This window comes from Gossypium hirsutum, chromosome D05, assembly GCF_007990345.1.
Source record: "Gossypium hirsutum isolate 1008001.06 chromosome D05, Gossypium_hirsutum_v2.1, whole genome shotgun sequence".
In the NCBI taxonomy this organism is placed as follows: domain Eukaryota; kingdom Viridiplantae; phylum Streptophyta; class Magnoliopsida; order Malvales; family Malvaceae; genus Gossypium; species Gossypium hirsutum.
In genome coordinates this window covers 11,532,383-11,603,038 of record NC_053441.1, presented here as the reverse complement: position 1 = coordinate 11,603,038, position 70,656 = coordinate 11,532,383, and the positions used below count along the sequence as shown (strand labels likewise).

The window sequence follows — 70,656 nt, the reverse complement described above, 5'->3', positions numbered from 1 at the left end:
AAAATGACTAGAATACCCTTAGCATAAATTTGTTTTGGTAAATGATTATTGTTATTGTTATTTAAATTTTAATAAGATTATTATTATCAATAATAAATAATTTAATCATATTTAAACATAATTATTATTAAATATATTATAATTAAAATATATAATTTAATAAAATTCTTAATAAATAATATTCTTATATGAATTTACTGAAATCATAATATATGATACTATAAAATATAAATTAACATAATTATTATTAAATATATTATAATTAAAATATATAATTTAAATAATATTCTTATATGAATTTACTGAAATCATAATATATGATACTATAAATATAAATTAACATAATTATTATTAAATATATTATAATTAAAATATATAATTTAATAAAATTCTTAATAATTAATATTCTTATATGAATTTACTCAAATAATAATATATGATACTATAAAATATAAATTAACATAATTATTATTAAATATATTATAATTAAAATATATTATTTTTCATATTATTTTTGATATTATTTTTATATCATGTATTAATTTATTGCATGTTTGTATTATTGTATTTAGAAGTTGAGTGATTCTGAACATTATATCGAAAAACCTTCCAAGTTAATTTTCTTGAGTCAAATTACTATATATTTATATATCTTATTCAAAATATGACCAATTTAGAATTAAATCATTATATTCCAATATAAATATCTTAGTCAAAATATGACTAATTTTCCGAAGCATGGGAAGAGAATTTATCTAGTAATTTTAAAATTTATCTCAAAAATGCTTAAATTAATAAATTGCAAAAAGAAAAAAGAAAAAATCGAGAGGTATTTGGGTCAAACTCAAGTTATTTCCAAAATGTGTTCGGATGCTTAAATTAATGAATGAAAAATCACATAAGTGATAAAGTGGCAAAACATTTGCATATTATACAACTTTAAAGAAACTCAGAATACACAACAAATGATGTTTGCATTCTAAAATATGGTAAAAAATATATTTCTTTAACGAAAATACAACAAAACAGATCCCAATACCATGCCCCATGGATCTAAATTTACCCACTCTTACTTCGACTAAGTGACCGTATCGATTTCAGCTTATGCACTCCTATATAATTCCAGTCTCTTCGCAAGAGCGGATCAGCGTTCCATGATTGCTGGATCCTTATTCAGTAATGCCGATAATCGTTTTTGCTACAAAAGAAATTTCTCAGAAATCATTCACTGATCATCTGTTTCACCAAAATAAGTAACAGACGGTAAGTTGGTTAAGAGAGGACATTTCTCACCTCCAGTTTACCCAATTCCGTGTAGAAAAAGTCAAGCAGGCTTCTTTTAGCTTCACGGACTTGACAATAAACAATAAACTTTCGAATCGAGTGGCGCAAAGTAGTGCAGACCATATTTACGTAAGACAAAACTGTACTTCCTGCTCACACATTGTTAGAAACCCATTATCAGAAATAAAATACATTGAATAATAGTATCCTTCGATTAAGTTTCAAACAATTGAGATCCATCCTCAACTTTTTGTGTATATGAACCTACCAATTCTCCTCAGGTAGGAGTCATTGTATCGGTCAAATATTGATTGCGTAGCACTGCCACCCTTATCCACATCTTGAGGAAGCTTTCGGAAGAACTCAACTGTAAGGTAACAACATTCCATATCAACCAGTTGAAGTGTTGCTTTTTTGCTCTGAACCCTCATTCTTTCAAGAGACTCGATCGCAGCATTTCCCACCTCTACTCTGAGTGCAGGATATTACTTTAACTCCTGAAAACCAAACCATGTTGACTCTTATAAACCTTGAAGAATACTAAACTCAATGTCAAAAGATAGAAAAATAGCAGGCAAAATTTCTTTGGTACATGAACAATATAAGCAAAGATGGGAACATACCGGAGTTTCACTCATAGCCTTGTGAACCAGATCCTTCAGAATGGAATGAGTCTGAAAAATGTAACAAATGAAATCAATCCAATTTGAAGCATCAGTCTATGACCAACATGATCCCTAGTAAACCGAGACCTTAATAGCAGTTAAAAATTATCAACATTTTTATGTAAGACAACTAAATAGTAGAGGATAGCAAGAATCTTGATACTTGAAAGAAATTTTTTTTTTAAGAATCACAACTGAACTGATGCTGAAAGAAAAAGAAAACCAAATGATCTTGGCATGCCAAATTGAATATGACAGATATAGCATTTTTGCTAAAATTTACTTTCATACCGCATCAACAGCAGCCTCAGCTGGACTTCTGATAGTAATTAAAGTAGATTCAATCAAACGACGGTATCCTTGTTCAGGAGCTATTAAATGTGGTTGATAGCCATCAGCTTCCATCAGCTTCAGTAATGAGCTTCCTAATATTCTTCATTGATAGTTGCCTGTCAAATTGCAACATTTTCAAAGCAGCAGGAAGTTGGTTGTCGAAAATATTGTAAACCTTATCACCACCAGTACGCCTGTGAACAACATTGAAAGTCAAGAAAAAATCTCTAACAAAATTAGCAAAATTGAATGATGTTAAAGACAGGTGTATTAAGGAAGGTAAAACAAGACGTGATACATACACCCCATCCAAATGTTCTCTGAAATTTTGATAAAAAAGACGGCAAATCTCCATAATTGTGTACAACTTCCCCTGTATAAGCATCTCAATCATCAGTAATTCCTAAAGAGCTTATAACTAATAATCAACTGCAAGTGGAATAGCCAAAGAATTCCAAAATCCACACACAAGAGCACACTTACACCCGCATCAGCTGCAATAGGATTTCCAAGGCGACTCGATTCGGTTTCAAGTTCAGCAATTGTTTTATTAATAAGGGACTGAATGCCAGGGATTCTAGACTTGATAACAGTTTCCAAATGCTGAGACATTAACCAGTATGACAAAGTTAATACAACTTAAGAAAAGATAGCACTAAAACCAGTATCATCTTGTCCTTTACAAGAAAGTATAGGATAAAAAGTACAAAAAAAGGAAAAAAGAAATAAACGCCCTATAGATTACCTTTGAAAGCATCTTAGCAAGATGCTCAGAACCCATTCTATGAGCAAGATGCCTATATTCAGGCGTAGTAGAAAAATGCTCACGCTCTCTACGTCGAGCAGCAATCATATCAACATTCTTGTTAATATCTGCTTGTGAGCGATTCACGACACCAACCCAAGGGAATTTCAGCCGATAAGATTTACCTTCCAATATCTAAGTCAAAGGAAACATGAATCAGAACATGATAGCGCCTAAGATGAATTGGAGCACTGGAGATTTGCTTGGTTCGGCCAGTTTCTCTATCCATCTCATCTTGAATCTCCTTCCTGACGGCAAAGGGGAACAGAAGAGGCAGAGGGTAAAACAGGGAGGGTAAAGTGAAGCAGCACCTAAACTGAGCAGAAGGGGCGGATTAGAAATCGGTGGATTTCACCGATTAGGGCAGTAATGGATTACACCCGTAATAGCATTACCATGAACCAAACAACGGAATAAAGGGAGCTTAAGTGGGGCCCACCGATTAGGGGTGTATTGGCATAGCCAATACACCCAACCAAACATGGTGTAAAAGCTAGCCGTTGCTTTCTGGCAGCACCGCCTGCCCCGCTCAACTTTAATTGCTACGTTTTTCAGCCATCACAGATATTTTGCGATATAGCGTTGTATTGCGTTGCCTTGCCCCAACGCTTTCTTTCAAGTACAGACAAAAGTTTGAAAATAAAATGATCCAATCATTGATTGTCATGCCGAGTGCCAACAACCTATTTGTTAAATAAAGAAAATCTTACCAGTAAAGATACTTCTTTTTTTGTCAAATAAAGGAACTAATATTCATTAAACTGAAATTTAAAATATTATTTGATACAAGATACAATCCTGCATATCGTTAGCTAATAGAAAAATTAAACAATTAAGAGTTCTAAATAACCAAAACAAGTTTCGAACAGAAATGTCATCAACCATACATTCATCAAGTTGAAAGTTGCTTCCAAATCGAGCTAAGGTATCTACACATTTGCTTCTTTTCCGAAAAACATGTTTGGTGACCTAGAAATCGTACTACATATGAGCATCATGCACTCATCAATTAATGGGAATAAATAAATATTATAGACTTTATCGGTGGATATTGTTGACATGAAACTATCAATAATTGCATTGAACAAAATATGAGTATGAAAAGTAGAACGAAAAACAAGGGGCATCAAATTGATCATGTAATTCGGTTTACCTAAATTTGCGGAGTCTAGCTCAGTGGAAATGAATTCACTATTTTTGGAAACAAATAAAACTAGTAAACCTAGATCTAATACATCCAATGAAGAATATTCACTCTTGTATCTCAAAGACTAGACCTCTCACCACTAAATTCTCCCCTTAAGAACTTAGTTTGTAAAACCAATAACAAAAGGTTTTACTGTCTCAAAAGCACTCACAAAACTATGTTCCTTTATGAACTCATAAGTATTCTTTCTACATAGTTTTAACGTATACAAGCCTCTGATATACAAGAGTTCACGGCTTGCTAAAATAAAGATAAATTACAATCAATATCCCACTAAAATAGCATCATAAAAAGTTTTTACACATAGCCTATAGATTCCATAATAAATCAAAGATCTTCAAGATAAGTTTTTAAATTAGTCCTGATTCAATCCCCATATTTTATGGGGTTCAATTGCTTGATCCTATTTGATAAAATCTTCAATGATTTGTTGCTCTACAAGATGGATCTTCAAATATATGCCAACACAAGTCCACAAAATCATCTAAGTCATTGTCCAATTGATTTGGTTGAAAAGATTTCAAACTCCAAACAAGATAAGTCATACTACATGTCAATGCGCTAGCAAAAGTGGCCACTTCTTTTGGCACTTAAATAGCCACTTAAAAAAAATACTTGCCTCAACAATAATGTGACACCCCACTATCGACCCGATTGTTGGATTCGAGTGTGTGATATCACATTACGTTGCCGAAGCAACTCAAACTAATTCAGTATGATTTCAATAGGTTTAATCACATTTATCAATAACATAACCAATAAATTATTTAATCAAATCCTTCACATGCATTCACAAGATCTAAGACCATATTTCATCTAATTACGAGGTTATGTTAAATCAAAACCAGAGTTAAAACATTTATCATTTGTAAAAATTCAAAGTTATGTCTAGACAATTTATATTTTAATTTTGGAGATGTTAACATTATTAATACGTTAACACCTAAAACTCATTAGATCACATTTTTTTCAACATTTTTCTTGCTTTCACATAACTATGCACCACTAGTGTATTGGCATCTAATTTACCATATCCAAATCATGTTTTATATTAGCATCAGTGTCTCATTTTGGTTTCATATATGATCAGCATGCCATGTTTACATTTTAATCCCTATTAACCAAATCGGATACAAGAACAAATACTCGAATCAGCCCACCATTACATTAAATAGGCACCGAAGTGCTAATCGGGCATAAATGCATTGATCCCACCAATCACACCAGAATATGCTCGTACCCCCAGTGTATTTGAGCTAGTGATACATTCTCGACCCCTAAGGTATTAGAAAACTATCATGATATATACACACATAGCACTGAATCAACCACTTATCAATATGGACCCTATGACATACCAACTATACTAGCAACTTTATCTAACAACATAAATAAGGCAAATTACATTATTAATCATCACATAATATTAAGCAAGCATATACATATACATCTACAAATTACATACCAATGATCTTAATCACGTAATCAAGTATATGCGTACCTTTCAAATATAATCATATCAACAGTTTACTATTTTCGATCATTTGACAATTCAAGCATAACACATTTAATTATTTAACGAACTCGAATTATGAGAACACAAACTGGAATTGTTCACTTGTCAACAGCTTTAGTCTTCCCTTTGTCCCAAGAAGATCCCACGTCGTCATTAGCTATGTAAATTAAATCAGAATATGAAAAACGCATTAATCAAACAATTCAAATATATGTTACGACGTTTTAAACATGAATGCGTCCATTACAATTTGGTCCCTCAATTTCCTAATATTTAAAACACTCATACCTCACATTTCGCCTGATTGAACTTAAATCTGGCTTAATAAATATAGTACAGAGACCTCTTATAATAATTTTTTATTACCAAACCTCAAAGTTTTCATCCTTTACAATTTGGTCCTTAATAATATATAATTAATCAAAGGATTTAAACTTAATTTGGCACTTCTTTTTACAATTTCAACATGTTTTCCCATTACCTAACTTAATTATACATGCACGAGTTAAAAATTCTAACCTCGAAATTTCCTAAGGTTTTTACCAATGGATGTTTACACTAAATTTCACTAATTTATCAAAGAAAAAACTGAATGTCGATAATGATAATATAGAACGATCGCAAAAGCTAAAGAAAGAAAAATAAGAACACAGATTTTATGTGGAAACCCTGTTGAGATAAACCATGGGTAGAAGAGAAGAAAATTCACTAATATTGAAATTCGAATGATACTAGAGGAGTTTCAACTTCTTTTATTTATAGGTTGAACAACCTTAATCTAATCAATGCCAAATAGATGGAGAGAAGTTCTATATGGATTCTACTTGTACAATCAATATCAAATAGAAGAAGTGTACTTCTATACGGATTTCACTTGTGCAACCTATACCGTATAGATCCCCCTATTTTGCCACTGTATTTTATTTATTTAACATGAATTTTGGTTACACAACTCTAACAATCAATTTGAACTAATGTGTCCTCAACATCTAACATCTATAACCAAAATTCTATTGAAAATTTAGAAAAAAGAATTTACAATTGCCTTGGTGAAGATTCGACAATGGTGAGAACTTGAGAGAAAATTTATTTTCTCTTATTTTGTTAATCTTCATCGAATGTGGGAGAAGAGAAATGGCTTTCTCTTTCTTTCCACTACTTAAACACACATATATATACACAGATTAATAAAGGTTTTAAACTTAATTAATCTATATTAATCAATTAACATAAAATCATTAATTAATGTTAATTATATTAATGATGATAAATGAATTTAGTCATTACATTTCACTAGCCGATTAAGTCTTAGCTCGATTAGCATGGGCATTATTGTCAATGCAAGAGGACGTGGGTTAGAGTGCATTGAAGCGTATTATCCTCCTATTTATTGGTTGGGGAAGGGCTATGCCTAGTTCTAGGCATTGTGTCAAAAAGAGCAAATATAACCTATAATGAGTTTGTTAAAAAAATCATTACATTCCACTAACATATGATTGATTTGGTCTATTTGTTCTTTAGTCCTTAGTTTAATGTCTAACTAACTCCTTCTCCAGTTCCTAAATTTAAAATTTATTCCTTGTGCTATTTTTAATAACCAAATTAATTCATTAACACTTACTAGTTCGACCTTTCTAATCCATACATGACTCACAATTATTCTATTTTACTTATTTATTAACTCAATTTAATTAATTCAGTTCGAAACTGAATTTTACGGCAAGACTGAAAATCGGGTCATTACAAATAAAATATCCATCAATGTTGAAGCCTTCCATATTTAAGGCATGAATCAATGTTCACAAGGTAACATTTGATCTGCCTAAATCTCATCAAATCAATTATCCTTAATATAAGGATACAAAATATCATAAAATCAACTTATATCTTCATGGATTGCATATCTAAATATATAAGGTAAGTAGACCACATAAAAATCCTTGAAAAATAATCTTGCTTAATTCAGTCTTTTCTCTAATGATAAATACAAGATTGGCTACACAATATCCTCAAAAAGATGCAAGCAAATTATCAAAATATTCTGATCAAATATGGCAACAAATAAGGCAAGCTATGTGTTTGATGTAGTGATAGAGAAAGTAGACACTTGACATTGACAACCACTTCAAAAACTCTGATTAATAGATATAAATTGTATATTGGTAGTAAAATCCACTTTTATCTCAAGTTGAGTAATGTTCAAGTCCTTAGCTATAGATAGCCCATCTCTTAAGGCTCATAATTCTATCTCAACAATGATGGCTCTTGGGATATGTCGATAAGCTCCAATTATCCAGTCACTATAATGGTTCCTAATGAGAACTCCAACCCTCACTCTTCCAAAATTTTCTATTGAAGATCCATCAATATTAAGTTTAAACCAGACCACTAGAGATGGTTTCCAAGACACCAAAACAAAACAGGGTAAATCTTTTTTTTATTTGTCGCTAGAGAAAGGGCAAAGAACCCTACACTTCAATATTAACTTTATCAATGAGATGATCTTTAGGGCGATCATCTCCAAAGACCAAAGTGTTGTGAGTAAGTCAAACCTCCCACAAATGTAAAAGTGAATAAGACATTAAAAGGGATTTTTAGCTTAATTGCCCAAACCTTGGAAGAGAGATATCCTCCACTCGACACCAAGAATGGGGGAAACTTTGGCAAAAGCAAAAATGGAACACCATAAATTCCAAGGAATTTGGCAATCCTTAAGTACATGTTGGATATCTTCTTGAGAATTAGAGCACAATGGGCATAAATCCTCTACCATGAATTTTCTATGTCGGAGGAAAGATTTTGTTGGGACAACTATAAGTCCACATTTCTAAAAGAATATTTTTAGTTTTGGAGGTAGTTTAGATCTCCAAATGTATGTCTAGAAATGAGAGTTCGAGCTCGACCTTGACAAACATTTCTTAAACATTAAAAAATATGCACTTACAAGCATGAAAGATAATTTTTTAATGGTTCCCAACAAACAATATCACTCTCCCTAGTCGAATCTAGTAATTCTCACACTAACGTTAATCCTAACCTATTATCATAAAGATAATAGGTTAACAATTTGTCCCTATAAATTGTATTATAAAGTTGATGGTTCATTTTATTTTGTTGTGTTATATTTATGTATAGGTTTATTGGTAAAATAAGCCTTCAAACTTTAATAAAAAAAACATTAATTAAGTTCCTCCAATTTTTTTAAACCCAATTGATCCCATGAACTGACAATTTTGAAAAATGAGACCTTTAACCAACGTTGATCATCAGAAAATAATAACAATGTTGACGTGGCCATTAATAGATTCCACATTAGTATCGATTGCTGACGTGGTAAAATAAAAAAAATAAGTACACCACTGAGTCTAGATAAATCTTTGTCCATAAATCACTAAAATTATTAATATTTATAAAGATGATTAGGAATCTATTAAAAACCAAAAAATTTTATAAATTTAAATAAAATAATTTATAAAAATCATTAGAAATTAATTAAAATCATAGAATTATATAAAAGGTGCCTAGATGCAAATGAACTTGTACAATAATTTGTCTAGATTTATTGTGCACTTATTTTAAATATATATATTTTTATTCTTGCTGACATTGTGTATGTTGACAGCGACATTAGTATTGTCGTTAATTTTTAACCGTCAATTAAAGCAGTGACTCAATCGGATGTAAAAAGTTTGAAAAGATTTAATTGATATTTTTTTTTGAAAACTACAAAGAGGTGTTATGCTTGAAATATTTATTGATATGTTAATTATTTGTATGGTATAAATGTTAGGAAATCTATGTTACGTGCTTGTGTTGGTATCATAGTATTGTATATGATCACATTTCATGTGTGCTTTTGTTTTCTTCATTTGATGCCATACAATTGTATTGCGCTTAATATTGACAACTTCAGTGTATTTATCATTCTCCCACTTGAAGACAAATTAAATTCATTTCCCCACTGGAAGGCAATGGAAAAAAAAGCCTCCCTTTTTCTTTCACCATAAACTTATCAATATATAAGTTATCACTATCTGATATATTTTATATCATTTATCAATACTCAAATTATTTTAACATAAAGCAAATATATATATTTATATTTTTAGCAATCATTCCAAAGAAAATTCACAACAAAAGAGTTTTTGATAATTATTGTTATTTTATAGCCAGAGAAAGTAATGATCTCAAAATTCAATATCAATCAAAATTTTATTTTGAATTAATTAGGAATTAAAAAGATTTATCTCGTGTATAAAATAAGAAGTTTATTGAATGGATTAAAATTCATTTTAATAAGTAAAATTTTTCGGACAAAATAGATTCCCAAAAAAGAGCAGGTAACAATGAAGTAGCGGCAACGCGGAAGATTCGTGGCCTTTTAGCCAATAGAAAAAAGGAGTGTGCAGACGTGTCGAACTGAGAGTAGGGTGTAATGCAAGGCAAAGGGTATGCCAAGTTCTCCCCCATCGTGTGGTTTAGGTATATTGTAAGGCAAAGGGTTGAATGTTAGGCAGCTACCTACCCCCTCTGTTATTTGTGGTGATGGATAGGCTATCACTAATACTACTACTACTACTGTCAAGAGGAGCAACATTTTTAAGTCGACTCTAAATTAAATTATAACTTATTATATTTTATAATTTTTTAAAAATTAGATTTATATTTTTAAGAGAGTTAAAATATTAATTTAAAATTTTAAAAAATTTAAATTTTTTATTTTTTTTTTATTTTAAGCTATTCTGCGAACCCCTAGTTTTTCCCCTGACTGTCAACTGTGGTACGAAATAATACGACTTAAAAATTAAAAAGAAAGACAAATAGTACAAGTCTTGATAGAGTGCCACGCCGGGTGGATCCAACCGCGTAGGTCCCCTCTTAACCAAATTACTGCTATCAAATTGGTGTTGTCCAACGCAAAGCTGACTCGACCATGACGGCAATCATTTTCATCATAATAAAATCGTGCACATTTAAAACCACAATTTTGTGATTTCGAATTTCGAAACCAGCCAAATAATTTTTCATTTTCTATATATTTAGCAATATGCATCGTCTGGTCTTTAGAAAATTATGATAATTTTATTTCTTTAACATAAAAATAAAAAATAATTTAAATTCTAATTAAAGTTCAAAACTAAAATTTGTCAAAAGAAAAATTATTAATAGATTTTTTAATTAATATAATGAGAATTTAGCGAAAAGAGAAATTTCAATTTTGATTTATAAATTTGTGATTGATGTAAAGATAAATTTAATATGATTTAATAAATTAATTCTTAGCAATCACTATTTCCTTACCTTCAAAATTAATTGAAATTATTTCACTTAAAATGGATGCTAGTTAAAATTATTTTTCCTTATTAACAAATAATTCTATAATAAAGGGCCGAAGATTCATTTTTTCTAACATCATTACCATTAAAATTTTGACAATCTTAATAATTCTAACCAATAAAGGCATACAAATGGGATCATTTAGACCATATCATATATTTACATATTTAGCTTATATCTAATCACGTGATTCATTATAACTATTATAATAATAAAATAATTATAAATTTAAAGATTTGGATTGACAAAGCTAATATTTTAAGCTATCAAATATAATACCTTTTTTAAATAAGTATGAATATTTGTAATTAAAACATGATATATATTTCATAAACTTGAATAATTAAAATTTTGAAATTCTTTTCGCTACAAACAAAATCTAGAACTCATGTTTAGAGAAAAACAATAAAAATAAAATAATATTGTGGGTTTAATTTTGATGTAATAATATATATTTATACGCTAAAATTCACATAATGGTAGAAAAGACAATATCACCTTTAATCAATTAAAGCAGATTTTTCCCCGGTTTTGACAATTTTCTATCATAAACTTCAAGGTCTTTATTATTATAATGATTTTAGGCTTTTGTGGGATGAAATCTTTCACACCTCTTTTAAAAGTATATTATGGGCTTGAAGTGAAGTTTTGTAGGTGGAGTTATAATCAAAACATTGAAGTGTGATAAGTTAGAAATCTTTAAATGGACCCAAATCACAAAAAAGTTGTTAAAAATAGTTTTCACTTTTCTTTTCTCCGATATTTCCATAAAAATTAAAATATAAATCAAAATAAACAAAAATTAAACGCTTAAATCTTAAAACATAAAAAAAAATCAGAAATTAAATAGAGTTATGCACTGCGTCAAAACTTTTGTTTAAAACATAACACTGAAAGATGATATAAACATTTGTCCTAGAGTTTTTTTTATATATAAAAATCGATATTTTTAGCATGATCGGTCAACTATTTTCATTTTTATAATATTTAAATAATTATTATGTTCATTGTACGCTTGAAATTCATTTATCAATAATTTTTTTCACACTAATATACAATATAAGAGTAAATAAAATTTTTTAAAAAAAGTGAATTTTTCATTAGTTAAATATATTTTTAAACATTACTTTATATCAATAAAGAAATCGGAGAGATGGCAAGGACCTAAAATAGAAAAATTTTCATTTAGACCTATTTATAATTTACAAAAATTTAAATTAGTAATGGTAAAATTACGCTTTACCCCTAAAATATTAACAAATTTAATTTACTCTTTTAAAAATTATAATTCCGGTCCCCAAAAATTTTTCTAGCCCCTATTTTATATATTTACTAACTTTAAATGGTTGACTAAATTAAAGTAGACTCAATAAAAACATTAATTTATTTGGAAAATAATTAAAAATCATTTTACTTAAAATATAACAAATATTATAATAAGAATAATTTATTTTTTTATATATTTTATATAAAATTTATAAAAAAAATAATTCAAACTCAAAACATATCCCAAAATATTAAAACTTAAACCAAGAACATAATGATTTCCAGAGCCTCATTTTCACCGGAGTCATTTGTTTATTACATTTTTTTTATAAATATATTTGAATATAATTTTTTTCACGCTTTTGTATTATAAAAATAGAGTTCTAAAGTTGACATATATGTATAATAAAAAAATTAAAAAATGATAATATTTAAAAAAAAGAAATATTTAAATCTTACTTGTAAAATTAAAATATTTTATTAGCAATCTACCAAATACTAATATTTATTTTAAATTATACTTTTCAAAAAAGTTATTTTTTAAAGATATTATAAAAAAATTTAAAAATAAAAATGTATTTATAATATGGGTTAATCTTTTAAAGAAAAAAAAAACATTTTTATTAGTTTGCCAAATAAGTTAGTGTGATTGTGTTAAATGTTTTAACGGGTCACCTCCTGATTCCCTAGAAAAATCATGTCCATGTTTGAACTTGAATCAGTTTTATTTGATGTTCTGGTATTACTATTTATATATGATAAAATAGTTAAAAAAATTGTATTATTATTAAAATATGTTATAATTTAAATTAAAAATAATGTTTTTACATTTATCCAAATTGATATTATTATAATAATTTAAAATTTGTGGATTAAACATTTAATATTTTTAAATTCTAGTGATTTAAAAAATTACAAAGATATTGTTGAGGGATACGAGGTTCCGATTTTGATATTAGCTGAATAATAATAGCTTTAAAAAAATTACAAAAATGTGTAAGATTATCTTCATAATTAATTTATTAAAGGAAGTGCTATTATTTAACCGCTTCACCAAACTAATTTAATCCCTCCCATAAATTATTAAATAGAAATAACACAACCCAACAACTGATGCCCTCTTTATTTCTCTATCTCATCTTCTGCCTCTCATATGCCAACTTGTATGGGATAGGACTCTGCCAGTTACAGTATTCTCCTAAAATATTAATGACGATACTTATTAATTTCCCTAAGAAATAAAATTTGCAAATTTCATTTTTGGGACAAAAAATGTTGTAAATTATAGTAAGGGACGTAAGTTTATATTTTTCAGGAAAGGGCTTCTTCTGACTGGTTATATATACCAACCCTTTTTCTTGGCCTACTCTGCAACAAAACCTTGAATTCAATTCCCATAAATTCTCTCAGCTTCCATTGTTTTCTTTCCTCTTAGTTCAGTGGAGGCATTGAGCTTCTCTCTTGATCACAATGACTATCCTCATTGATCAACCCGAGCTTGGTATTTCTTTATGGTTTCCATTGCTTTTTGTTTTTTCTTTCCCAAGAAAACATTTCTTCAATGTTGTTTTGATAGTTTTATATGTTCAAAATAATTTCTGGGGTGCTAGAGTTTTTCTATTTCTTGTTCATAATATTTGTTTAAAGTAAATGCTGTGATTTTGCTGGTAAGCTGATCATCGGTCTATATAAAGAAATAATAAATTGAGGTTCAAGAATGATTGATGACCCTTTAACAGTATAGAAGATTCTTTTAGTAATTCTGTTTTTTTTTTCCTTCCTCCCTTTATCTCAGGTGTTGAAGCAGGGGTTAACAAGCTCGATAATGCAGACAATGAACTGGTGTTGGATGGGGGATTTGTGGTGCCACAGACAAACTCTTTTGGCCAAACTTTTAGGTAGCTCTTTATACCTACTTACATCATGCCTATCTTTCTCTTTTCAAACCAAGGGCAACTAACTAATATTAATATATGAACAAATAAGTGTAACAATAGTATCTAAATATGGACAAAATAACAAAACTAATACAAGGTATAGAATAGTGTACATGCTACAAATTCAAATCTATCAAGTCTACTTTATTTCCTCATCAAGGAAATAATGACAAAGGAAATCTTTCCCTTTACCCTGCCATTGTCTACAGAGATTGCAGCTAAATTGTCTGTTTGAACCTAAATCCGATTACTTTTTGGTCCGAGCCGGAAAACATGGATCTGCTTTTGTCAATACCGATAGATGAGAGAGACATAAGACTAGATGATTATAAATATCTGTTTATGGCATGGATTTGTAATGTTACATAGATTTTCATGCTGAAATTGTTGATTATTTGGAGAGTTTTTTGATGTCAGGGCATATCAGTTTTATCTATGGTTATAAAACAAATGTAACAGGCCTGCATTATTTTGCTGACCAAAGGTCTTATCATTGATTGGTTGATTGATTAATCTACTTTATTTACGAAAACAGAGATTATCATGTTGAAAGTGAGAGGCAACAGGGTGTGGAGAACTTCTACCGGACCAATCATATTAATCAGACTTCTGACTTTGTAAGCAACCTGTGCTGTTTCTGTGTCCAATTAGTTGGTGCAAACTATGCTAAATATTTATACATTGTACATTAATGGACCCATGAACTTACTCAATTGTAGGTCAAGAGAATGAGAACAGAGTATGGTAAACTGAACAAGATGGAGATGGGCATATGGGAATGCTGTGAACTTCTTAACGACGTAATCGATGAGAGTGACCCCGACTTGGATGAACCTCAGATTGAACACTTGCTGCAAACAGCTGAGGCTATCAGAAAAGACTATCCTAATGAGGACTGGATGCACCTGACTGGCCTTATCCATGGTACGATTTCATGAGATTCTACGAGACTCGTTTTTACAATTTGTAAAATTTTATTGATCATATGCTTTGTTTCCTATTTGGGGGTTGTAGACCTTGGGAAGGTGCTTCTTCATCCTGGTTTTGGGGAGCTTCCTCAGTGGGCTGTTGTAGGTGAGTATTCTTATTGTAGAATAATGTGACACCCCAGTTGGCTAATCTTATGTCTAGATTCTAATCATGATCCTTGGTGTTATAGGTGACACATTTCCTGTTGGTTGTGCTTTTGACAAATCAATTGTTCACCACAAGGTAATTCCTTTCAGTTTCTGAGCATATACGTAGAGTTTAATGAAAAGATCATTGCTTTTGAATAAAGTCTTTGTTGTTCCAATAGGGTTGGAAGCGTGTAAATTATTGTACTAAAAAATCACACAAAATTCAATTCCCAGGAAAGAGAGGTGGATCATATGGATCTCTTAAATACCAAGTCTTTCCTTAGACAGAATATCCCTTCTATAGTAATTTAATAGCACAATTAAATACTACTATTATACCCTCAAATATTGAAAGAAAAATAGGACAAGAAAGAACACAAGAGTTTTAACGAGGTTCGGTAAATTATACCTACGTCCTCGGGCACTAACACCAGATGATAACTTTACTATCTCCAAAATATAACAAACAAATAGAATTCCTTAAGAATTCTCAAATGGGAGAAGAGAGAAAACTAAGAGAGAAAGATTGGTTGGGATGGTTGAAATGAGAAATGGTTAGACCTATTTATAGTTGAGGTTCAGGGACTAACTTGCAAATGGCCTAAAAAATTAGGGACCAAAATTGCAATTATCCCATTCAACTTTAAACAACTTGCCTATCACTTTTTTTCTTTCGGTGCCACTTGCACCTCCCATTTTTGACTTTTCAACAATATCCACCTTGAAGATTTGATTAGGATAATCACATCTTCACACACTTCCTTCAACTCCTCAAATTCGATAAAGCTATCTTTTGTAGTGCCTCCAAATGCGCTCTCGAGCGCCATACACCTAAAGGTGCTCAAATTCTCAGGATGTTAATCAAGTTCAAACAATGATTAAACTTGATTGTTGTTACCACATTGGTCATCATATCTGCGGGATTATCTGCTGTCAGAATCTTCTGAAGTAGAATTATTCCCTTTTCAAAGACTTCCCGCACAAAGTGATATCTTACGTCGATATGCTTGGTTCTTGAATGATAGACTTGATTTTTCGCTAAATGAATAGCACTTTGACTGTCACAATATAGACTAATGTGACTTTGAACAACTCCCAAGTCTTTCAACAATCCATTAAGCCAAATAGCCTCCTTAACAGCTTCTGTAACTGCCATATATTCTGCCTCTGTAGTAGACACAGCTACTGTAGACTGTAAGGTAGACTTCCAACTCACTGGGGCTTTCGCAAGAGTAAACAGATACCCCGTAGTTGAACGACGTTTATCTAAATCACCAGCAAAGTCGGAATCAACATATCCAACTACAAACTGACCAAGTGCTTCATCCTGTTCAAAAATTAAACCAACATCTACGGTTTTTCGAAGATACCGTAGAATCCATTTCACAGCTTGCCAATGTCCTTTTCCAGGATCATGCATATACCTGCTCACAACTCCAACAGCTTGTGAAATGTCAGGCCTCGTACACACCATCGCATACATCAAACTCCCAACTGCATTAGCATATGGGACTTTCGCCATATATTCTCTTTCATCTTCAGTCTTCGGAGATAATTGAGCACTAAGTTTCAAATGAGAAGCAAGTGGGGTACTTACATGTTTTGTGTTTTCATTTACACCAAAACATTGTAATACCTTTTTCAGATATTGCTTCTGATTTAAACAGAGCTTGCCTCTCGGTCTATCTCTACTTATCTCAATGCCGAGAATCTTCTTGGCCTCACCTAGATCTTTCATCTCGAACTCTTGATTCAACTGAGCCTTCAGCTTATCTATCTCATTTTGGCTCTTCGAAGCGATTAACATATCATCAACATACAAGAGTAGATAAATGAAAGATCCGTCATGCAGCTTCTGCAAATACACACAATTGTCATATTTGCTTCTTGTGTACTTCTGCCTTCTCATAAAGCTATCAAATCGCTTGTACCACTGCCTCGGGGATTGCTTCAATCCATATAGCGATTTGTTAAGCTTACAAACCCAATTTCTACCACCAGCATCTGTGTATCCTTCTGGCTGAGTCATATAGATCTCCTCTTCTAACTCACCATGCAAGAAAGCCGTCTTAACATCAAGTTGAGCTAGCTCCAAATTCAACTGTGCTACCAAGGCCAACAAAATTCTAATGGAGGAATGCTTCACAACAGGGGAAAATACATCATTGTAGTCAATTCCCTCCTTCTGAGCGTAGCCTTTAGCTACCAATCTTGCCTTGTAGCGAATATCCTTCTTGCTAGGAGATCCATCTTTCTTTGCGAATACCCACTTGCATCCGATTGCCCTTTTACCTTTCGGTAATTGCGCCAACTCCCAAGTATTGTTCTTCCGGAGAGACTGCATTTCTTCATCCATGGCGCTTTTCCATTTATCACTTTCTAAGCTTTGCATTGCTTCTTGATAAGTGATAGGAATATCATCAACAACGGGAAGGGCATAGGCCACCATATTAGTAAATCGAGCAGGTTTACGAATTTCTCTCCGTGGCCTTGCAACTGCAACTGGTTCTGGTGTACTTAGTGGTTCTTGGGTCAGAACCTCTTCAACCTCTAATTCCTCCATTGTGGCTGGAGAATTAGACTTATTAACTGGGCAAATCCCCATCTGCTCAAACTCCACCTGTTTTGGAGTACACTCCACCTGCTGTGGAGTATTGCTCGTCTGAATATCTTTATCTGCTACCTTTTTCAATGTGGCAGATTCATCAAAGGTAACATCTCTGCTACAGATCATTTTCTTTGTGCTTAAGCACCAAAGACGAAATCCCTTCACTCCAGAAGTGATTCCCATAAAGAGAGCTTTCTTTGCCCTCGGATCTAACTTTGACTCCTTCACATGGTAATATGCAGTGGTTCCAAACACATGTAAGGAATCATAATCTGTAGCCGGTTTTCCAGACCATACCTCCATAGGAGTTTTTCTTTCTAATGCAGATGATGGCAAACGATTAACAAGATGGCCAGCGTATGTCACAGCCTCAGCCCAAAATTGCTTGCCCAACCCAGCATTGGACAACATACATCGAACTTTCTCAAGCAATGTTCGATTCATACGCTCTGCCAATCCATTCTGCTGTGGTGTATCCCTAACTGTGAAGTGTCGAACAATACCATACTCTTGGCACACATCGAAGAACGGATCACTTTTATATTCCCCTCCATTGTCCGTCCTAAGCCGCTTGATTTTCTTGCCAGTCTGGTTTTCAATCATAGTTTTCCATTTAAGAAAAACTCTAAGCACTTCATCCTTAGTTCTCATGGTATACACCCAAACTCTTCTGGAAAAGTCATCAACAAAAGTAACAAAGTAGTGTTTTCCTCCCAATGAAGGTGTCTTGGAAGGCCCCCACACATCTGAGTGAACATATTCCAAAATACCTTTTGTATTATGGATAGCAGTACCGAATTTCACTCTCTTTTGCTTTCCCAGAACACAATGCTTACAAAATTTTAATTTGTAAGCCTTTGCACCTTTCAACAATTCTTGCTTTGCCAGAATTTGCAAGGATTTTTCGCTGGCATGTCCCAACTTCATATGCCACAACTGCATTGAGTCCAATTCTTTGTTACCGGAAGCTGTAGCGACTGCTCCAATAACTGTACTACCTTGGTAGTAATACAAGTTATTTTTCCTGATGCCCTTCAATATCACAAGTGCGCCAGATGTCACTTTCAAAATCCCATCTCTCATAGTAACAACTGAACCATTGGATTCCAAGGCTCCCAATGAGATGAGATTTTTCTTCAAACTGGGCACGTACCGAACATCAGTCAGAACTCTGGTTGATCCATCTTGATTCTTTAATTGGATTGAACCTATCCCAACAGTTTTACAGGCATTGTCATTGCCCATATAAACAACTCCTCCATTTAGTTCTACTAAATCAGAGAACCACTCCCGGTTAGGGGACATATGATAGGTACAACCCGAATCCAATATCCACTCATCTGAATGGAACGACGATGATGATGCAACTAGTGATAGTTCAGAGTCACTAGTATCATGCTTAGCAACACAAGCATCTACAGCAGCTTTTCCCTTATTCTTCAGCTTTGGACAATTTTTCTTCCAGTGGCCTTTCTCATGACAAAAAGCACATTCATCTTTCCCGAGTCTGGACTTTGACTTTGATCTCCCCTTTTGAGTTTTCTTCCGAGTGTATGAACGACCTCGGACTACTAAAGCTTCTGTATCTCTGATTGAGTTTTTCTGTTTGTCCTTCTTTCTCTGTTCATAACTGTATAAGGCCGCACAGACTTCGCTCAGAGATATATCACTCCTGCCATGAAGTAGAGTAGTTTCTAGGAACTCAAACTCCTCAGGAAGTGACCCCAACAGCATCAAAGCCAAATCTTCATCTTTGAATGTCTCATCCATATTCAGCAAATCAGTGACTAACTGATTAAATTTGGTGATGTGATCATTCATTGTGGTACTTGGGACGTATGTGAAGCGAAACAGTCTTTTCTTCAAGTGGAGCTTATTTTGACTGTTTTTCTTCAAAAAATTTTCTTCAAAAAATTTTCTTCAAGTGCCACCCACAACTTATTTGCAGAAGTCTCCTTTGAAAAAGCATACCTCTGCTCTCGAGAAAGACATGATCGAATTGTGCCACATGCCAACCGATTGATCGCCTTCCAATCTTTCTCCTGTACATCATCCGGTTTCTCTTCATCAATGGCAATGTCTAGACCCTGCTGAAAAAGGGCATCTAGAACCTCACTTTGCCACATACCAAAATGGCCCGTGCCATCAAAGATCTCCACGGCCAATCTTGCATTTGCAATTGTCGGTCTTGTCCACATGGACGATGTTGAAGCTCCTACACCGACCGTTTTCTCCATAATCTTTCAATATACCTAAGGAAATCTTTTCTGATGTGGAAGATCAGTTTAAACTGCAACCACAGAGTATACTACGATTAACCTTCGGCTCTGATACCACTTGTTGTTCCAATAGGGTCGGAAGCGTGTAAATTATTGTACTAAAAAATCACACAAAGTTCAATTCTCAGGAAAGAGAGGTGGATCACATGGATCTCTTAAATACCAAGTCTTTCCTTAGACAGAATATCCCTTCTTTAGTAATTTAATAGCACAATTAAATACTACTATTATACCCTCAAATATTGAAAGAAAAATAGGATAAGAAAGAACACAAGAGTTTTAACGAGGTTCGGTAAATTATACCTACGTCTTCGGGCACTAACACCAGATGATAACTTTACTATCTCCAAAATATTACAAACAAATAGAATTCCTTAAGAATTCTCAAATGGGAGAAGAGAGAAAACTAAGAGAGAAAGATTGGTTGGGATGGTTGAAACGAGAAATGGTTAGGCCTATTTATAGTTGAGGTTCAGGGACTAACTTGCAAATGGCCTAAAAAATTAGGGACCAAAATTGTAATTATCCCATTCAACTTTAAACAACTTGCCTATCACTTTTTTTCTTTCGGTGCCACTTGCACCTCCCATTTTTGACTTTTCAACAGTCTTTGCACCTAATGATTTCTAAAGCAATGCTCTTTGTTGCTCCAGTATTTCGAGGAAAATCCTGACTATCATAACTCCGATTACAACACTAAATATGGGGTGTACTTAGAGGGATGTGGACTTAACAATGTGATGATGTCGTGGGGGCATGATGACTACATGTATCTGGTATATCCCCCACTTTGTGTCTGAATCTCCGACCTTAACAAATAACCTTTTAGACATCTGTAAACTGCAACGATAAAAAACTAAATTTGTTATCTCTATTCAGGTGGCCAAGGGGAACAATACGACTCTGCCACCAGCAGCTCTTTTCATCATTCGATACCACTCGTTTTATGGTGAGGCTTCATTTACTATTCCAACTCCGATCGATATCGATTCCAACTTATATATTGAACCGATGCACACTAAATATTGTTGCAGCATTGCATAAGTCAGGAGCATACAGGCACCTAATGAACGAGGAGGATACTGAGAATCTGAAGTGGCTCCAAATATTCAAGTACGAGTTTTACTTGCTCTAAGTTATATTTGTCCTGATTCTTATTCAATACTAAGCAAGTTTTTCCACTTGCAATTCTGCCTGCAGTAAATATGATCTTTACAGCAAGAGCAAAGTCCGGATCGATATCGAAAAGGTCAAGCCATATTATCTCTCTCTCATTGAAAAGGTGGGCACAACAAGTTTGAGCTTTGTTTAGATCCTAATCCTTTATCATATCCAGCACTGTTTTTGACGTTAAACTTTCTGCAAATTCTTGTTTGTGTGCAGTACTTCCCGGCGAAGTTAAGATGGTGAATCCGGGGTTCTCTCCGTCTCGTCAGTTTAATGCCTCAGCTTCAGGGTTTTCTTAGAGATGTTGTTGTCGCATTTTTAAGATGTTAGAATAATGTTTGGTATTTGGGTTTCAGAATTTTATCTATACTACGAAATTAATGTTTGCTTGCTATTTCAGTTTCTGAAGTTATCTATATAATATTGCCTTGTAATAAAAGCACGCCTTTAAACTTTGATTTGTTAAATAGTGGAGTATGTTTGGAAATAATTTTCTCTCTCACTTCCTTCCTGCTACATAATTAAAATAATCGAAATCATTTTCAAACTTACAAACTTCTTAAAAATAATTTTAACAATTAACCTGGCTAATTTGAAAACAAAAATCATCTTCTAAACATAATTATATAAATCATTTTACATTCACCATTTCAAAATATATTTTCTTTCTATTCAAATTTAAAAATGTAAGACCAATTGTTAAATTTAAATTTATCACAACCTCATTTTTTTAGCTACATAATTATCTAGTGATTTTTTTATTTTGAAATGTCACACCAACAAATTTAATTTAAAAACGGACTACATTAATTTTTAATTTTTAATTTTAAAAAAATGTACAATAACCTCTTCTCACCCTTACTAGGCAGTTAACTTTGTTTTTAGTTCCAATTGTTTAATTTATTTTTCCCTTTGACAATCGTCCCTTGTTATTTTACTCATTTTTCGTCCACCTTATATAAAGAATATATATGTATATATATTTGTAGTTCTCTATGCATTTCGGATTTTCAATTGTTTTTAATAAAATATCTGAATCAGACACATCATGTTAAAATTGGAGTAACATAGACTCATGGTGCAGTTCTTGCAAAACTTTTTCTCAGAAATCCTATTCATTTTCTTCTGTTGGAGAACAGAGATAGCTGAGTTTGGGAAGAGAAGAGAAGGTATTGAGAATGGCAGAGAGAAGGCATTTAAGTTAGCAGGTGAAAGCCTTAAATGGAGTGGCGGTGTTTGCCTTTAGTGTTGGGGATTTGGTTCAGCCTCACTTCAATCCTTGCGTCTTTCCCCTGCCCAAAGTCAGCCAGCCAGCCTGGAGCAAATCTTCAACCACCATCTACATTAAAACACCACAACCCCCCCCCCCAAAACACGCTTTTAGATCCATTTTCATTTAGCTTGAGCCTGCTATTAAGTACCTACTAATATGGACCACAATGCCAATTCCAAAAATAACAAAAAAATTACAGGTATATATATATTATAACAACGAAAAGTTGAAATGAAACCCGATTGATTAAACAAACATGGTTTTTGTATCCTATTATGTCTAAATTTATCAAATATGGCTTTAATCACATATGGTATTCCTTTTGTTGATTTCCAAGTTTAATTCATAACTAGGGTTCTGCAATGGTTCTGACAAAGAATAAGTTGGATCCTTTAGACAAAATACCATTGCCAACTGTCGAAATGTTCTAAAAACCAACCTCTTCCGGTGACTACAATATGCAAATATTTTCACTCTTTTACACCCTGTTAATGTCACTTGATTTGGAAATATAATTAAAATCTTACATGGAATTTTGTGGGAGACAATATTAATACTTATTAACAAGTTTGTTTTTAGTAACAGCTTGTTAGCAAGCATTGCATTCAATAATAAGTTATATTATTATATTTTCAAAAAAAAAACTCAAATTCAAATATGAATTAATCTCTATAACATTAATATGGAAAATATATTAGTTGACTAAAATAATAATGCCAGCCTATAGGAGCATTCAAACAAATCAACATTATCAGCCCACAACTTTATAACAGCAATTAAATCAGATCATGCAGCTTTTTTTTTATACCTTTTTATTCTAATTTTGCTCGAGAAATATTATAAATTATAACTAAATATATTCATGGTCAGGGCGTTAGGGTGACCACACCCTATATGCCTTCCCCTTTTTAACTTTAGCACGGCAATACCAAATCAATCTCAACTATTTACTTTGTTAGAACATTGATTCAAAACCCTGAATAAAAAAATTGACCACCCTATTTGTAAAGAGGTGACCACATTTACAAGGCTGAGGTTTCTGAAGGTGCATGCGGTTTCATCAAATCTATTTCAAAAAGTTTGAACTCATAAGAAAAATTCAACTATAATATTTATATATATTAAACAAGTCCCCTTACGTGCATGCGGTTTGAATAATTAACAGCCTTACACCTTAATCTAAGCGTAGAAGAAACGTATATTATACAGTGAAGAAGTAGAGCAGAAAAAAAAAGACGATTAAGAGTATTTAACCTCGACAACTTTGATCGATGTGATGCTAAATAGTAATGATATAGAGGCACACACAATTACATGCCAAAGTTGTTCAGCGATTGGCCAATAACTCCTGCACATGCAGTTCCTCCTTGTTTCGGGTCCAAAAACACCCCTCTTTATTGTCATCCAACTACCTTGCTTTGTTTTGGTTAGATATACAGAGAAGTTCATAAATGTAATCTAATCTTCTGCATATCGATACATTACAGAAAGGAAAGTCCTAAATTACAAAAAATAAAAATAAAAAATTGAGGACTATAGGGCATAAGCAAATTAGTTAAGATATTCATTTGAACTACCATCATTTATTGAATCTTCTCAACCCCCATCCTCCTCCTTCAAGACAGACCACATTCTAGTCATTTTTTGTCGGTTTATAAGGGTCAACTCTGCGCCCAAAGCTTCAGTGTACTAACCCACTGGTAAACAAAAATGGATGGTTATTGTAGCAGAAGGGTAATCATGTTTTTGGTGTTTGCATTTGCAGCAATAAGCAGAGGGTATGGACAAGAATCAACCACTCTTGTTCCTGCAATCATCACCTTTGGTGACTCTGTGGTAGATGTGGGCAATAATGACTATCTCCCTACCATCTTCAAGGCTAACTATCCTCCTTATGGACGGGACTTTGCCAACAAAAAGCCTACTGGGAGGTTTTGCAATGGAAAATTAGCCACTGACATCACTGGTAAGTAGAGCTAATTAAGCACCAAAGTCCGAGTTTAGAACTGATGGAGTTTGAAAGTTTTACTGAAATCATTCCTTCTTGCAGCTGAAACTCTGGGGTTTACAACTTATCCACCAGCTTACCTTAGCCCAGAAGCATCAGGGAAGAACCTTCTGCTTGGAGCCAATTTTGCTTCAGCTGGCTCTGGCTATGATGACAAAGCTGCCATGGTGAATGTAATATTTTAAACCTTATAGGCTGAAATCCGTATCTCCACATCAAATTGTCTCTCAGTGTATAACTATAAAGTTTCTATTTTCCTATGTTCTTGCAGCATGCCATCACATTGACCCAGCAATTAGAGTATTTCAAGGAATACCAGGCAAAGCTAGCAAAGGTAGCAGGCAGCACCAAATCAGCATCCATTACCAAGGATGCACTGTATGTATTGAGTGCAGGAAGCGGTGACTTCCTCCAGAACTACTATGTCAACCCTCTACTTAACCATGCCTATACTCCAGACCAGTACGGCTCATTCCTTATTGATACCTTCACAAACTTCGTCAAGGTATATATTTCCTTGCTTCTTTCTGGTAAATCACCTGTCTGTGGTCGCATTGAACTGATGAATCTGTTACTAAATATTGGGTTCCATGATTGACAAACAGAACCTCTATGGGTTGGGAGCTAGGAAAATTGGGGTTACCTCACTTCCACCGTTAGGTTGCGTTCCATTAGCAAGAACATTGTTCGGTTACCACGAGAAAGGATGCATCTCCAGGTTCAATACCGATGCTCAACAATTCAATAAAAAGCTCAACGCCGCAGCAGCCAATCTCCAGAAGCAGCATCCTGGTCTTAAGATTGTGGTTTTCGACATATTCAAGGCACTTTACGACATTGTTAAATCTCCCTCTAACTATGGTATGTATTGGAGAAAGTGAGTTTGATGCATTAATCAATGGATTTGGAGTTAAAATTTGGAGTCTGTTTTTGGCAGGTTTTGTTGAAGCAACAAAAGGGTGTTGTGGAACTGGAACAGTAGAGACAACCGCATTTTTGTGCAATCCAAAGGCACCAGGAACTTGTTCCAATGCCAGCCAATATGTATTTTGGGACAGTGTTCATCCATCTCAGGCTGCTAATCAAGTCCTTGCAGATGCATTGATTGTTCAGGGCATTGCCCTCATTTGATTCTGTTGGGGCCTTTCTCAACTCTTCTAAGCCTGCCTGCCACTACTCTTTTACCATTACCTTATTAAAATTTGATTCATATTGCACCCTACCCCCTTTATAATCATGTGTGCCACAAAATTCAATGTCTTTGAAGGTACTTTTTATTTACTTTTGTGACATTATTATTATTTAAGAGTTTGAGACAATGTTTGTTGAGGAAAGGGCTATCTTATTTAAATATAAATTTATTAGTTATTTATATAAAATATTCGATCATTTTAATAATTTTAATTTAAGTTTTTGAGTTCTGTTTATCTTGTTCGATTATAAATATTTTAAAAAATATATTAAATTTGTATCAGAATAACAATACTCTAGCAAAAATATATTACAGTGAACGAATGAACCCAAAGACGATCAAAACTATTATTAATATGCTAATGTTATTGGCTCATTTCACAGTTTGCTCCCTTGGCCTTCTAATAATATTTATCACGTCACAACATTAGCGATGTTCAAAGTATAAGCTCAAAAGAGTTGATAAAAAATAAAGTTATTATATTTAGAAATTTCATGTTTTCAATTAAAATAATAATTTTAAAATTATTAATTAAAATTTTATTTCAAAACTTTGTTAATATTAAATTTTATTATAAAATATTAAACACTTAAATTTTTTATTTAATAAGAGTAATTTCATAAATTATCAAAGAAGCATTTAGTAATCCAAAATTTATAATTTAATCTTCCCGAAATTTTAATTGATATTTTCTAATATCCACCAAACAAACATTGTGAATTAGCTTTTTCAATAATCATATTCTATTATAATTATAGCACCATATAAATTCTTTTTGTTAAAATTCAGAATTTATTATCCAAACAAACAAACATTATACTAGTATTTATATTTCTAATTGAACTAAGATTATGGTGATGAGAGTGTTTTTTATTTTTATATTTTTATATAGAAATTGTAAAACTAAATTTAAACCCCTAATAAATTTTAAAAAGTAATTCAACTTCAGCCTAAGCGGAGATGGGTCTTCAAAAATAATGAAATTTTAATATAACTCCTTTAAATTAATATATTAACAAAATTACATTTTAACTTTTATAACTCAATTTTAACCTTAAAAGAAAATTTTCCTCTTCCAAGTCTCAACTTATCTTTTTTTTTCTTTTGAAACTAACTTATTTCTTTTCTATATAATTTTTTTATTGACGTTGCCATACACTTGTAATATTTAGAACATTAAGATATAGTTTAAAACTAAATTTAAATATTTTTATTATTTAGAAAGAAGTTAACTAGTAATCAGTTTTACATGTTTTATTTTTGAGAGAAGAATTCGGTGTAAAATTAGAATAGTTTTATACTATTTCGTATCTCCTTTTATGATTAATATTTTAATGATTGAACCATTAAATTTATCAATATAATTGTATTTGTTATGTAAAATTTCAAACTAATATGATGTTTCTGCTATATTATATGTCTTTGAACTGTTCAAAATAAATGGTTAAAACAATTTGAGAAAGATAAATTCAATTAATAGTACAAAGATACAAAATGTGGAGAGTAAGCAGAAACGTGTGGATTCGGAGTACATACTCAGTATTGTGTCAAACTAATAATTATATAATGCCTGCTGCTCTCTGAGGCTTTTCTCCTCCTGTTCCTGACTGTTTTAATGCTTCTGCAAACTTCATAACGTCAGATTTCCGATGAGAACAGGAAGCTCGATCAAGAGGAGAGTCCAAAGTATCTTCCCTGCCTGCAATGTTGTGTTTTCTATATCCGTAAGGACCGCAGTCGCTGTTTCTTCGGAGCTTCTCTGTGTCTTTGATTTGATCAACATCCAAAAAGGTTGAAGGTGAACTCTGAGGTGGAGTTGTGAACCTATCACTATTGCTTTGTAGCATGTTTACGAAATCATTCCCTCTACCTGAACTCCAGGTTGATGAATCGAAGTCTTCGGGATTATCGGTTTTGCTCGTTGATGAAGCCTGGCTCTGATTATGAACGTCCTTTCCCAGTATTAATCTCCTGAGGTTCTTGAAAAACTTAATCCTTCTTGAATTCGGGGTTTTCTTAGCGGATGAATTCCCGAATGAAAAATCATCTGCTTCTCCGTTGTCGGTACTATAGAAGGCTTGGGAGCAGGACCATTGATCACAATCAAAATCCATGCTATCCATTCCTTCAGCGCGAGCGTATTCAAGTATTAGTTGTTTGGCTTTCTCCTCCGACTTATGGCTTAAACTTTTGTTTAGGTCTTTAGCAACTGTTTTACCAGGAATGGGTGTAAAATTTCTCAGCTCATACCGCAAGCAAGCGTTTATCCATCGGAGATACACTAGTTCTTCAGCATCGGCGCATCTATCTTCCTGGAGCTGTTCCATTCGCTTCTTCAAGTCTTCGTTTTCTAGCATCAAACACTCGCGCATTTTGTTTAATGCTTCTGCCTGCAACCAAATCACAATCGTAGAACAATGATATTAATAACAACATAAAGGAAGAGGATTCAACACAGATGAACTGACTACCTCAGGATTCTCCAAAACAGAATTCGCTAGGATTTGGGTTGACTCCAACTTCCGAGCCAGTTCCGAATTTTCTATCTGCAATCTCGCATTAGATTGCCTCAACTCTTCTGCCTCACCTTCCAAAACCTTTAAACTTCCTAACTTTGATTTAGCATCGTGATTATCCGCAGAAACCTTGACTTCTTGCTCTTGTAATCTAGCCACCCTCTTTTGAACACTTAGAATCTGCTCTCTATTCTGCTCAACCTCATGCCGAAGTTTCTTTTTAAGCACCTTAATTCTAGATTTAGCAGTCTGAAGCTCGGCTACGACTTTTTCATGATCAGCAACTTGTTTTTCTAATCTTTGGTTTTCCGACTGTAAGGACGCAATCTTGAGAGTGAAAAGCTTGGTCTCCATATTGTTTATTTTCAACTGGTTTTTGAGCTCCTCAACTGCTGATTCTTGTTCTTTAAGGCCATAATATTCCAGCAGCTGGACCTCGAGATTCTGCTCCCTCTCCCTAAGCACCCTTACCATATTTCTAAGGTGCTTGATCTCTTGCTCATAACCATCCTTTCCAGCAGTTCTAAATGCTCTTGAAGTGTCAAATTCCTCAACAAGATCATTAAACTCTTGCCAGAGAAGCACGTCTCTGCCATGTCTAGCGCTTGAAGAAAGACCAACAGAAGCTCCTTGCGCCGATGTTTCTTCCTGCCCGAGGGAAACCAAAATACCATAGTCAGGAAACAGAATCAGCAGAGGCATGTAATTTAAAGGTTTTAGCAGATAGGAAGAACAGCTAAATAGCGAAAAAAGAAATGAAGGCAAAAAGATCCTCTGTACTATGTTATTCACCAGTGCCAGCAATTCATCCATAAGTAATGGGATTGCTGGATTAAACATGTCATTGCGAGAGGCAAACCTCTATGCAGACTAGTTGATAATTCAAAACTTTTAATAGTGACACAAGTCATGATGAAGTGGTAACAGAACCACCGATAGTATCGTTTAGTTGTTTACTTGAATCTTAAGCAAGAAGATCTCCTATCAAACTCTATACCAAGGCATTATAGTTTTTAAAGCAGCCTTACAATTCATTCGCACCCCAAAACACAAAAAGGATACATAGTCTGTACAGGAAAACTTACAGGACCAGAAGCTGCGGCCGACCTTAAGTCCGGAACATAGTCTTTACCCTGATCGATTCCTCTTGATTCAACCTCACTGCAACAACCTGTACGATCAAAGCAACTAGAAAGTTCAGTATGCAATTGAATTAATCAAGTTCAAAAAAGATAAACGCAAGGCTAAACCCCCCAAACCTGAAACAGGCAGTGATGAAGGTGGAGGCAAATACGGTTTGGTCATTCTTGCTCTAAGTCTAGAATATACAAAACCAGCAGAAGAGATAGCAACAACAATCCCAAGTTTCAATAAAAGAGCCCTTAAAACGCTCTTTTCTCTTGACATCACAACCAACAGCATCTAATTTCCACGAATTTTCATTCAGTGATTCAGACAAAGCGAGATTATAAAGTCCCCTTCGTCATCAACTTCCATCCACATGGTGAAAAAAACTCATAATCAGAAGAAAACAACAAAAGAAGAGCACGTTATTGATGATAACCAAGTTAGGCAAACAAAAAACTCAGACGATCCATTTTATAAAAAGAAAAATCTAAAAGGTAACAAGAAAAAAATTGCATGTTCAGAAATAGAAAGATGGACAACCAAAGAGAGAAGGAAAAAAGAAAAAGACTGACTATCATAATTCAAGCATGCTAATATTAAACACCTACAGATCATATAAGCTCAAAAGGCAAAACCCAAAAACAGTTGTTTAACCCATCTTAGATTAACAGACAAGGAATAGGGAACGTACGAATTAAGCAAATAAGAGAAACCCATTCAGAAACGACTTTGCTATTAAAGAACGATCCTCAAAACGCATTAAGAGAACCAACATACCTATTAGTTGGGGTTGGTTTATTTTGGGACTTGATTTGGGTGTCAGTAATGAAGCAGTACAGATCATTGTATCAAAGTTGCACACGAACTGTGATCTTGTGAGAACAAAATAAATGCTTGGTTGGTAGTTGGTTTTAGACTTATGCATGGGCTAAGTCCATCCGGCTCAACCCGAAGGTTTACCCGAAAAAGGGAGGGTTAAATAAAAATATATGTTTGAAAAATTGACTTGGTTAAAAAAAAAAGGTTTGTTTAGAAAATTGGCTGAACCTCGAGTAAGACTTTTTTGACCCCGATCCCAACCCAGGCCGAATATACAAAAAAAAAAAAAAACTATTGCTTTTTTTTTATTGTTCTTGCTGTTTTTTTTTCTGTTTTTTTTACAATTTTGCTATCAGTTCACTCTTATGTTGTTATTATTTTATTATTATTATTATTTGAATATTGTATAACTTTTATTTTATTATTAATTTTGTTACTATTTTAGAGTCATTTGATTATTAAGTTACACATCTCTTAATATTATTTGAGTGTATATACTTTTTTTTTAATTTATTTCTAATTTGTTAGAAAACATTTATTTTAATGTTTTTAGTATTTCTTATGTATTATATTTTTTTAAAAAATTATATAAAAAATTGATATGGTCGAGCTGGGCTCGAGTTTCAACATTTTTTATCCGAGCCGGGTTTGGATAAAATTTTAGACACATTTTTCGGGTTAAACCGATCCCAAACATAACAAAGAGGCCTAATTTTTTTTATTAGATCTAACCCGACTATGGACACCTCTAATTGATTTATGTATTTATAGCATGCTGGAATGTAAGTAAGCTGAAAAAGATGGAGAGAGTGAGTTTACTTTTCTTGTTTGTTAATGGTGAGTATTCAAGGTATGAATTCTTGGCTGATTTTATTACAAGTAGACGCTGCAAATAAAATAAAATAAAATACATGCCCCCATTAATTAATTTAGATCGTGAGTTTGATTTTCTGTTTGGAAATTGGAATAATAAATTTGGACATCACTTGTCCCTCCATTTGCTCCTGAAATGGATGGGATTACATATATTTATTTGTTTTCTTACAATTATTTTTTAAATGAAATTAAGAATCTAACTTTCTGTGTTTTTTTCTATTTCATGAAATTCCCACAATGATGGAAAAAATATGTTTAAGTTATATATAATTTTTTGGTCTAAATATGTTGATAAAATATTGAAACTTTTCAATTAAAAAATTAATATTTAAAATCTTCAACGTGTTATAATTGCTACTGAACTTTGTGTTATAATTGGTATTCAACTTTACTTAATATAATTTTTTTTAAAATATTATTACCTATTTAATACAATTACAGTATTTTATTGATTATTGAAAAATTTAATATCAAAATAAACCGTCAAAACTTTGAGAATTAAAATCATCTAGATAAACTAATCACCTTTTTTAAAAATATTTACTTTTACCCCAATTTTACTAATGGACTCTACGATTTGAAACGAGAAGTCCATTCATTTTTTTCCCTAAAACAAAACATCTTATTTCCTAAGACTGAAACATTCCCCGTTGATTTGAAAATCTCATTTCCTATCTTCCCCTCCTAACTCTTTCTTTTTTTCGTTTCTACTTCCTGCAATTGGTGTTCAACCAAACAACCTCTAAAATCGATTTCATTTTCACATTCTAGGTCAACTCTGAAGAAATCACACCCTGGTGATCTTTCTCCACCGCTTCCTCTGCAAAATTCGGCACCCCATTAAGAAGATAAGTGTTTCTTTCTCCCCTTAAACATTTTGTGGCCAAAAGATGAGCCACTTGATTTCCCTACCTTGGTGTATGCGTGAAAACATAACTTTTAAATTTTTTTCCTCAAAGAATTTAGATCTAAAATATACACACTGGACTAATAGCATAAATTAGTAGAGAGTTATTTATCACTTAATATTAAGAAAAATATTGTTGATTTTATTTTTTAAAATAAAATTTCTCTTTTTTATTAGAAAATGAGATATTCAATTTATTTATTTTAAATTCTATTTAATTCTATCCAAATAATATAATATACTATATAATTAAATTAAAATCATAAAATAAGTGATTTTTGAAGTTTTAAAATTTATAATTATTAAATAATATAATTGTATAGGAATGTATTATTCTCACTTTAGAGTAAACAGATAATAACTGATATAAATTAAATTAAAAATAAGATATAATTTTTATTATTATCCACCAACTCTAAATCTTAAAGTCTCAAATAATGCATATTTAATCACACTAAAATGCATATATTCATAATTATTATAACAACAATAAAATTAATTAAACTAAAACTCATCCCACAAAATATTATTTATTTAAATTATATTAAACCGTAATTGAGAGAAGCGTGCATTTTACATAGAGCATAGCTTTCGAATGGTTTTATAGTGAAATGGATTCCTTTCTTTGTGTGCGTGAATTGTGGGGATTTCCAAGTCCATCTCAACAATTCCAGAACTTTCTTTTCACGCTTTCCCATGCTTGATTCGCCCAAAAGCATTTTGAATGGTTATGGAAATTTGGGTAAACTAACTCAACTATTACTAAATTTATAATAAAAAATTATAAAATGATCATCTAATTATTAATAAATTTCTTTCTTATTATTATGAGAAGTATAAAATAATTATTCAACTATTTAATTTTATCTTTTTTTGTCATTAGAACTGTGGCAACTTTTAAAATTGCATAATAACAACTTTAACCTTCAACATTTAAACATTGTCTCAATTTTGTCTTGATTCTAAAAAAAATTAACCTTCAACATTTACATATTGTACAATTTGATCTTTTTTGTAGTTTTATTTTTTATGGCCTTTACACCTAAAAAATTAAAAAAATAAACTTATTAGATAAATTTGATTGAAAAATATAAAAATAAATAAAAACACCCCAAAATCCAAAATAATAATTTTTATCTTCATTCATTCTTTTAAAATTAACTCTTAATGTCACAAAAAAAAACTAAAAAAATTGACATAAAGTTACACAATGTGTAATTGTTAATGATTATTATTTTTAGAATTAAGACTAAATTGACATAATTTATTTATGTTGAGGGTTAAAATTACTTTTGTGCCAATTTTAAAAGCTAACATCATTAGTCTGGTGACCAAAAAAGATAAAATTAAATAGTTGGGTCACCGTTTTATAACTTTTTATAATTAAGTGGAAAAAAATACTAATAATTAGGTGACTAATTTATAACTTTTCATAATTGAATAACTAAAAAAATTATTGATAATTAGGTGACTACTAATATAATTTATCCTAAAAATTTTGATAATTTAGTAAAGGTTTTTTATTTTTTATTTTTGAAGCCGGTAAAGGAGTCTTTAGATTTTAGAATAGGGGACGAATATCCCCTACCTCGCTCCTTTAATAAAATAATGTCAAGAATTTTTTTTAAATAATTGTAAAGCATTTTTTATATTTCTTTTACCTAACTCATTTTCATATTAGATAGTAATTGTAAAATAATTAAATAATAAATAGAAATTAAATTAAATTATCATAATAAATTTTAATTATACAACATAAAAGTAGAAATAGTATACAAATTTAGTAGGTTGAGTTTTGACAAGATTTTTCAATTAAATCTTAAATATTAAACTAAATAATTATTTTTTATAGATTGTATTTATTTTGTATATATTATTACAAAATAAATATAATAAGTATCATATCTATACTCTATTCTTCTATAAAAATCATTGAGTTTGGGAGAAATTTTTTAACTAATCATAATATTTTTATTTTTTATTATAATACTAAATTAATATTATAAAAATATTTTTAATATATTGTTAACTATTATATGATAATAATAAAACTAATATTAATCATTTATTATTAATTAAGTTTTAGTTCAATTAGTATTAAGACGACGTGAGTTCGAATGCGTTGAAACGCTTTTATCATTATATAAAAAATATTAATTATTGTAATAATTAATCTTTTTTTAATTTTATCATCACATTGAACAAACAATAATATTAATCAAACAAATTGTTTAATTAAACACTTTTTTGATAAAAATAAAGAGGATTTAAAAAAACTTTGACATAACCAAACTTAAAAACATCGATATGATTATACGATAGCATTCAATCTCATTGCAACATGCCCAGCGTGACATAAACAAATCCATGTTCCTACCAATCTTCTCATCTTGGCCATAAAGTCAGTGCACTTATTATGATTCCATTGTATGTGTGAAAACCTTAGCTGCCATCCTCTATTACAGAGAGATTGAATGTTAGCAATATGAGTGCCATCGGTATGTCCCTCGCTAATGAGTTTAACTAGTAGAGAGCACTGTAACTTTCAATCTTGATTAAGTAATCATTTTTCAAAGTTACAATTTTGCTTTACCATGGTTTCACGTTTACAACTACAAAAAGGTGGTTATACCCTTTTCATTTTCCGGTCAGATTTCGATATCTCAAGTTTTAAAACAAAAATCATGTGAATTTCTATATTGACGTCATATGTTGAGGTTGATTAATAGTTTTTGAAAGTATCTTATAAGTTCTATTTTAAAGATGGTTTCTGTAACATCTCGATTTTGGGCCTAGTTGGAATAGTGGTTTCGGGATCACAAATCCGATGAGAATAAATTTATTTTTCTTATATTTTTATGGTCTAAAATTTTACAGAATGATTTTGTGAAAATTTTGTTCAAAAATTTCGACGTTTGGGCACTCAATTTAGTCAAAAGGACTAAATTGTAAAAAGTGAAAAAGTTGAGTTCTACATGTTAGAGGTGTCTAATTGTTATAAAAATTTAAATTGGAGGGTCTTATATGATAATTAGACCATTTATTAAGTTGGTAGACAAAAATGGACATGAGATAAGTGAAATAGGAAAATTTTAAGTTAGGGACAATTTGGTAATTTAGTAATAAAAAGAATTAAAAAAGGGAAAAAGATGGCAAAATGTGCTCATCTTCTTCATGGTGAACTAAAATAGCAAGGGGAAGTCATAGTTAGGGTTTTCAAGCTTCCAAACTCCATAATAAGTTATTCCAAGCCCCTTTTTTAATTCTTTACGTTTTTGTAGTCCCGGTAACTTGATTTAGCTTATTCTAGCAATAATTTAACCTAGGGTTTATATTTGGAAAAATACTCATAGGTGAAATGTGTTTATTTTGATGTTTTATGGTAGAATATGAAGCTTAAAATTATGTTAAACAACTTTTGCTAAGTGATTTTAAGTGAAAACGAGTAAAACAACATAATCGGTAAAAATACCTAATGATCATAAGTGCATGCTAGAGTGAAAATTTCATGTTGTCATAGAAGGGAAAAATGTTCAGCGTATCATAAAACATAAGAATAAGAGATGAAGTTTAATTTCTGAGCTTTGAGGCAAAAGTGTAATTATGTAAAAGTTTAGGGACAAAATCATAATTTTTCAAAGTTCGAGTCAAGGATTGTTTTGATGAATGTGAGTATTAAATAAGCTAAATTTGCTAGTATAGATCAAGAAGAACAAAATTAGGAGTTAGACCGGGGAAAGAAAAAGATGGAGGACGAAGTTGCTAGATTTGGTCAAATTTTGTACCGAGGTAAGTTTACGGTAAATAAATACAATATTTCAATAATTATTATTAATGCTGCTATTTTTCAGCAATTATGTATTTATTTTATGAAATTATTTAATGTTGACTCAAGTATGAGATGATAGAGAATTAGTATTAAAAAGTCCCCTTAAAATATTAGGAATGTATCGGATACAAAGGTCATGACATTTGGGTGATGAGATCCCATGTAAGACCATATCTGGGACATGGCATTGGCATCATTGAGACTATGAGAGGTCCCATGTAAGACCATGTCTGGGACATGGCGTTGGCACTGAGGAGAGAGGTCCCCCGTAAGACCATGTCTAGGACATGGCATGTATAGGGACTTAGTCATTTCGATTGTATATTCTTAAATTATGACCAAAAGATGATATGTAAATATTTGATGACGAATAGTTATTAAAATGGCTAAGTATGAAGGTGTTTGTTGTTATAAAAGTTTAGGTGATAAATTATGTCTAGAAATCATGAAAAAGTAAAAATTGGTAGTGAATCAGTTTTGAGATAGCAGTAGTGACGTGATTTTAAAAAATCACCAAGGATGATAGCAAATGAATTAGAGGGTGGATGAGATATAGAATTAAATTTTATTGAGTCTATTTTCATAGAAAAATAACAGTGTAGACAAAGGAATTATGTATTCTGAGATATTTGCATTTTAGTTAGACAAGGTCAAAGTGGTTTTCGGAATCCCCTGTTCTAACTTTGAAAAATCATTAAAAATTGTACAAAAATATTTATGAGTTGTAATTTATATTTCTAGATTCCTTATTGAGTCTATTTTCTGTAGAAACAAGTGAGAACACCATATGAAGTCTTTAAAATGAGATAATTAAATTTTAGTGACAAGAGGTCAGGACAGTCGATTAGTGAAACATGAGAGAATTTAACTAATAAACTGTACTAATTGGCTGAACCAAAAATTCTGAAAATTTTATGGTAAAATGATATATGAGTCTAGTTTCAGGGAAAATTTATGGATCTAAATTTTGAGTTTTTTAGCTCGAGTTATAATTAATTTAGTAACTGCTGCGCAGGTGGATAGATTTGTTGTGAATAGTGAAATTAATTTCAAAAGTAAAATTTTATGCCCCGAACTTTTAAGTTAAGTCAAGTAACGCCTCATGCTCGAATCCAGAAACGGTCTCGGGTAAGAGGTGTTACAGTTTCAAATTAATTTTTACACTTTTAAACCGATCAATTTAATTTATGTACTAATAAATAAAATAAAATAAAACCGAAGTGTAAAAAAGTCAAATTTTATTATTTAAAAATATTTTTTTATAAGATTTGTTTATTTATCTAATAAAGCAATAAAATTGCCTAAAAAAAAAACTTCTAGTACAATGCTTGTTACAAAGAAATGAAATTTTGTAATTAGTAGCCAAGTTTACCAACCTCTTAGGATACTCCAAGCTGCACAAAGTTGAATATTTACATTATTAATTAGATGAAAGCTTTCAAGGTAAGTGTATGATAGAGGCTTTGTATTAGGAGTTGGATTGCATTTTGTCCCCTCTACTCAAAAAATGGGCAAATTAGCCCCTATACATTAGATCAAATAGCAAACTGGTCCTCTTGTTAAAATTTTATCTATTTTTATTGTTAAAAACTGATCATTGTAACATGAGGTACACGTGGCACATCATGTGTCACTGTTTGGTTATTCCATCAGCCACGTCAGTTTTTAACAGTACAAATGGATGAAATTTTTAATAGAAAGGACTGATTGGCTCTATGATTTAATGTATAGGGACTAATTTGCTCATTTTTTTAATAGAGGAGGCAAAATGCAATTTAACTCTTAGTACTGGGACCTTCATGGTACTTTTACCAAGATGTAAACAATAAGAGCCTTACCCTTGAGTCTCGTGCAAAGCCGTTGAAGTTCTTGTTGCCATTCCATAACATCTCTCTAAATATTACATTGTCCCAAAACACTGCCTTATACAGATTTAGCAAACACATAAACAACAAATAGATGATCCTTTGTTTCATGGTTTCCTTGGCATAGTAGACAATGACCCTCTATGCTCATCTCTCTTTAATAAGCCTGTCATTTGTGGAAAATTTATTCATAATAGCCATCAAAGTTAGAGAAAAGATTGTTCTGGTATAAGAAGTAGATACCAAACAACCTTATGCCACATAACTTTTTCTTCACTCTTTTCGAATTTCATTTTAAAATGCAGTAACAGTTAACTAGTTGTCCCTTACTCCCAAATTAGATAACATGGGTGCAGCTTCTTGGCCAATGTCTGTAGAGCGTTCTTGGCTACCAAAGGATGCAGGGGACGTGAAAACAGTTGGATTGATTGATGTTTTGAGTGGGATTGAGAAGATGAATTATCGGATTCCACTGTTAGTTTGGTTATTCCTTTTCCGAATCTTATTAAGATTTAACAACATTGTACTCGGGCACATATGTATGGTTGATATGTAGGCTTGGACCCTTTGGAACTGAAGTTGCTAGGGTGCTTGGCAGTGGCCTTGTTCCTGGTTCGTCCATGTTTATAATCTTTCTCTATTGATCAATTTTGATTTTATTGCTTCTAAAAAAGAAAACAATATATTGTGATGTGATCCAAATGCATCTGTATAATTGCTTCAATGTAATATATTGAGTTCTTAATGAAAATTATGCCAAGTGTGTCTAAATTTCCTTGTTTACAGGTTTATTGGTTTTGATTGGTGGTGATCCTGGCGTCGGAAAGAGTACCCTACTGTTGCAGGTAGAAGTTTGCAGCATTTAAGAGCCAGTGTTCGTGCTTTTCTTTGTTATCTTGTTCTGGAAATTTTTCTTTTTGAAAAAGGAAACTCTTCTGTCGTCAACTCATATGATCTGCTCATTCGTTTGTTGGAAATGGCCGTCTTATTATAATATTGAGTTCACGTCTTACTTGAAAGACGGCGGCACTAATTGCTGACGGACATGACTCAGATCGACCTGCTTCTGTTGTATGTGTCTCTGGCGAAGAGGTTAGTTTCTCTGATGTGTCATCTTGGTCTGTCAGCAGCATCATGCTTTACAAGCACATACTGAAAAGTCAGAAACCTGAGCAGTTAGTACTAATAATAATAGTACCCTAATTTGAGTTAAATCTATTTCTGCCTTCAACGTGGTAGAGTGTTGAACAAATTAGTAGCAGAACCAAATGCATGAAGATTTGAGCAAACGGACTATATCTATACACTGGTACTGATATCAAGGTAAATGGACTTCTTCGATCCTGTGTAGGCATTGTGTTTATCTAGCTCAACCATTTCTATGCATGTGAATGGAATCTGAGCAAGCGGAGCTAACATGATTATCTGTCTAAGTTCTATTAGGTTCACCTGTAACATTTTGTCCTTGTTGTCTTTTTGATATTGTACTTGTTATTTTTGTAGCTTTATTCCTTTAGGTATCTTATACCATATGTTGTGATTTCTAAGTTGAGGTAGTTAAATGTTCGTTTATCAGTTGTAATCACAATGTTCAGGTTTTGGTTAATTGATGCGGAATTTTATCTAGATGCTAATCTCAATTCTAAGAGTAGCTGTATGAGTATCAGCAAATTCTACTCTCCTATTGAAGTAGGAGTGACCCTTATTATTATTTTTAAAGATTACTCAACAATGAATCTTAATGGTTTAAGAGTTATTTGCTTTATTATCTTACGCTGTTTCTTCTCCTATACTGAACTAAGAACTCTTGAATTAGGAAGCGATTATCTGTGTGCGTTTTACATTTCCTGTTAGCTCTAGATTTGAGTATTCTACTTTTACTAGGCTATGATTCTTTGACAAGCAAGCTGGCATAAAGATTCAAGCCAAAGTAAGAGTTACTATTTACTGTTTCTTCTCTCTGGTTCAGTGTCTGCCTCTTCTGGCTCAAAGTTGGGGGCTACTATCCCTTCATCCTTAGCATGTGGTTCTTTTAGTGTTCTTTTTTTTTTTGGTTGTTGTTGTTGTTGGCCAAAAACACTTTCATTCATTTCATAACAGAAAACAACAGTCGTCAAAATCAACCACAACCAAGATGTCCAAGCATTAGACAGAAGCGAGAAAAAGAGCTGCGAAACTGGGATTATACGGAAAGATGCTAAAATTTGTTGTATTGCTTTTTTAGGTACGGAGGATGGACAAAAGAGTCAGTACAGCTGCGAAACTGGGATATAAGGACTGTATTGTGCCAATGTCAGCTGGGCAACTCTTGATTTGGGGAACTGGTGATTATTGGCTGCAATCATCAATAAATAGTGAAAAACACAGGAACATCATTGGTCTGAAAAAAACATGCATCATATCATCATCATCTGTATGTATATAGTCCTCCAAGAACAGAAAGGATGAAGGGCCTTTTTCTTTATCTAACCGTAGATTGTGTAGTATACATAAAATGGCTCTTGTTATGTTTCCCATCAGCTATTTCTTTGTTTGAATATCTGCATGAATTAACCGACTAAACCTAAAGATTAGGTCTTCAATTTTCAATTTAATATTTTTGGGCACCTTCATTGTTGTTGACTGGCCACCCACTTTAATTAAGTGGTTTACTTTTTGCTTTGACCTTAACTACATATTCGAGGTCTTGGATCCTTTTCTTGTAACACTTGTAATTAAGCTGCCTCCAAGTTTCCAAATTATATATTATTTCTCGTAGCAGTAGACGACCCTGCTATCAATCATACGTAGTTTTTAAACAGCCTTTGGTTATGTTGAAAGGGTTAGATAATAATAACCTCCTCAAACCATTTTTATTATAAAAAAATTATAATAATTTTATATTGAAAATGTTAGTTTTTTAATTTATTATTGGTAAATAAAACAGTATATTAGTTGACATATTTGCAAAAAAAAAAAAAACAAGATCAACGAAACATGTTTAGTTAGCAACGTTGAAAAAATATTCGTTTTCCTTTTCTTTATTTAGGAATAGAATGCCTGAATTTGGTAGTCAAATGCTTTTTATTGAAAGAATTAAAAATTGATTTTAAAATATATTTTTCCTGCCACGTGTTGAAAGTTTTAAAGTATGAAGTTCAAGTAATAGACTCGTGCCAACCACGAATTAATTGAAAATAACTTATAAAAGTGGTGGTACATAAATTAATTTATAATGAAGATGGTTTAAATATTATAGCCTTTGTTAGTGACGAAGGTCAATATCTTGTCTTAATTTTATACCTTTTATGTTCAAATTCATGAACTTAGCATATGTTTCTCTTTTTTTAAATATACATATATATATCACAATTTCTAACATACGATTTTCGCAGCTATTATGATTAGACAATGATCACAAACAGAAATCAACAGTTGATAATGACATTTTGCAATGAAAATTTTAATACTAATCCTTTTACATAATATAAGTCAATGTTATATTATCCTCATCAAATTATTTTAATTAAAAGAGTTTGATGAATAAAGATTTGTAAGAGCTTGTTAAGCTAAAACCTCCAAGACAAAAAAACATTAGGATGTGCAACTTTTTTCACAGCTCTTTAGGAATTAGATATGTGGAATGACATATCTGATCATACTTGCTTAAAAATTACTCCATTTGCCACATGTATCTGTATCTATTTCTTTAATATTTATGTATTCTTAATTTATTTTCAATTTACTTGTATAAAATGACTTTTTATGCAACTTTATGTTGATTGAAATATGGTACTTGACAAATTTATCGAGAATGCGACACAATTATCACTAAGAACACTAAGAATATAGTTTACAATTATATTGATATACTATTAATATTTATCAATTTCCACAAGGTTAATGTTTGCAAGTAAGGAACTTAAAAAATTTGTTTATTTAAAATTTCAAAAATATTCACTAATTAATTTTCATAATGGATGTTTTAGTTCCTTGGTGATAGTATTTTATTTTAATAATTTCACCCAATAAAGACTAAACTATTATAAACAAATAAATACTTAACAATAAAATGTGTCGTATCCTTATTTGTCATTTTACACATATCAACTTTCAACAATCAGCTAAGTTTTATCAAATCAATTAGTAGAACAAGTTGGTCAAACCAACCATTGCAATCATCAATCAATCAATTACCAAACAGGGCCTAAATTGATTTCAATATAAAATATTTTAAATTTAGGTTAGTTCGGACATATCTTAATTATATGTAATAAATAAAAATGGTTGTACTTAAAGTTAATTATAAAAACATATAGGTATTAATGTACCAAAATCAACATATGAATATTTTCAATATCTTGATAAATTTTAAATAAATAAATTATTTTTCGGGACAATTTCTTTTTCTTCTAACTATTCATATTTGTATTTAATAATTGGGAAAAAGAATAAAATTACTTAGAATTGAACCAACAAGAAATTATTGACTTTACTACTCATTTTTAATTTGATAGGATCGAAATCATCTCTGATTATGTATATTTCATGGAAGATTATCATGTATAGGTTGCTCACCTGGTAGATGTCCCCCCAAATTACTGTTTAATATGAAGAATAACTCTTTGAGAAATTCAATAAAGAAACATATAGAAGAAAACAAAAACTATAATCTTTAGCCATAGTATTACCAATAATGTCAAGATCTCATTAATTGAGAAATTAATACATTTTTTATTTTTATAACTATATCTATTTTGGAGTTTTGCAATATTAGTATGTAGAGTTTATACCTTTCATATTTTCTTGGATTAATAATTAAAAGACACAACTCTTCACGTATAACCTTTTTATTCATAATTACTAAAACATCATAAATAATATATGAAAAATATTTTCAGGCCGATTTGAGACTTACATATTTTATATATCTCATTTTTGAAAAGTTGTAGTAAAACATATCATTTTCATGCATTAATGTGCAATACAAATCATTGACCAACTTAAATATTGAATTCTCACGAATTTATTTTCTGGAAAGAAAAAAAAAGAGTATGGGACACTGCTTATAAGCTAACTGTAGAGTGTATTAATTTTCCGACCTCATATCATCAATGTGGGAAGAATTGGTTAGATTGATGGATTGGAGTGTATTGATACATAAAAGAATTGAGAATTGTGTTTTTCAAAAAAACAAAATTTAACAATTATATTGGTTATTTATCACATAATGCTTGAAATTATTCATCATCTTTTCTTAATCTATAAATAAAAAAATAATGTGTTTCTACGTACTCGAACTCGTACTTAATTATTAAAATTAAAAACTAACAAAAATACTAAATTGTATTTATACAAACCTGGATTAGACATGGATTTAGCCTGAAAAAGGCAATTTAACGCATTTATTAAGACAGATAGAGAGAGGAATATATATACATTTATTTAATTTTTTAAATTGTGAACGCGTGGAGCCCCATGTACATAGGAAGTTGATAATAAATTCAGCATTGTAACTAAATATTTGTCAGTCGGCCGAACGAATTAAACGTTGTTTTCTAAGCTCAACAAATTGGAAGTCAGCTCTATCTTTTTATTTTTTATTTTCCAAAAGGACTCCAATTCTGGACGGCTAACTGTCTATTTTCCCCATATAAAGCGCTAAACAGTTGGAAAATCTTTAGGCTTCCTTCAAGTGTCCTGTTAGAACAGAAGCCAATAACTGGTAAGAACTAACAACACTATTTGGCTTGAATTTTAATTTTTTTTCTCCAAACCTTTTTTTTTCCCTTCTTGATTATTATGCATGATTGTGTCGGTCAGTAGAGGAGCCCCTTTTTTTTAAAGAAAAAAAATTGGGGGGCAAAAGTAAACCATCTTTAATATACAGTAAAAAGGTTTTTTTCCAAAAAAAAAAGGAGATCTGCTGCCTATTTTGCTTTTTTACTTTATTCTTGTATGTATTTTATATATGAGCATTTCTGGAAAAAAAAAAGTGCCGATAATTGCACAAGATTAGATTTATGGTTCAAAGGCGTTATTTTCATTATTGAATGAGTTAAATATTATCCTGTTTTAAGGAAGTCAAATGATGCATGCAATTGTTAAGACCGTTGTTAGCTAAAAGGTGATCATATTATTTACTTAAGCTCTGAGAGTAAAAGTAAAAAAGGAATCATCTTTCATGTCAAATTCTTATTCATTTATCCTCGTCTCTAAATAAATTGAAAGGCTTTGACTTCTTTTCAAATACCATAGATGGATATTAAATGAGGTCAAGGGAGGTAGAATAGTTTACAAACATTATTAATGACATGTCTTAGAGGACAGGTGGCAGTATTCAAGTCAAAAAGTATATATGGTTGTGTTCCTATTCCTTTGTTCATGACATAGATTTTATGACTGCCCCAAACATGAAGCAAAATCATAGTTTAATTTAGTTGGTTTACATTCGACGGATTTAACCGATATAAGATTCTCCTTATCTATGAAAAAGTCTATTATCTGAAGCTGGAATTAGAGGTAATTTTCTTGTAGGAATGAACCATATGCAAAATTGTCAAAGATGCTCAGCTAATCAATGAATTTTGTTTTGGGTTTTCACTTTATTAAGCTAAGGATAATTAGACAATGACAACCCCAGTAAAATCTAATCCTATATTGCTGCTTTACACCTTTTTTCTTTTTCTTCGTTTTTGATGAAACAATATCTTCAAGCCTTGTATATGAATATCAAAGGGTGTTTTATCGTTTTTGATAAAGACTACTACTCCATCCTAGAGCAAATTAATCAAAGCTTGGTTTTCATATGCAAATCCCCGAATTCCTGCTTATTTTTGCGGTGGTGAAACATGTGGCAGGTTTAATTGCAGCAGAAATTTCAATATCCATGGCTCTCCACTCAGCTGCTGCCAAGCTCCCAGTGGTAGACCTTTTCGATGAGAATTGTAAGCCTGGAACTGCTTCTTGGGTCTCCAAATGCAACGACGTTCGAGTAGCGCTTGAAGAATACGGCTGCTTCCTTACACCTTATCACCAAGTTCCATCTCAGCTCCAGGATCAAGTCTTTAACTCCCTGCAACAACTGTTTGATCTTCCTCTAGAAACCAAGCTTCAAAACACCTCTCACAAACCTTATTTCGGTTACTTTAAACACCCCTCCATTCCTCTCAGTGAAAGCATGGGCATTGATGACCCTACCAGTCTTGACGGAACTCAAAGTTTCACTCATCTCATGTGGCCTAATGGCAACCAAAATTCTGGTACGTATCGTCTCATCATGCATACCTACATATATATAAACATAAAATTGAGAATATTAGTCACAAAAGTTGTTACTATTTTGTTTCAGTCAAAATGTTCATTCGTATGCAAAGCTGGTATCCCAACTGGACCGAATGGTGAAAAAGATGGTGTTTGAAAGCTATGGTGTAGAAAAATACTATGAATCTCACATCGATTCCACCAGTTATCTTCTTCGGCTGATCAAATATAGAGTGCTCATGAAGGGGAAACAATTGATAACTGTGGGTTTCCTCACACTGACAAGAGCTTCTTAACCATAGTTCATGACAATCAAGTTGCAGGCCTTGAGACCAAAACTAAAGATGGCAATTGGATTTGTGTTCAGCCCTCTGGTTCAATGTTCATTGTCATGGCCGGTGATGCATTCTTGGTCAGTTCCTTTACTATTATAATTATTATTATTTATAATCAAGAAACCCCACCGAAATAGAAAATAATAAAATAATCCTTGTTTGATCACCTGCACAACTTTAGTTATAGCAGTAAATTAGATATTTATTTAATTTGAAACAATAGATCTTTCCTTTTTTTAACAAGCATTTGTGATTTGACCTAAAGTTAAGAATTTGGATTTAAAATTTATTTAAATTAAATCATGATATGATTGAGAATGATAGGCATGGAGCAATGGAAGAGTACACTCAGCAACTCACCGTGTGGTTAAGGAGGAGAACAAAGAAAGATATTGCCTTGCATTGTTTTCATTTAGCAGTGAGACCATAGAAGCGCCGGCTGAGCTAATTGATGAAGCTCACCCCTTGATGTTTAGGCCCTTTCAAAATATGGACTTACTCCGACTCTATTCCCTTGATGATCTCCATAGATATGATCAGATGTTTAATGGTCAGGCCTAATATAATGTATAATTTAGGTGAAGTTGTATTATATTTCAACTTTTAATTATACATATATATTTCATTTAATACATCCTTTGGAATTTCTGTTATACATTATTCCTGAATTAAAAATGAATATTAGTTATATTAAAAATTTTTAAGTTTTAATATTGGTGTTAACATTTTTCTTCCCTCATATGATAATATAATTGTACCAAAGGTGAAATGTCTTAATTAAACATAAGATATAAATTAAAGGGTTTCTTTTAAGAAGTTATAAATACAATTATTATAATATCAATTATAAATATATTTACAGTCAATTTATCATTATAGATAAATAGGGGGATTAAAAAAATCTTTAGGAAGGATCGGAATTGAATTATAAATATTTGAGAGATCAAAATACGATTTTATCTTGTAATGATTTTATTATTTCATCATTTTCTGAATAGATTAAATAATTTTTTATTTTTATTTTTGGGTGATCAAAATACAATTTTATTATATGTTAGTTTATAGTTGAATACTTTTATAACTAGTGAGCCTTTTTTTATAACATCATTTCGTTATAACAACTACATGTCTAGTAGAATTGTTTTTTTTATGTTTTATTTTAACTCACTATAACAACTTTTCACTTATAAAAACAACAACTATAGTTAATTAACGAAGAACATTCTTACTATTAAGTTCAATGAACTATTAAGTTCCCTAATTTAATATTCTATTATAAATTTGAAACATTATAAACTTATAAATTGATTACTTGAATTTAATAAGTCATGATAAATTAATTAATTCATTTAATTTTTGATAATTTCTATTGATTAGTTGAGCTTGTTAGATTTATGAATATCACAATTAATCATGTGAAAGAATGTAAAATAAACTATGTATAAAAACAATAATGCATGCACCTATTAATTTTGTTGGTTTGATTCGCACTTTGTTTTATTGAACATAATTTTCACTTTTTTCATTTAATAGAAATTTACGATATGAATTCTATGGTAGATTTACAACAATGATCTATAGGTGTATAACAGTTACCTCACTATAATAGACAAATAGGACTATTATAGAGATGGTTAATTATAATTGTATTGGACAATATTGATCATAGGCTTTATACCAATAATTATGAAGTAAAGATACAATACGTGTACAAAGAAGAAAATAGAGGTAGACAAAGCCTTGGTTGGGGGATAGGATTCTACAGTTCCCTTCAATTAAGCCAGAATGAATTGGTTGTCTGTTTTCTTTAAAAAAAGAGAAAACTATGATTTACAAATCCCACCCACCTATATTGGACTCTCTTTTTTATCTCTTAAATCAATTTAGTCCAGATTGGGCCCTGTTTTCCCATTTGATGTGCTATCATAATTTGAAAGCAAAAACTGAACAAGTAGAAGTTGCTACATAATAGCTCAATGCAACACGGGTAGAAATTCTTCCGGTGGGTGTTGTCATTAAAATTAATTTAATCCAAAATTGGTTATAATTTTATATAATTTTAATATTGATTAGTTGGCTTCGAAAGTAAACAGTTAACCGAATTTGATAAAATTTTGTAGAAATTCCATTAAAACACTCATCATTAACCGTTAAAATGATATTTTCCACGAGAATTAATCAACATACACCCAAAGTAATGAAGGAGAATGAGACCGAATCAAAGAGTAATTTGATAAATTTTTTAATTGAAATAATTTATTTATTAAAAATATGCATAATAATGTGATAAATATTAGGATGATGATTTGATATTGAATTTTTAAACTCAAAAAAATAATATTAACAAACTTGTCTAGAATTGAAAATTTAAGTTGAATTTTCATAGCTAAATTTTATAAGTGTTGAATTTATATTAAAAATTTATTTAGTAAATTAGTATATATAATTATCGAATATAATTATGTTATTTGATAAAAGTAAATATTAATTTTTAAAAAATTATTTATTTTGTAATCTTATTCTTATTAATATATTAATTATATTATTTTAGATAATTGTGGATCAATTTAAATATCTCATTTTAAAAAAATCATTTCAATTTTAACAAAATAAAATCAATTATATAGAAAAATTAAGTTAGAGTTTTTAGACTGCGGTTTGATAAATTATTAAAAATAAATGAAAATTTAACTTAATTTTTCATAGAAAAATATAAACAAACGAATCGGGATTTAGACTGAGAAGCGAATAGAATTAGGGGGCGCTATCCGCTAGGCATATCCATTATATAGTAGAAAAGGGGCATAATAGTAATTAACGACCAGGGTCGTAGAACGAAAACCCTAATTCGGCTCTTATAAATACACATACCTGGTAAATCTATCCAAGCCGCAAAGTGAAGTCCGCCCCCTCCTCCCCCTTCCAATTTCATATATGTTTTATTTTTTTTCATGAATTTTCATTAATACTTGTGTTTGGGCATAGCAGGGATTGTGTGTATCGACGTTGTGCAAATTCAGTGCGCTATGTTCGAAAGAGTTTCCTGCAAAATCGATCTTGGGGAAGATGGGCAGTTGTGCTTCATTCTTCCGTTGATTCCTTTCAACAATCATCTTCCCCATATTCTAAACTTTTTTTTTAACCGAGATTTTCAAAAAAAAAAAAAAAGAGTACTATCATTTCAGTATGATCCAACATGGCCTGTGATTTTTTTTCAATGTGACTTTTTTCCCCTCTAAGAATACGAGCTAATATGTTAATGGGTTATTTTTTTAATTTTTAGAAGTTGAAAATGTTTACAGATGCCGTACGGTTCTTGTCATTATAACTTGTTCTGATTTGAAAATGATGATCTAAATTTTGTTGATGCTTATAGTTTTATTTAGTTTTCCATGAAATTTTTCAGAAGGATTGGTTCCTTAACCATTATAGGACCACATCTTTACTTGTGTTTCAATTATAAATGAGGTTGTTTAGCCATACAACAGCCACAAGCAATGGTACACATTGTTATCCGAGTATGCACATCCGTTGATATGAACAATAACGTACATGATATTGGTAATTCTGACGTTTGATGTTAAAGATGAATAATTGTTTCAAGATATGGTCATATTGAGAACAAGGAACACTTGTTGAAGTGGGGAGGATATTATGAACTCCTGTTAAACATTGGAAAGTTGATTAAATCAGCAACGGCTTAATTAAATAGGGGGGAAAAACCGTCATTGGAAGGATTTACACAAGAATCTGTTCTTCTATCCTATGGGTATTGTTTATAACAAAGTGGGAAACACTGGAGTTGAGTTGTAAGAGATTGTTGATACCCATAGCAAACAAATTAACAATACATGGAAAACTTGGAATTTTTCTCTTATAATTCCAATCCTTCATCAACTTGATAGCCTGAGGTGTTCATTCTAACTCCACTGATGCTGTTCCTTGCAGCCATTAATCCATTGAGGGAAAGTCTCTTCTTTGCTCCTGGCTCTGGTCTTTGCTTTGGGGCACTATGAGATCTTAACTTGGCCTTGAATGATTGTGTCTTCGCCATGTAGTTTGGGAGGTTCGAATGAGGTCGTCTAAAATACCTTTCTCCACACACACTCAATGGTGTAGCAGGAGCAATAGGCGTCCTAACCGGATTAGCAAAACGAGGGGTGCTCTGAGCGGTGGAGAGCCTACATTCGTCATCCGCAAAACACCATTCAAAAACATCAACATTTTGGTGATGGGGTGTTGATGTTCGGGCAGGAACCGGACACAGAAGAGGAGATGAGGTTGTATGGGAAGCGAAGTCATCCCCGCATTCTGATAATGCATTAAGGTTGAACCTACGTGATCTTGATCTTGTCTTGAATGTATCAATTTCAACAATCTTTGGGCTGTCATCATGTGCATTGGTTTCCATCGATGCAGACAGTCTTTTGCTGTGGATTACACTTCTCGGTTCATCAAATCTTTCCTGAACATGAGACGACAAAAGGAAAAAAATTCAATAAAATCAGGTTAATGAAACCAGAAATTGAATGTCAGGAAAATGGATTGACAAAATGGTGCTTACAATGGAAGAGCGTGGCTTGTTTTCAAGACAACAGGAATGGTCCCTGTTGAAGGAGCGACGTATCCGCTGAGACCGAACTGTTGTTTGGGCTCTTAGAAGAGCTTGCATACTGTGCAGAGTTGCAATAGTCCTCTTTCTGACAAGATAGCCTCTAACCAGAGCTTGTAATCGAACCAGTCCTTTCAATGCTCTAAGTGCTTTCCGAGACTGAAACCCAAAACCCAATTAGATTCAACAAAGGGGTTGTAATTGTTAATTCAAAATTGCAATATTTTTTAGGAAAAAGAATCTCAAATTTAGACATTTCAAGCGGCTACTTATAGACAGAAAAGAATTTGGTCTAAGTCAAAAAGAGACATGGAAAACATAAGCTGCACAAGTACCGTTACATCGAGGAAATATAAAGAGTAAGAGTTAAGAAACCACTTTCTAATTACTCAAAACATAGTTTAGTTGGAATATTAAAACAATTAAGTTACTGTATAGACTGAAAAACAAAAGTGCAGTTTCATTTCATTACTATTTTGAATCTATCCAAAACTTATCTTTTATGGCAGACAAGGAAGTGAGGAACAAGAAACATAACTCCATAACGCAGACCAAAAGATAAAAACATACCCAACAACATTCAAAAGGATAATCCGATATCCAGAATTTGAAAATTGCACTTACCAAATACCCTCTCAAGACGCTTTGAATTTTCACAGCTGCCCACCTTTCCCTCCCTCCACCAACCAAACTGGTTCGTCCATTACTGGTTAGCTTCACCACTGCCATTGCCGCCTTTGCTGCAGCCACGGCGGCATCAGCTGCAGCTGCGGTGGCAGCAGCCACTGCAATTGCATGCTTGTTTTGGTCTTTCTCAGTTTCAGCAATGTAGGATCTGAGCCAAGCAGCATCTGTAGTGGTGGAAACATTGCTTGGACTCTGAGAAATTTCACTGACACCTTTGCTGGATTTGCCAAAACTAAATCTTTTCCTCTCCTTCTGATCGGATAAAACAGATGAATATTGCTCTATCCGGTCTTTATCTTTCTCCTTTTTCATGCCCAATAACCCCTTCAGCCACCTTGCAGCTTTCCCCATACCAAAAATTAAGGCAACAACAAATAGTACCAACAAAAATTGTTCCTAAAGACAGAAACAAATCAAACTGAGGTTGTTTAAAAAAAAAACAAAGAGAAGACAGCGTTCTATTTTAATTTTCTCAGTTTGCCCAGAATTTCAAGTGCCAAACACATGAGAGAAATAAACAAGCATGTAGGTAGCTAGTGAATCTTTATAAAGAGAAACGAAATAACATCGAAAGCACTCGATGGAAGACCCTTTCCAACCCACAATGGTGTTTTTACTTTTTTAGCAATAAAAAGGAACAAAGTAATGATCATAAAATTTAGAGAAAGAGAGAGAAGAAAGAAAAGGTGAGCTCTTTTCGAAGTTGGAATAAAAAACATGGGGTGTCTGCAACATCTCTAGAATCTTTACAGGTTGCAAGTAAAGAAGTGAGGAGGAAAAACTAAAAAATAACCAAAATCAAAAACATCCCCAAAACTTAAAAATATATGGATAAAGCTTGGATTTTTTTGAAAAAGAAATCTGACACAACCTCGTGATGAACTGCATTACAAGACAAAGAAAAAATAAAAGACGTCATGACTCATATTTATTACAAATCTATATGTTTCAAATAAAAGAAAAATGCAGACAACAAAATCTTCAAAAAACACACACACACACACACACAAGTAATAATAATACTAATACATACGCTGATATAAGAAGAAGAAGAAGAAGAAGAAACAGAGTCTCTCACCTTCTCAAATATTCAAAATTGGCGCCGGTTTCCCTCTGTCTCAAAGCTTAAAGCTTTTTTTTTCTATCTCTCTCTCTCTCTGTAACTTTGTTGAGCAATGTGTATAATATGCGTACAAATCAAAGCTCCTTCATGTAATATTATACTATATTAAATACCCTTTATTTTATTAGACAAGAAGAAGAAAATCAAATGGCAATTCTTTTAAAACAAAACCGGACGCAAAAGATGCAACCTTTTTTTTTTTTTTTGGAGACTGAGCAAAGGATTCAGAGGCATTAAAGCAAAAGGGTTGGTTACTTGGTTTCTATTGCTATTACTCTTTTGTCTATAAATAGTCCAAAAGAATATATATAGGCATATATGAAGAAAATCTTCTTTTCTTCTGTTATTAGGTGAAGAAGAAAGATCTTTCAGTTTCCGTATCTTCTTTCCTATAATGATTTCTGGCTCAGTATCTCTCTGCTGCCATTGATTCTGCACAATATCTTTCTCTTCTCTCCGTTTGAATTAATGTATTATTTATAAAAAAGAATCAATAAATAATATATTCCATACAATTCTCTCTGAACAAGCTTTAAGGAATGATTCAATTAAATTTAAAATTTTATATTTGTTAAATTCACCTTAATACACATATTTGTATTTAAAATCATTTCAAATTTTTTAAAAAGATAGTTTACCCACACTTAGGATTAAATGGGAGAAAATGAGAGAGGGATGGATGGGCATTGAAGATTTTGAAAATTTGCTTTTGTGACAGCCAGGCCAATAAATAAGAGAGAGATGATATCACATATCTGTATAGTTAAAAACCTTTGTAATCTTATCATTTAATTTCGCATCATTCTTTGGGATACAAATTAACAGTTTACTTATAATTTAGGGTGATGAATTTGGGTACAAAAGGGTGAAATTTGGAATGAGCTCTAAATCTAAAGCCTATTTATGTTTTTGGGTATTAAATATTAATAACTGATATTTAATTTTTTTTATTCCCAATATCTTGAGAGCATGTTTTATTTAATACAATCAACGTGAAGAATATAGCAAAATTGTGATGGTAGTGTTTAGCTTTTCTCAAACTTGGCTTCAATTTAAAATTTGAGTGGATAGGGATAGGGTAAACAATAAGAAATGTTAGTCCTTTAAATTTTGAAAAAGTGAAGAGTAATTGGAGCAAGATCACATGAATTGAAATTTTCCTTTTTGATTGGGATAAATGGGACTGACAAATAATAATTTGCTGAAGGTTTTGTCTTCTTTCTCTGACCATCTGAATTCTCACCATATGTGCATTAATAAAATGGTATGTGCATTTAATTGCCCATATTGTCAGGTCCCTTCTCTTTTTATTACAAAAAGTTTGATTCAATCTTGAGGTAAAAAAGTTTTTATACAAGTTTACTAGATATTGCAGTTTAAAGGACTATAGGGGCTGAGTAACCTGAGTTGTAGGTTTAAGGTTGACTGGTTGTATCAAAGTGTATCTGTGAGTTGTTTTTGGAGCACCCTTTCTTAAAACTATAGGGTTCCTCAACCCCTATCCCACTGAATGCGGTAAAAGTAAAAAGTATTTGACGAATTTTATTACCACCTCAATAAACAATTTGTTCATCGTTTCCAAATTTAAGGCAAAAGGATGAACCCTTTGCATTTGCATTGATTTTGGTCAACAAGTTTTGGGGCTACTTTTTATATATATATGGTTGTTGAAGAGCACAAGCAACAGAAACAATTACCATAGTAAAGTTTGGCAACCTATGCAATAAATGGTCCACCTCCTATCTACATGTATTATTATATAATATAATTAAAGTTATTCATTATCTAATATCTACCGCTCCCACTTAGGAACGATTGAATCAATAAAACGAACATTAAAATTGAGACATAAAACTCCCAAAAATTTGTCGCATGAAATAGCAAAATAAGACATAATAAGCTAATTAAAGACACGCACACCCCAAGTCACACCACAAGCATAGGCTAATACAAGAGTTCATTTGATAGAGTTTTGATCAACTTTAAACATCTATTTAACAGTTAAAATTTTCTAATTAATTATCTTTCATATTTATCTCGTAATATTCCTCAACAATTTAAAAAATTTTAAAAGATAAGGATAAGTACTCAATCCTTATCCGAATAGACTCATAGCTTCATCAAGAAGATCGATTAAAGAGTTAGAGAGTCGTATCCGAACAATAATAATGTTTTGTCAAATATGCCATCATTTTATGCCCCACAATCTTTCAATGGCCCAAGCAAAAATTTATTCTCATTCTAACAAAACATTGAACAAGCAGCAACCAAACATCTAACAACTAATGTGATGGAAAATTTAAGAACCCCTTGAAAATTTTATCCAAATCCAATTTTCAACTAGAAAAACTAGATTTTGACGAGCTTTTTTTTTTTTAACTTTGATTTCAATTTCATTCTCACCCCAGTTTAAAATATATGTATTATTTTTAAAAAAATAATTTTATCTATTCTTTTCTATATACTTTACATGAAATAATTAATGTTGGATAAACTTCTATAATGAAAAAACCCACAAATAAAGCATGAAATCTAAATACGGAGAAGAAGTTGAGTAGAAAAAAATGGTAAAAGGATTGAACAAAAATCAAACAATTAAAATGTGCATTACAAGAGAAGAATGAATCGTGGAGAGGGAGTGAAAAAAAATTAAAAAAATTAAATTTAATTAAAGAAAAATTATTTTCTAAATTGTCTATGGAGATTTTTAGATTCTATAAGCGAATTAAAGATGCTACATATGTCTTATAGGGTATACTAGAAAATTAAAAAGGAAAAAAAAACTCATCGAAATCTGGATTTTTTTGTTCAGAATTGGGTTCAGATGAGTTTTTCAATAGTTTTTGAATTTTTCGTCACTGAAATTCTTGGGTGAACAATAAAAGAGATGAATATGTTTATAATCTAAAAACAACTGAAGGAAATAATATTGAACTTTCTTTTTGAAACTTTTTAGTTAAAAATTACCATATATTAGAAAATGATTGGCTAAGAGAATATTTTTTAACACTTGGAGTAATTTGGGTAACTAAATATAGTTTAGGTATCATTTTGAGTAACATAATATAGTTCAGGTACCACTTGTGATAAAAAAAATTTAGATACTAACCTGAAAAAAGAAATATTATTTAAATACCAATTTCTGACTTAAGTCTTTATTGTGATGTTTTTCTATGTTACATATAAACATATTGTGTTTGAAATTGTCATTTTTGGTTGATACTATTTAATAAATCTAAAATTTGTAAGCAGTTATTTTTTTAATATTAGAATCATATTTAAGATATTATATATACATATATATTAGTAGAAACTTTCAATTAATATAATTTTGTATTTGAATTTGGCAACAATAATTACATGGGTAAAATATAATTTTTTGGGTCCATTTTGATCCTTCAACTTGAAAAATATCAAAGTTTGATGATGTGACTCTGATATTGTGCCACATCATCACTTGAAAATTAAAAAGATTTATACACTTTTTTAGGTGATAATGTGGTATAATTTTAGAATGTCAAATTCAATGTTTTAATAATCGGACCGATGGTTAAATAAACTAGACCACTGGTTGAATAGGGAACCAGTTCGATTGATTCGATCGCGAGACTAACAATAATTAAAATTTTAACAAAATTAAAAAAAATAATTTTTTATTAAACCAATTCAACTTGTTCAATTGTCTGTTTTTGTCTTAATTTTTTTTTATTTTTACCAATTTCAAGCAATTTCTGAGTTAATTGGTTCAACCCCTTTGTTCGGATTGTTATATCGATCAGTTCTTGGTTTGTTCAATTCGGTTTTGGTCTCATAACATTGGTCACGTCATCAAGTTTTGACAAAATCTATGTTCAGATACCAACATGAATTTAGTTGTCAAATTCAAATACTTAATGAATAAAAAAAATACAAGTATCAAAGTGGATCTAGTTATCAAGTTTAGTGGTAAAAAATTATATTATTCCTTCCTTTTCTTTGCTTCTCTCCTTTAAGACTATCTCTATTTCCGATTCTTTCCTAACCAAACTTCTAAATCATTATTTAAGTTCCACTGCTTTTACAAAAGTCTCCCTCCACCAACTAATGACAAAAACATTATGTTATAAACATGAAAGTTTAAATTAGATCTCCTATCTCTCAGGAGAATTTGTTACATGAAGTTTTCGTACCACTTAGCAATGATCCGCTCTAACCATCTTAAGCCATGTCAACATTATTTTCAACATCAGTCAAACTAGTCCCACAATTAAGAATCTCCCCAATTAATGATCCAACACTTGTAAGCCCCGTCCTCCACGTATCACTCTGATTCGCACATGAAAAGACGGTGAAGAGAATCAAAATCTCCTAATCCATCAACTTATTTCATCTCAGCTATACCCTCATACTTCTCTCACTTGCCCCTTTCCTTTTCCATTCACATGATTATTTGGAGAAAGATTTAACGGAAATTTAAGGTTTATTGAGAATTTTAACAATGATTCATTAATTAGTGTATTTACTATCAATCTAAACCAAAACAACACCAAAGGTGTTTTGAGTTTTCTCATAATACCTAAATTGTTCATCTGTATTTTGTTTCTATTATTTCGATTGAAAATTTTTAACCTTATCATCATTTTAACCAAAATGATCCAACTTTTTATTTTAAAGTTTAATGATGGTGAAGGAATCAAAGAAATGCTTATTTATATAATTTTAAAAAGTGAAAATGATTTTTTCATGTAAATATTTTTAAATTATAAAGGAAGAAATAATTACAAAAATATAAGATTCACATAAATTTATAATAAAAGGGTGATGATGTATTAATCATAGAGTACAGTCACTTGTCGAAAAATTAAAGTTTTGTAAGAAAGTGTGTATCTTCTAATGTATAATATATACTATTTTCTTTAATACAGTACAAGAAGTAACAGTCAGCTGGCTAACTATAACTAACCAACTGATTTATTAATTGTTAACTATAACTAACCTTTCCTAACTAACTTCTGTTCATCTAATCGTTATAAGATTTTTTTAATAAAAATTCTAATTATTTACCATAAATACATCAAATACAAATCCAAAATTATATTTATAATAGTGAAAAAAATGCATGAGGATAGGATTGGAAAGAAAGTAAGTATGACAAACAATGAGTGTCTGACAGGGAAGTAGAATGGAGAATGTTAGGAGGCCAGAGGGAGGGGTTTCATCAACCATGTTCCTATCTGCTAGAAACAAGAAAAAGCATGTTCAGTTTCACCACAACCCAACATGTTGAGGGATGATGAGGACTAAACAACCTTGATGATGTTTCTCAAATATTGAGTTGTTTTCGAAACGTGTTCTGATACTTAAATCAGTGGATGAAAGAATAGATTTTAACTTGAAAATTTTTGCTTAATCGGTGTTGGAGTGAAAGCAACTAACAGCAAGGTTCAACAAGAAACTTGCTAAACAAGGATAGAGACTTGCGGTAGAAACAAAAGCAGAAAATCAAAAGAATTTTAGAGTAAAGCTAAAATAGAGAGCATGTGGATGAAATCTTGATTGAGTTCATTCAAAAAACTGAAAATGGCATAAAACCAATACATAAGCAAGTTTAAAACTTGACAAAATAGTAGGTTAACCTAATCTCAACCTACTACCATTAAGTAACTTAGTAACTTGAGCTAATTAACTTGTACAAATGAACAAAGCTGATTAATCAGCTCAATCACCATCAATTTTACATCAAAGATAAACCTAACATGTTTAAAATTGAACTAAGTTACATTACATAAACTTAGAATACAAAATGAAACAAAAGCATGCTTGTTGGCTTGATGAACTAGCAGCTTCTGCATATGATGGCCTCGACTCTCTTGGTTGCTGCATGCTGACCATGCTTCAACACTCTTCCTTGGTTAGCATGTTGCAAACTCCCATCTTAGCTCTCAGATGTTGAAACTTTGAAACACTGAGTGCCTTTGTCAAAATATAAGCTAATTGCTCTTCAGAACTGCAATGAACCAGTTTAATAACATGAGCTTGCTCCATTTCTCGAACTGCATGAAGCTTGATATTAAAATGCTTTGTCCTCCCATGAAAAACAGGGTTCTTTGCAATTGCAACAGCAGATTGGTTATCACACATTATCTTTGTTTCTTCACTTTGCTCATGGTTAATGTCTGTCAAAATTTTTCTAAGCCATATGGCTTGATTGACTGCTGCAGCAGCAGCCACATATTCTGCCTCTGCAGTTGACTGAGCTACTACTCCCTGCTTCTTTGAGCTCCAGCAAATCATAGCAGTGCCTAGGTTGAATGCATAACCCGATGTGCTCTTCATATCATCTAATGAACTAGCCCAATCACTGTCACAATAACTAACTAGCTTCAAATTTTCTGCCTTGGTGAATAGCATTCCATAGGACAAAGTTCCCTTGATATATCTTAGGACTCTTTTTGCACCTCTAAAATGACTTTCATTTGAACAATGCAAGAACCTCGAGAGTAGACTCACAGCATACATTATGTCAGGTCTAGTGGCAGTCAAATATAATAAACATCCAATTAGACTTCTGTAGGTTGTTTCACAAACCTTTTCATGCTTGTCTTGGCTCGATAGCTTTTCTCCAGCAGCAACTGGTGTGCTGGTTGCTTTGCAATTCTCCATTGAGAATTTGTTGAGAATCTTCATGGCAAAGGTCTTCTAACTTAGCCAAATTCCTTTCTCAGCTTGTGTTACTTCCATACCTAAGAAGGAGGACATTAACCCCAAGTCTGACATCTCAAAATGCTGTTGCATTTTGGCTTTAAACTTGACCAGTAACTCTCGATCTCCTCTTGTCACCAATAAGTCATCGACATACAATGAAACAATGAGTTGAGTTTCATCGTTTATCGATTTAACATACAGAGTTGGCTCGCTAAGACTCCTTTTGAATCCCAAACTGGTCAGATAACCATCAATTCTGCTGTACCAAGCCCTTGGGGCCTGTTTCAAGCCATACAAGGCTTTGTTGAGCTTGTACACCATTTTTTCTTTGCCAAGCACCTTGAAACCTTGAGGTTGCTCCACATAAATTTCCTCTTCAAGGTATCCATTTAGAAATGCTGATTTTACATCAAGTTGATGTATCATCCACTACTTTTAAGCTGCTAAGGCAACTAGCAGTCTGATGGTGTCGAGCCTGGCCACTGGTGCAAAGGTCTCCAGGCAGTCTGATCCATACCTTTTACTGAAGCCTTTCACGACCAATCTTACCTTCAACTTGTTTAAGCTACCATCAGCATTGTTTTTAACTCGATAGACCCATTTGACACCAATAATCTTCCTGTTTTTTGGTCTTTCAACCAGACTATAGGTCTGATTCTTTTCAATCATTCTGATTTCTTCAATCATTGCCTGCTTCCAGCCCTCCTAGCTTTCTGCTTCTTCAAAGCAACTTGGTTCAACAATGGCCACTTGTGCTCTTTCATAAACATCAGCCAGTGATCGAATGCTTCTGATTGGAACATCATCTACATCCATTTCAGATGTGTTTTGATCATTTTCAACTTGATCCAGCACAAGGTCATCAGCCACTGCATCTGGTTCAGCTTTGTCCCAATTCCAGCATGCCTTTTCATTGAACACAACATCTCTGCTCACCAGAATCTTGTTTGTACCAGGTTCTAGAATTCTATAGCCCTTTTTAACTGTGCTATAGCCAATTAGGATTCCTGCTTGAGCCCTTTTATCTAGCTTACCTCTCTTCATAGCTGGAACTTGTGCATAGCAGAGACAACCAAAGGTTCTAAGATAAGCCAATGATGGCTTAAATTCAAACTAAGCTTCAAATGGTGTCTTCTGAGCTAGGGCCTTGATTGGGAGCCTATTTTGGAGGTAGACTGCAGTGTTAACTGCTTCAGCCCACAGAGTTTTGGGTAAATTCTTCTCAAACAGAAGACATCTTGCCATATTCATCAAGCTTCTGTTTTTCTTTCCCTTACCCCATTCTGCTGAGGTGTATACACATTAGACAGCTCGTGTTTGATGCATGCTTCTTCACAGTAAGCTTGGAGCTGAGCTGAGGTATACTCAGTTCCATTGTCTGACCTTAGTGCTCTAAGCTTGCAACCAGACTCAGTTTCAACAACAACCTTATACTTGAGGAACACAGATGCAACTTCTGATTTCCACTTCAGAAAATAAATCTAGCAGTATCTTGTATAATCATCAATAAAGAGAATAAAGTACCTGTTCCCTTTGAGAGACTCAGTCTTGATTGGTCCACACACATCAGTGTGCACAAGTTGCAGCTTCTCTGATGCTTTCCATGCTGTGCTTGTAGGAAATAGTAATCTTGCCAATTTTCCTTGTTGACATATTTCACAAAGCTCATCATTCTTTACTGAATCGATGAATTTTTCAGCAAGCCCTTCATTGGCCATCCGAGCTATGGATTTGTAGTTTGTATGTCCAAGCCTCTGATTCCAGAGCCTGGAGTCATCAGTGGAGGCTATACAGGCTGAATGTAAGTCATTTGGCCAGTCTACTTCAAAACATTTGTTAGTCATAGTGACTGTTATGAGCATTGATCCACTCGGGTCAAAAATTTGGCATTCTTTCTCCTTGAACACAACTGAGTAACCCTTCTCAAGTAATTGAGTTATACTGAGAAGGTTCCTATCAATTTCAGGTACCAAAAGTACATTTGAAATGATTTTTCTACCTGTAGGGGTACAAATCAGCATATCTCCTCTTCCTTCAGCATTTATGAACTGACCATTTCCAATTTTCAAGGTTCTGTCCAAGGTCTTGAAGATAGTTGCATCTGGTGACATGTGGTTTGTGCAACCACTGTCTAGAAGCCAACCTTTTGAACCTTTCTTCTGGTTTGCTGTACATGACACAGCAAAAACTTGTTCTTCTTGATCACTGCTTTCTTCAGCCACTCGAGCTTCAACCTTTAGTTGTTGAAATTGATTCTGCCTTGGTTTGCTTCTGTTCTTGCAAACCTTTTCAACATGGCCCTTCTTCTTGCAGTGTTGGCATACTGCATCTGGTCTAAACCAGCATCTATCTTCTGGATGACCAGCCCTTTTACAATGTCTGCAGGGTTGGTTACTGCTACTAGCAGCATCAGGCTTAGGCCTGTTTTTCCAGAACTTTTTGCCTTTATGAGCATTGGTGCTCGAGGCTTCTTTAGTTTTGGCTTGAAAAGCCCCTTCCTGGTGCTTCTTTTGTCTGCTGGCTCTTCTTTGCTCTTGTGCATACAAGGCATTGATTAGCTCAGTTAAGGAGATAGTTGTCAAGTCCCTTGAGTCTTCGAGGGATGAAATTTTGGCTTCATACCTCTCTGGTAAAGTGGACATGACTTTCTCAACTATTCTAACTTCACTGAATTGCTCTCCAAGGAGCCTTATGCTGTTTACTACAGCCATAATTCGGTCTAGGTACTGCTTGACTGTTTCTTCCTCTTTCATTTTGAGATTTTCAAAATCCCTTCTCAAGTTGAGCAGCTGCTGTTGCCTTGTTCTCTCAGTCCCCTGAAACTCATCTTTCAGCTTGTCCCACGCCTCCTTTGGTGTTTTACAGGCCATGATCCTCATGAAGATCACATCTGTCACACAATTTTGTATGCATGACATGGCCTTGTTCCTTTTTGTTCTTTCATCAGCATGTTGCCTTATTTGAGCAACAGTTGGATTTGCTCTGAGAGGTGCTGGTTCAACATCTGAGTTAACTACTTCCCATAGGTCGAATGCCTGCAGGTAAGTCCTCAACTTAACTGCCCAAATGTTGAAGCCCTCTCCATTGAAGACAGGTGGTGAAGCTGGTGAAAAACCTGATGAAGCCATAGTGCCTTTTGTTGAGTTATAACAGGTCCTCTAAGAATGTAGCTCTAGATACCAATTGTGGGAGTGAGAGCAACTAACAACAAGGTTCAACAAGAAACTTGCTAAACAAGGATCGAGACTTGCAGTAGAAACAAAAGCAGAAAATCAAAAGAAATTTTAGAGTAAAGCTAAAATAGAGAGCATGTGGATGAAATCTTGATTGAATTCATTCAAAAAACTGAAAATGGCATAAAGCCAATTCATAAACAAGTTTACAACTTGACAAAACAGTAGGTTAACCTAATCTCAACCTACTACCACTAAGTAACTTAGGGTGAGTTTGGATGGGCGGTGCGTTTACCTGCGGTTAGTGTAAAAATAGCGGTGGCGGTGAGATTAGATACTGTAGCGATACTGTAGCGTGAGACAAAAAGTAAGCTAAACGCACCGCACCGCACCTAATCGCCCATCCAAACCCACCCTTAGTAACTTGAGCTAATTAACTTGTACAAATGAACAAAGCTGATTAATCAGCTCAATCACCATCAATTTTACATCAAAGATAAACCTAACATGGTTAAAATTGAACTAAGTTACATTACATAAACATAGAATACAAAATGAAACAAAAACATGCTTGCTGGCTTGATGAACTAGCAGCTTCTGCATATGATGGCCTCGACTGTCTTGATTGCTGCATGCTGACCATGCTTCAACTATCGGTCTTGATTCAAACCAACCAATGCAGAGTGAGTTCTTTGCGTCAAAATAAGCGAAGTACTAAAGCAAAGTCATATGATTATAATTTAGTCCGTCATATAGATTATATTTTTTATATAATTAAAAACATTACTAAACTGTATAAAAAAAGATGATTAAACGTAAACATTAAAACAGACCAAAAGATTATAAATGATGATTGATATCATTTTCCCAATATTTTGGCCTCTGAAAGAGTCTCTCTCTCTCTCTCTCTCTCAAAGCCAAAGCAAAATCCTTTGGCAGGATCTTTTATTTTTCCTTTTCTAAATTATATATATAAAAAAAAATTTCTTTTCCCTGCTGTGAGAAAATGGGAAAGGTGGCAATTGGAGCAGCGGTGGTGTGTGGGATAGCAGTGGCAGCGGCCGCAGCGGTGGTGGTTCATCGGAAAACGAAGAAGTCAGGAAGGTGGGTGAAAGCAATGGAGATACTGAAAGAGTTTGAAGAAAAGTGTGGGACCCCGATTCCGAGGCTGAAACAGGTGGCTGACGCCATGATTGTGGAGATGCATGCTGGCCTTGCCTCTGAAGGTGGCAGCAAACTCAAGATGCTCATCAGCTATGTTGACCATTTGCCTACTGGGTATTTCCTTTCCTTTCCTTTTTGTTTTTACGTTTAATTATGCATTCACTTGATCTGTTTTGTAACTCTTGTTTGGATTTTATCACCAAAGATCAATGCTTATTCATATATTTGCTAATTATGCATCTACGTAAAAATGCCTGAAATTTTTTATGACTGGAATCAGTTATTATGGGGTGATATGTTGTTTAAGATTGATTACGTTGTTGGATCACGTTCATGGTTTCTACATATTTGCACATCTAAAAAAGCTATGCTCCACTCCGGAGACTCTTCTCTACATGGTTGGGTTGGATGAATGACATGTTAATGTACTTTTTGCATAATTTTCTAAGATATTAGTTGATTAAATTTGAGTGTAATATTAGGAGGGAGAAGGGATTATTTTATGCATTGGACCTTGGTGGAACTAACTTCCGCGTGCTACGAGTGCAATTGGGAGGGAAAGGTAGAGGTATTGTCAATCAACAGTTTGAGGAGGTGCCGATTCCTCCGAGTTTGATGACAGGGAGTTCTGATGTAAGTGCTTCTGCTTTTCTAGGAACAACCGGAACCTGGTTGAGGCATAATAAGTTGTCCAATTTCTGACTGGTGGTGTTGATTTCAGGCATTATTTGACTATATTGCAGCAGAACTTGCAAAATTTGTAGCTCAAGAAGGCTCAGATTTTAAACAAAGTCCTGGTAGGCAGAGGGAGCTTGGTTTTACCTTCTCATTCCCTGTGATGCAATCCTCCATTGCTTCTGGAACCCTTCTTAGGTGGACAAAAGGCTTCTCTATAGATGACATGGTCACTACTCTTTCCCTCAGACTCTCTTTTCATACTTATTGTTGTGCATTTAGTCGTTTTTATTTTTAAGGGTTTAGACGCTTGCCCCATTATTTTGTCTCCTACGAGTTGCGTTAACCAGGGCAGCAATTCAATATTCAACTGTACCACTAGAACGAACATTACTGCCTTTTGGGTTTTTTACATATAATTGATTAATGCAACTTATCATTGCATTTTCTTTCTATCCTCATCTTATATCTTTTTACTGCTCTTGGTTTCTGAATGCAACAGGTTGGCCAAGATGTGGTAGCAGAATTGGCCAAAGCCATGGAAAGACAGGGCCTTGACATGCGTATTGCAGCTTTGGTAGGTTTATGTTATAGCTTTTTTTTTCAATTGTTATAGGACCTTTATATACTTTAATTTGAGCTGTGAACTTGATATATATATATATAAAGAATACATATGTTGCTTTTCATTACTGTTTCTTTTCCCCATAGTGTCTTATGGCAACCATTTTGATACCAGGTCAACGACACTGTTGGAACACTAGCTGGGGGTAGGTATAACAACAATGACGTTGATGCTTCTGTGATCCTTGGTACTGGATCAAATGCAGCATATGTGGAGCGAGCACATGCCATACCAAAATGGCATGGTCTACTTCCCAAATCAGGAGAGATGGTTAGCTGTGTTTTCTTTATACATATATATTATAACTCTCCTATAGCTTTGAGACTGCTTTTTCTTTCATGATGTCACAATTAATATCAATGAGGATATCCATCTAAGTTTGAAACAAAACTGTTTAATTTAGCTGTAGGATGAATACTGAAATGGTTGTTGATATTTGGCTGAAGGTTATCAATATGGAGTGGGGTAACTTTAGGTCTTCGCATCTTCCATTATCAGATTATGACCATGCACTAGATACTGAGAGTTTAAATCCTGGTGAACAGGTAAAGTGCACAACTTCTTTGCTTTTCGGGTCCTTTAGCTTTTGACATAATTTGTATACTTTTAATTTATCCCAGATTTATGAGAAGGTAATAGCTGGTATGTATTTGGGAGAAATTGTCCGCAGAGTTTTGTGTAGGATGGCTGAGGAAGCTGCATTTTTTGGTGCCACTGTTCCACCAAAACTTGAAGAGCCATTTATATTGGGGTAATATCCTCTTGCTATTTACCGATCTGTTCCTTTTCAAAATTTTCTTTTCTTGGGTATTTGTTTTCCATATGCACATGGTTTTCCTTTACTATTTTCGCAATGAGAAAATGGGTATCATACATTTTGTTTGTTGTGCAAAGAAAGGTCATTCTATAGGAACTTATTGTGGGTGAATAATTTGAACAACTTGGAAGTGAATGAAGGACCAGTAGCCTAGGTTTGAGTCAGTATATACCAGGTTTTGCGCATATCATCAAATGAAGGTGTATTCCTTTGTAAGAGCTGAAATAACTTTTTTCTGATTCTGTGCTTATTTCTTTGAATTCATATATTTCCCAAAATACATTTGGTTTGTGTGACACCAAATAATGTATCAAGTTAACTGCTGCTGCTAAAGTATCCAATGCACACCTGGTTAGACAGGTTATCATATGTGGATGGTATTGTCAGAAAGTTGTCTTTCTGCCTGCAGTCCAACTGAGGTGTTGTGACTGAGAAAAAGAGAATTAAGTAGCTTCGAAAAGACGTGCCCATTCAATGATGTTATTTGGGTTGTACAAAACTATGGCTAATCCCGGCCAAATATTTACAAGGTCGACCTGTCAAACTCTTTTGTTGGATGCAAAAGGGGAGCACAAATTTAGAATTGCTAATCCCGGCCGCCTCTTTTACCCCCTAGTGGCATAACTGATTTCCTTTTACACTGTCAAATAGAAATTAATTGCAAATGAATATGATTTTCGTTCTACTTGCATAAATAGGTGTGCTTTTTGAAGTGGTAAAGAAATGTTTTCATGCAGTAGCCTTCGATTAGAGGTCATGGAAGGAGGCATATTCACTTCTTGCTGTTATATTTCAGAAATTTTATCAGATATATTTTGCCTTTTCTATACTGAAAGATGGGCTCATCAAAGTCCTGCACAATGGTAATATTTGAGCTTGGGTAACATGTAGGACATCTATCATGTCAGCAATGCATCAGGACACTTCCCCTGACCTCAAAGTGGTAGCCAGTAATTTGAAAGATATTCTTGAGGTATATTTTTAACCTTTGTGAAAATTCTCCAGATGTTATTTGTTGAAGTCAGCTCCCATGTAGCAGCAAAGGTGGCCATGCAAGGAACGTGCTTCAACAGCAAAATTGGTGCAGCAAGCTGAAGCTATCCATTTAGTTTCCTTAATTGAATGTTTTGTATTTAGTTAGGATCAAACTTGGTTGGTAGCTGCATTTTGATGTAATTAGGTGCTGAATGACAAGTTTAGGTAGAAGTTTTTTGTTTTTCAATCAAGTTTACCAAGTTACTAGGCAATTTAGTGGTGTTAGGTATGTTATTAGGTGATTACTTGTTTGTTTTACTTGTTGACTGATATATGTAATGGCTTAATGCCTTGTTGATTTGGTTAATGAAAGATATCAGCTCATTTTTCATTCAATCTTCTTCTCTCTTTTCTGTTTTTCACTTGCTTGTTTCATCTTTCTGTTTTCTGCTTCCGAGTTTGCTTCTTCACCAAGGCTCGAGGCTTACTTCTCAAGCAAGACTAGAAACAGCTTGTTGCTGCCTCTTGCACCAACAATTGGTATCGAGAGCTCTTGTCTTAGTGGACCTGTTGCTTCAAAACAAGGAACTTGATGGCTTCTTCAGGATTTTCACCAGCAGCCCCACCAGTCTTCAATGGAGAAGGCTTTCACATATGGCTGGTCAAGATGAAGACTTACCTACAGGCCTTCGATCTGTGGGAAGTTGTCAACACAGATACTGAGCCAGCACCACTGAGGGCTAATCCCACAGTAGCTCAGATTAGGCAACATGCTGATGAGAGGACCAAAAGGCACAAAGCCATGTCCTGTATCCAGAACTGTGTGTCAGATGTCATCTTCACCAGAATCATGGCCTGTGAGACTCCAAAACAGGCCTGGGATAAGCTTAAGGAGGAGTTTCAAGGCACTGAGAGAACAAGGCAACAGCAGCTGTTAAACTTGAGAAGGGATTTCGAGAATTTGAAGATGAAGGAAGAAGAAACAGTGAAGCAGTACTCAGATAGAATTATGGCAGTGGTTAACAGCATAAGGCTCCTAGGTGAGCACTTTGATGAGGCAAGAATTGTGGAGAAAGTCCTCTCCACTTTGCCTGAGAGATATGAGGCCAAGATATCCTCCCTAGAGGACTCAAGAGACCTTGCTAGCATCTCTTTGACTGAGTTAATCAACACCTTCTATGCTCAGGAACAAAGGAGAGCTAGCAGAGCTGAAGATCACCAAGAAGGTGCATTTCAAGCCAAGGCCAGAGAAACCTCGAGCACTAATGCTCAAAGAGGCAAAAAGCCTTGGAAAAACAGGCCTAAGCCTGATGCTGCAAGATGCAATGACCAGCCCTGCAGACATTGCAAGAAGCCTGGCCATCCAGAAGACAGATGCTGGTTTAGGCTAGATGCAGTATGCCAACACTGCAAGAAGAAGGGCCATGTTGAAAGGGTCTGCAAAAACAGAAGTAAGCCAAGGCAGAATCAATTTCAGCAGTCAAAGGTTGAAGCTCGAGTAGCTGAGGACAGTAGTGACCAAGAAGAACAGGTCTTTGCTGTTTCCTGTGTAGCTTCTGAGAAGAAATGCTCTAAAGGCTGGTTGCTGGACAGTGGTTGCACTAACCACATGTCACCAGATGTCTCCTTGTTTAAAACCTTGGACAGAAGTTATAAAACCAAGGTCAAGGTTGGAAATGGTCAGTTTATAAGGGCTGAAGGAAGAGGAGAAGTGCTGATATGTACTCCCACAGGCAACAAGATCATTCCAAATGTGCTGTTGGTACCACAGATTGACAGAAACCTTCTCAGCATAGCTCAACTGCTCGAGAAAGGTTATTCTGTTGTGTTCAAGGATAAACAATGCCACATTACTGATCCAAGTGGATCAAGCCTTATGACAGTCACAATGACTGATAAATGCTTTGAGGTTCACTGGGCAAATGACTCAAACTCAGCATACACAGCCTCTGTTGAAGACTCCAAGCTTTGGCATCAAAGGCTTGGACATGCCAACTTCAGATCAATGGCTCGATTGGCCAAAGAGGGCTTGGCAGAGAACTTCATCAGCTCAGTGGAGAATGATGATGTGTGTGAAGTTTGCCAAATGGGGAAACAGGCAAGACTGCCATTTCCTATAAATTCAGCTTGGAGAGCTACTGAAAGACTGCAGCTGGTGCACTCTGATGTATGTGGCCCGATGAGGACTGAATCACTCAGCAAAAACAGGTATTTCATCCTCTTTATTGATGATCTTACAAGGTTTTGCTGGATTTTCTTTTTAAAACACAAGTCTGAGGTAGCTCAAGTGTTTGTGAAGTTTAAAAATGCTGTAGAAACAGAAACAGCTTGCAAGCTGAAATCGATAAGGACTGACAATGGCACTAAGTACACTTCAGCTCAGTTTCAAGCCATTTGCAATGATGCTGGTATCAAACATCAGCTTACAAATGTCTACACACCTCAGCAGAATGGGGTAGCTGAAAGAAAGAATAGAAGTCTGATGGATATGGCCAGATGTCTCCTGTTTGAAAAGAAACTGCCCAAGACCATGTGGGCTGAGGCAGTAAACACTGCTGTTTACCTTCAGAACAGGCTTCCTACCAAAGCTCTTGCATCCGAGACACCCTTCGAGGCTTGGTTCAGTTTCAAGCCTTCCCTGGCACATCTGAAGGTGTTTGGTTGCCTGTGTTATGCACAAATACCAGCAGCAAAGAGAGACAAACTCTCTAAAAGGGCTCAACCAGGTGTTCTAGTAGGCTACAGCTCAGTCAAGAAGGGCTACAGGATTTTGGATCCCTTGACAAACAAAGTCCAGGTGAGCAGAGATGTCATCTTTGATGAAAAAGCCTGCTAGAATTGGGAGAAAAATGAGCCAGAAGCAGTTTCAGAAGACCTAGTGCCTAATCAAGCTGAACTTGAGCAGCTAGGACCTGAAATGGATGTTGATGATGTGCCTGTGAGAGGCACAAGGCCCCTAGAAGATATTTATGAAAGGGCACAGGTTGCAATAGCAGAACCTAGCAGTTTTGAAGAGGCTGAGGCAGATGAAGGTTGGAAACAAGCTATGGTTGATGAAATCAACATGATTGTAAAGAATCAGACATGGGAATTGGTTGAAAAGCCTGCAAACAGAAAGACTATCGGTGTAAAATGGGTCTATCGAGTGAAGCACAATGCGGATGGAAGTTTAAATAAGTTAAAGGCCAGACTAGTTGTAAATGGCTTCAGTCAAAGGTATGGTCTGGACTACATGGAAACATTTGCTCCAGTAGCCAGACTCGATACAATCAGATTGCTGATTGCAGTTGCTGCTCAGAACCAGTGGACAATCCACCAAATGGATGTCAAGTCTGCATTCCTCAATGGATTCCTAGAAGAGGAGATATACATCGAGCAACCCCCAGGTTTTATAGTGCCTGGTAAGGAACATTTGGTGTATAGGCTAAGAAAGGCCTTGTATGGCCTAAAACAGGCCCCTCGAGCCTGGTATGCTCGAATTGACTCATATTTGGTCAGTTTGGGATTTGAAAGGAGTGCTAGTGAGCCAACACTCTATGTTAAGAGGAATGGAGCTGAAACACAGCTTATTGTATCACTATATGTTGATGATCTTCTAGTGACTGGAGGAGACAAGTTTATGATGGCTGATTTCAAAGCAAGAATGAAGGAAATGTTTGAGATGTCAGACCTGGGATTGATGACATATTTCCTAGGAATGGAAGTCAATCAAGTAGAAGGAGGAATCTTCTTGAAACAAAAGACATTTGCCTTGAAAGTGCTGGTTAAATTCTCAATGGAGAATTGTAAACCAGTGAGCACACCAATGGCTATTGGCATAAAGCTATCGAGCCAGGAGGAACATGAATCTGTCTGTGAAACAGATTACAGAAGCCTTGTTGGGTGTTTATTGTATTTGACAGCAACAAGACCTGACATTCTGTTTGCTGTGAGCATGCTATCAAGGTTCATGCACTGCTGTAACCAGCAACATTACAAGGCTGGGAAAAGGGTGCTAAGATACATCAAAGGTACCTTAAACCATGGAATACAGTTTAGAAAGGCTGAAGAGTTGAAACTGATTGGCTACACTGATAGCGATTGGGCTGGTTCAAAGGATGACATGAAGAGCACTTCTGGCTATGCTTTTACACTTGGCTCAGCTATGATTTGTTGGAGCTCAAGAAAACAAACAATGGTGGCTCAATCGACAGCAGAAGCAGAGTATGTAGCAGCTGCCAATGCTGTTAATCAAGCTATGTGGCAGAGAAAAATTTTGAGCGACTTGAATCTACAGCAGAATGAAGCAACTGTGATACATTGTGACAACAAGTCAGCAGTTGCTATTGCTAAAAATCCTGTCTTCCATGGCAGGACAAAACATTTCAACATCAAACTTGTAACACCCCTTACCCGAGACCATGGCCGGAGTCGAGCATGAGGCGTTACTTGACTTAACTTAAAAGTTCGGGGCATAAAAATTTACTTTCAAATTTAATTTCATCATTCATAATAAAGCTGTCCTCCTGTACAGCAGTCACTAAAATAATTATAATTCAAGCTACAAAACTCGAAATTTAGATCCGTAAATTTTATATAAAACTAGACTCATATATCTATTCATCATAAA

At 33.2% G+C, this 70,656-nt stretch overlaps 6 protein-coding genes, 1 non-coding gene and 2 pseudogenes across 17 annotated transcripts; 6 read left to right on the top strand and 3 right to left on the bottom strand.

Annotated features, from left to right (window-relative positions):
- Positions 1-852: 852 nt before the first annotated feature.
- LOC107919669 (dynamin-related protein 5A-like) lies at positions 853-8,531 on the bottom strand (annotated as a pseudogene).
- A 4,997-nt stretch (positions 8,532-13,528) lies between these two features.
- LOC107906127 (inositol oxygenase 1) lies at positions 13,529-22,012 on the top strand. 2 transcript variants are annotated; one of them, XM_016833007.2, is made up of 11 exons: positions 13,529-13,914; positions 14,209-14,311; positions 14,886-14,967; positions 15,070-15,274; positions 15,365-15,424; positions 15,510-15,562; positions 21,009-21,131; positions 21,235-21,304; positions 21,390-21,468; positions 21,556-21,637; positions 21,739-22,012. In XM_016833007.2, exons 1-11 carry the CDS (start codon positions 13,884-13,886, stop codon positions 21,763-21,765), a joined length of 915 nt encoding a protein of 304 aa, XP_016688496.1. In that variant the 5' UTR covers positions 13,529-13,883; the 3' UTR covers positions 21,766-22,012. The 2 variants fall into 2 exon arrangements, with proteins under 2 accessions (XP_016688496.1, XP_016688497.1); XM_016833008.2 differs by lacking the exon at positions 21,009-21,131 and having other exon boundaries at positions 13,584-13,914.
- Positions 22,013-24,260: 2,248 nt separating this feature from the next.
- Positions 24,261-26,182, top strand: LOC107906128 (GDSL esterase/lipase APG). Of its 2 annotated transcripts, none has more exons than XM_041093732.1 (5): positions 24,261-24,761; positions 24,846-24,970; positions 25,075-25,308; positions 25,409-25,664; positions 25,741-26,182. In XM_041093732.1, exons 1-5 carry the CDS (start codon positions 24,506-24,508, stop codon positions 25,932-25,934), a joined length of 1,065 nt encoding a protein of 354 aa, XP_040949666.1. In that variant the 5' UTR covers positions 24,261-24,505; the 3' UTR covers positions 25,935-26,182. The 2 variants fall into 2 exon arrangements, with proteins under 2 accessions (XP_040949666.1, XP_016688499.1); XM_016833010.2 differs by having other exon boundaries at positions 24,846-24,976.
- A 1,266-nt stretch (positions 26,183-27,448) lies between these two features.
- Positions 27,449-30,499, bottom strand: LOC107906129 (protein CHUP1, chloroplastic). Of its 2 annotated transcripts, none has more exons than XM_016833012.2 (5): positions 30,417-30,499; positions 29,771-30,001; positions 29,597-29,682; positions 28,467-29,159; positions 27,449-28,385 (listed from the first exon to the last, which is right to left on the bottom strand). In XM_016833012.2, exons 2-5 carry the CDS (start codon positions 29,931-29,933, stop codon positions 27,555-27,557), a joined length of 1,773 nt encoding a protein of 590 aa, XP_016688501.2. In that variant the 5' UTR covers positions 29,934-30,001; positions 30,417-30,499; the 3' UTR covers positions 27,449-27,554. The 2 variants fall into 2 exon arrangements, with proteins under 2 accessions (XP_016688501.2, XP_016688500.2); XM_016833011.2 differs by having other exon boundaries at positions 30,331-30,452.
- A 4,799-nt stretch (positions 30,500-35,298) lies between these two features.
- On the top strand, positions 35,299-40,676 carry LOC107906130 (DNA repair protein RadA). 4 transcript variants are annotated; one of them, XM_041093730.1, is made up of 6 exons: positions 35,299-36,030; positions 38,313-38,409; positions 38,492-38,547; positions 38,722-38,780; positions 38,956-39,027; positions 40,160-40,676. In XM_041093730.1, the coding sequence occupies exons 1-6, from the start codon at positions 35,988-35,990 to the stop codon at positions 40,358-40,360; spliced, it is 528 nt and encodes a 175-aa protein (XP_040949664.1). In that variant the 5' UTR covers positions 35,299-35,987; the 3' UTR covers positions 40,361-40,676. The 4 variants fall into 4 exon arrangements, 3 of the variants coding, with proteins under 3 accessions (XP_040949664.1, XP_040949663.1, XP_040949665.1); XM_041093729.1 differs by having other exon boundaries at positions 38,277-38,409; XM_041093731.1 differs by having other exon boundaries at positions 38,277-38,409; positions 39,175-40,676.
- A 2,860-nt stretch (positions 40,677-43,536) lies between these two features.
- On the top strand, positions 43,537-46,165 carry LOC107903215 (2-oxoglutarate-dependent dioxygenase AOP2-like; annotated as a pseudogene).
- A 2,328-nt stretch (positions 46,166-48,493) lies between these two features.
- Positions 48,494-48,638, top strand: LOC121218066 (small nucleolar RNA snoR135). The gene has a single exon (XR_005914331.1). It is a non-coding gene; the product is annotated as a small nucleolar RNA snoR135 (small nucleolar RNA).
- A 558-nt stretch (positions 48,639-49,196) lies between these two features.
- Positions 49,197-52,381, bottom strand: LOC107906131 (protein IQ-DOMAIN 14). The gene is made up of 4 exons (XM_041093728.1): positions 51,890-52,381; positions 50,749-51,207; positions 50,077-50,283; positions 49,197-49,977 (listed from the first exon to the last, which is right to left on the bottom strand). Exons 2-4 carry the CDS (start codon positions 51,160-51,162, stop codon positions 49,387-49,389), a joined length of 1,212 nt encoding a protein of 403 aa, XP_040949662.1. The 5' UTR covers positions 51,163-51,207; positions 51,890-52,381; the 3' UTR covers positions 49,197-49,386.
- Positions 52,382-62,667: 10,286 nt separating this feature from the next.
- LOC107902724 (hexokinase-1) lies at positions 62,668-66,443 on the top strand. 5 transcript variants are annotated; one of them, XR_005913890.1, is made up of 8 exons: positions 62,668-63,069; positions 63,438-63,588; positions 63,677-63,859; positions 64,133-64,207; positions 64,370-64,525; positions 64,702-64,800; positions 64,926-65,006; positions 66,078-66,215. XR_005913890.1 is itself a non-coding variant. In XM_041093725.1 (8 exons), the coding sequence occupies exons 1-8, from the start codon at positions 62,798-62,800 to the stop codon at positions 65,937-65,939; spliced, it is 1,197 nt and encodes a 398-aa protein (XP_040949659.1). In that variant the 5' UTR covers positions 62,668-62,797; the 3' UTR covers positions 65,940-65,957. The 5 variants fall into 5 exon arrangements, 3 of the variants coding, with proteins under 3 accessions (XP_040949659.1, XP_040949660.1, XP_040949661.1); XR_005913889.1 differs by having other exon boundaries at positions 65,964-66,210; XM_041093725.1 differs by lacking the exon at positions 66,078-66,215 and adding an exon at positions 65,810-65,957 and having other exon boundaries at positions 64,876-65,006.
- Positions 66,444-70,656: the final 4,213 nt, after the last annotated feature.

Excerpts from the sequence above, each read along its gene's own strand:
- LOC107906127 (XM_016833007.2), top strand. The coding sequence starts at position 13,884 with ATGACTATCCTCATTGATCAACCCGAGCTTG. Across the intron at positions 13,915-14,208 it reads CATTGATCAACCCGAGCTTG|GTGTTGAAGCAGGGGTTAAC; the intron begins GTATTTCTTTAT and ends CCTTTATCTCAG. Across the intron at positions 15,275-15,364 it reads CCTGACTGGCCTTATCCATG|ACCTTGGGAAGGTGCTTCTT; the intron begins GTACGATTTCAT and ends TGGGGGTTGTAG.
- LOC107906128 (XM_016833010.2), top strand. The coding sequence starts at position 24,506 with ATGGATGGTTATTGTAGCAGAAGGGTAATCATGTTTTTGGTGTTTGCA. Across the intron at positions 24,762-24,845 it reads ATTAGCCACTGACATCACTG|CTGAAACTCTGGGGTTTACA; the intron begins GTAAGTAGAGCT and ends TCCTTCTTGCAG. Across the intron at positions 25,309-25,408 it reads CCTTCACAAACTTCGTCAAG|AACCTCTATGGGTTGGGAGC; the intron begins GTATATATTTCC and ends ATTGACAAACAG.
- LOC107906129 (XM_016833012.2), bottom strand. The coding sequence starts at position 29,933 with ATGCTGTTGGTTGTGATGTCAAGAGAAAAGAGCGTTTTAAGGGCTCTT. Across the intron at positions 29,683-29,770 it reads TTCATCACTGCCTGTTTCAG|GTTGTTGCAGTGAGGTTGAA; the intron begins GTTTGGGGGGTT and ends TTGATCGTACAG. Across the intron at positions 28,386-28,466 it reads CTGTTTTGGAGAATCCTGAG|GCAGAAGCATTAAACAAAAT; the intron begins GTAGTCAGTTCA and ends ATTTGGTTGCAG.
- LOC107906130 (XM_041093729.1), top strand. The coding sequence starts at position 35,988 with ATGGAGGACGAAGTTGCTAGATTTGGTCAAATTTTGTACCGAG. Across the intron at positions 38,410-38,491 it reads ATGAATTATCGGATTCCACT|GCTTGGACCCTTTGGAACTG; the intron begins GTTAGTTTGGTT and ends GTTGATATGTAG. Across the intron at positions 38,781-38,955 it reads AGAGTACCCTACTGTTGCAG|ACGGCGGCACTAATTGCTGA; the intron begins GTAGAAGTTTGC and ends CTTACTTGAAAG.
- LOC107906131 (XM_041093728.1), bottom strand. The coding sequence starts at position 51,162 with ATGGGGAAAGCTGCAAGGTGGCTGAAGGGGTTATTGGGCATGAAAAAG. Across the intron at positions 50,284-50,748 it reads GCGTCTTGAGAGGGTATTTG|TCTCGGAAAGCACTTAGAGC; the intron begins GTAAGTGCAATT and ends TTTGGGTTTCAG. Across the intron at positions 49,978-50,076 it reads ACAAGCCACGCTCTTCCATT|GAAAGATTTGATGAACCGAG; the intron begins GTAAGCACCATT and ends TCTCATGTTCAG.
- LOC107902724 (XM_041093725.1), top strand. The coding sequence starts at position 62,798 with ATGGGAAAGGTGGCAATTGGAGCAGCGGTGGTGTGTGGGATAGCAGTG. Across the intron at positions 63,070-63,437 it reads GTTGACCATTTGCCTACTGG|GAGGGAGAAGGGATTATTTT; the intron begins GTATTTCCTTTC and ends GTGTAATATTAG. Across the intron at positions 64,801-64,875 it reads GTTTAAATCCTGGTGAACAG|ATTTATGAGAAGGTAATAGC; the intron begins GTAAAGTGCACA and ends AATTTATCCCAG.